This window comes from Ammodytes marinus, assembly GCF_949987685.1.
Source record: "Ammodytes marinus genome assembly, chromosome: 2".
NCBI lineage: Eukaryota > Metazoa > Chordata > Actinopteri > Uranoscopiformes > Ammodytidae > Ammodytes > Ammodytes marinus.
In genome coordinates, this window is record NC_137231.1 from 7,303,286 (window position 1) to 7,373,060 (window position 69,775).

Sequence of the window (69,775 nt, forward strand, 5' to 3'; positions counted from 1 at the left end):
TGTCAGATGAGAAAAACTGAAAAAGAGCAAAGACTGTTGGATACCCTCTCTAATTTCTCTGTTTCTGATTTGGACCAGCCTTTAGATATGTTTGTTTTGATGGAGTTCAGTATGTCAGTATGGGCATGTTTATTCAAATAATTAATGTGAAAAATAATAATTATTTGTTAGTACGTAGTAGTAAGTCAACAGTTATTTATAACACTGTAATTACATTTCTCAATAATTGATATAATTCGTTTTACTCTAAAACTGTTAAATTGTGTTAACCGTGAGGTACATAACCAAGAAACATATCACATATCTGTATCTGATCTGCATCTTGTCACTCAGTTTTCAGTACAGTACGCACACAACCATAAATAAAAGTCAGATTAAACTGTGTACAAGCCACAATCATTTCAGAAACAATGTAGCTTATTGAATCATACCCAATCCAATCCAATTATTTTTCCCAAGTAGGATTTTAACCTGCAACCACTGCATCAAGGCCTGAGCCAATACTGTATGTGCTCTATCCACTAAGCCACTGGCGCACCCATGATGTGTGTGCTTTCAATGATGCTCATCAATTTCAATATTCTTACTTTAACTGCAGCCGAGATGAACCTATCAAGGGATACACAGTCTGCTGAATATTATTCTTAGATGAACCAGCCCTTCTCAGTTCTCACCATGAGGCTGATATAACAGAGTTGGGGGAACTAATGGGATAACTGAGGATGCTTTCTGTCTCATAGTATGGGTCGATTGCCTGTTACTCTTATACTGGGAGTGTGTAAAATAGAAGCGCAGCAAAACAAGAAGTTGCCCACACATGAATCCCTGAAACAATCAAAATGGACCACCAGTTGATACCCACTGCACAAAGCCATCAACATGATTGTTTAGGGAATGGAAAGACAGCTTTCCCAAACCACTATTCAGAAGACATTAACATACACCTGTCCTCGCTTGAATAGATTACTCTTCCGCATGAGCTCTGTATACTGAGACTATGTAAACATCAGCATATTAATCTAATAGCACAGTGGAATATCACAGTCCTCTTCAGCTTGTGCTGCTCCTTTGTAGTGCTGCTTCTTGGGTGAAAAATGGGAAACCAATATTTAAATACAAGGATGATTGATGATCAAGGAAAAGTTGGAATAACAACATTCTGTACAAGAACCTGAAGAAAGGAGGAATATTTCTTATGTTTTTGGAGTACATTTTTAATGGGATTAAAAAAGGAGCCAAGACCAACTACAGACACACTTGAATTGTGTTGTGAGAAAGTGATCGGACAATACTGGCTGTATAAGGTTTAGCATGAGAGTTTAATTCAAATCAGTGATTTCTCGCGAGGATCATTACGCACTGCACAGAGAAGGCATACAGAACGGAATGATAATGTTCAAGTGGACACACAGTGATTTAAACCATTTACATAAAGCAGCATCAGGGGGGCACTGTCCTGTGATTGGTTCAAACTTCAGCCAGGTACACAGTATGCAAATAGGAGCCAGGAGACATATGACACCGCAGGGTGTGTCTGATGATTATCAATTGACTAGCCCAAAAGGCATGATATGCTGGTGGGTCATTTTATCATTACAATTGATAACAGCTTTATGGACCTAATTTGGGAGCAAAGTATTTTTTTTTTAAAGATTATTCTTTTGGCATTTCAAGCTTTATTTGTACAGAGTTGAAATGGGGAGACAGCGAGAGAGGTGGGATGACATGCAATAAAGATCAAACATCAAAGGATTGGATTCAAACCCCGACCACTGCAATGAGGCCTGAGCCAATATGGTACGCGGCTTATCCACTATGCCACTGGAGTATTTCTTCATAGACCTGAAAAGTAAGTACATGATCTGAATACCTCTTCTACCACTGACAAAGAGTTGTGAACCAAGATACGTACTTCAGCAAGTGTCACAAATGAGTAACGGAACTAATATATCTTGTTTAGTGTTGTTTGTTATACAGTATGTATGGATTTTAGTTTATCTCTGCCACATAAATCACTTTGTAACTTGACTTTGAGAAGGGCTTTATGTGTATAACATAAAACAGGACAGCCCAACACAACATACACATGTACAACATTTATTACGAAAAGATGATTCTTCCTGTGATAAAAACAATGATGATCAGGAACCCATGCAAATGTTACCAAGTCGTGATTTAAACGTGACGTAAATCACACACGTCACGGGGTTGGGGTTGCCACGCAGTAGAGTCATGCGCATTAGGTCCACGCACCAGCCCCGGAAGAGCATGGGAAACCATGCTCTTCCGGGTTGAGGTACCACGTTGCTTCATAGCGCTCTCCCGGGTTGCGGTACCACGTTGCTCCATGGCGTTTAAAGTAAGAATTTGCTGTTTTAAATCTTTAGAGAAAATTAACAAATGTGTGAAAAATTAATAATATTGAATCGAAACAATTTTGTCTGCAGCCGGTGAAGGTCCTGTTTGTAATTGGATATGAGTGGTGATTTGGATAAACGCCGATAGTGACAAAGCTAAACATTAGCATTATGTTGACTGTGAGGAAACGGTAGATTTCAGCCATGTGAGTCCACGGAATCTTTCGCCTCCGTGAGAATGGTGACTGATTTCCTCACTGCAATCGGGTGTGTGTGCACTGGCTGGCTGTTTCTGTTTTAACCTGTAATTTTTAATTTTTATTTATTTTTATTCTTTTTAAACTTTTTAATTATTTTATGTTTTATTTATATTCATGTTTCTCATTCGCTTTTTTTATGTATTTTTATTTTTTTTAATGTGTGCTCTATTCTTGATGTGTTTTTGTTTTTGCATATGTGAAGCACCTTGAATGGCCTTGTGTCCGAAATGTGCTTTATAAATAAACTTGCCTTGCCTTGCCTTGCACTGCACTGATTGGCTGATTGAACCCAGGTGTGAAGAGATTATATATGCCCTGAGACCCCAGTGCTCTGTGCTGCTCATTATCTCACCTTAAGAGGTAGTGAGAGGTTGTCTCTGAGTGCTCCCTGTGTTTCTAAGTCTTCCGTTTTGTGTGTGTGTCTGTTCAGCTGCTTGGCAGCGGTGGTTTTGTTCTTGTTTTCGTTTTCTATATTAAAAGGTAGCCTGTGTGGCCCTGCACAACTTTGTGCTTTTTGTTTTCTGCCCCCTCCCAGTGTCGCGTTGCGATTTAGTGGTTATCCCTCCGGGGATAACTTTTAGAAACCCCTTGGTCCGCACCTGTGTCCCTAACCCCCCCCCCCCCCCGAACCCTTACAGTTGACATGTTCTCTCTTTTGCACTTTTTCTCTGTCAGTAATATGACATATGAAATACCTTATTTCACAATGTATTTTTATGATAAAGTCTTATAAAAGTGGTAGTAATGTGACATTCTTGTTTTATAGTTTCCTTTGAATCAAGAGACTCCTATGGATGTGGACAGCGCCAGCAGGTGAATATAACCTATTCAAGTCAGGACATGTTATTTTCTTCTGAATAGTGGTTTGGAAAAGTTGTCTTCCCAGTGTCACAACATGCACAGTAATGATTTAGTGCAGTGATTCTCAACTGGTGGGTCCATTTTGAGTGGGTCAGGGATTCATGTGTGGGCACCTACCTTTTTTTTGCTCTGCTTTTATTTTACATACTCCCAGTATACAGTGCTCATGCAGAAGACTGCAATCGACCCATACTTTGAGACTCTTGTCAGGAGCAGAAAGCATCCCCAGTTATCCCATTAGTTCCCACAAACTCAACGCTGTTATATCAGCCTCATGGTGAGAACTGAGCAGAAGTGCTGGCTCATCACAGAATTATATTCAGTAGAATATGTGTATCCCTTGATAGGTTCATCTCTGCTGCAGTTAAAGTAAGAATATTGAAAGTTGATGAGCATCACCACTTTAACTTCTTTAAAAGCATATACATCTGTAATTCAAGTTAAATCTGCTTTTGTATTCATTTAATTAAAACATTACAACGTCTACATTTAATTTCAATATTTCATACAGTTAATTTATATTCTTGAAACTTGATAAGCATAAACAGTTGACTTTTTGAAAAAGCATTTGTGCCTGTAGATTCAAGATAAGTCTGCCTTTTTATTTCATATTCCATACTGTTAAGGTTAGATTGTTGAAACATTAGCAGCAGCTTAGCGTCTTTGAAAGCATTATGTTCTGTGTAACAGGATTGAAACCTTGCAGGGGTTGTTGCCCCCTGTAAACGTACTACCTAATTTAAGTCTTATTTTGTTAGTTGGGTTTTCAGTCCTATTGAACTTTTTGTTTTGGTTTATTTCATGTTTCATGTTCATGTGGCATTGTGTATTATTTATGTGCATTTTGATGGCAAATTCATTTCTGAGACAATGGTTTAGTGTAACTTCATATAGACATAAATAAGATTTTGGTATTTTTTTCCAAAATTAACAATTAAATTTAATTGGGTATTATCTAATACACAATTTTTTTTTCCTTCTATATTTTCTGAAATGATTGTGGTATGTAAACAGTTTAACCTCTTAAACTCTAGGGTCCCCTATTTAGGGGACTTTGTGACCACTCTCGCAGCAAAAGGCATACAACACTTCCATAACAATGTAGAAATAGTCATACTGCACATCAGATTAAACATGAGAAACTCAGCTACAAGCACATATAAGTAATTTTTACACACACCAGACACAACTCAAACACCAAGCATATTAATGATCAAATATCAAAATCCGAATAGCGTCAGAAAGTCAACCCTCTCTCCACATTTCCATTGCTACCGCTCCGATACTTCATTGTATACACACAAATATCATCTCCAATGAAAGCCAAGACCACGACGAGTTCAACAGTACCACTGTCATGTCCCTACGATAAAAACTCAGTGAATTAGCGGCCAAAGAATACAAAGGTAAACAATCACTTACTTACAGCGACCAACATAAATTCACTCTTACCTTTTCGATATTTTGATGAAAAGTTGTAATTGAGAGCAAAAAACTCCTGTTATAGTAATTCCAACATGTCCCCTTTCGTTTCCAACCATTTCCAAGTGAATCTGACTTATTTTTTACTTTCAAGGAGTCTCCTTGGTTCAGCATGCATCAGACATGGATTCCCGCGGGTACCATTTTGCTTTCTTACTGCTAGCCAATCATGTGTCTGGCACACATTTCGATACCTCCCCTAAAATCTATTGGCTCTTACGGTTAAAACAAGGTGTCAATCATCCAAAACAACCAATCACTGGCTGAGTTATTCGTCTGCGTAAGCTTCATAGGCTAAATGCAGCAGCAGCCATCTTTACGCATAGTGCGCAGAGCGCACGGTGTGAGACGGATACTGAGGAGTTTTGAGATAGTTTGTCGTTGTTTTTTGGTCATTTATTATCAAAAATGGCAGAACATCGCCGAACCAAGTGCAGTATGGATAAGTTGATCGAAATGATAACTGCTGACAATGCTGAAGCTGGACGAACTTTCTGCACGGGACTCCAGCTCAGACGACAGAGATCTCGGCACAAAAAGGTAGAAAGGTGTGTGTGTGTGTGTGTGTGTGTGTGTGTGTGTGTGTGTGTGTGTGAGTGTGTGTGTGAGTGTGAGAGAGACAGGCAGGGAGGGAGGGAGGGAGGGAGGGAGTGTGTTTTTTATGTTATGTTTACTTCCAAGATTATTATTATCACATGTCTATTGCTTTTGTGAATGCATGTATTGTGTGTGTTTTACTTCCAAGATTGTTATTATCACACATCTATTGTGATAGCTTTTGTGAATATATTGTGAATGTATTACACTTTAAAAATAAGGCCACTAAATAATATTTGTTTCCTTCCACAATTGGTGTTGCAGTGATGATGAGCAGCTTCATCTTCCCAGACAGAGCCATTGCCTTCTCAGATGCAGCTAGGAAGTTGGTGTTTGCTGAAGGCTCAGCAGCTACTCCACCGCTTGCATTACCCCCACACATGCCCATCTACTATGACTCGCAAATTTGCAAGCATTGCAAGTGGTGCCTCAATACTGGGATCCCGAGGGTGAAGACATCCATGTATTGCAGGAAATGTCAGGTACCACTGTCTCACTGCAAAAAGAACTGTTTCCAGCTCTGGCACGACAACAAGTAGAGAGGAAAAGGAGACTCAGGAGACTCTGTTTTTAGTTTGGACTTATTGTTGATATATTGTTTTTATTTGGACTTCACAGTCAGTGTAAATAGTTTTGTGTGATTTATTTTTTTACAGTTTGTTTATAATTGTTGATAAATAAATATGTTTCATTTTGATGCAAACTTCAGTTGCTTTTTATGGTTCTTTGAAAATTGTAGGTTGGTTATGAAAAAAAAATCAAAAAAATCAAAAACTCTTGAAAATGTATGTGATGATCACAGATTATGACATAAAAGTGAAAAATATAGTTCAGTACATCAAAAACTTCAAATGGCACAGCTAGTGCAAAAGTGTGCCAAAATGTGCCAAATGACCATTTTGGAGAGTCCGCCTGACTAGTCTGTACTAAAACCTCTGTAATTCTGCTCTGCTTCACTTTATGAGGATCAAACTTTGCAGGGATAATGGTAACACCTTGTGCTATGCTTAGATGTAGAGTTTTAGCCCCATCAGCATCATTTCAAAGAGATATTCATTGAAAAAGTGTGATTTTCTTTAGGCGGAAATGAAATCAGTCATTTATGCTTGTGTGCAAACTTAATTGACTCTGAGCCAGTGACATAAATACTGATACTTACACATCTGAACACATTTCACAAGTGTTCCCTTCATAATGACACCACAATTATTCAAATAGACCTTGTAGATGCAGAGATATACTCTATTCATTTTGGGTATGTCATTTTCGAGCAGAAACCTAAAAAATAGGCTAGAGCTTAAGAGGTTAATATGAGTTTTATTTAGGGTTTTGTGCATACTGTTCTGAGAACTAAGTGACAAAGATGCAGATCAGATACAGATATGTGATATGTTTCTTGATTTTTTTTACCTCACTGTTAACTAATGATATCAATTATTGGGAAATATAGTTACTGTGTAATAACCAACTTTCGAGTTACTACTATGTACTGACAAATACGGTCACCTTGTTCTTATTTTTCACATTGATTATTTGAATGAACATACCCATACTACTGATATACTGAACTCCATCAAAACAAACATACCCAAAGACTTATAAATGAGAAAGGGTCTCTAACAGTCTTTGCTCTTTTTCAGTTTGTGTCTTCTTCTTGGTCATGTTCAGCATGTTTTCATTATTCATTCCCCTAACAGCTCCACTACAGATGATGAAGCCATGGATGGGGTGGAGGAACAAGGCAACCCTCAAACTCCACAAGGTATTGTTAAACAGGAAATGTAAAAATATAAATTGAACTTCTACTGATCAAGTTCAAATATTTGTGAAGACCATTAAGTTGCAAAACAATCCAAAGTTAAAGTGATGAACCAATTTTGTTGCTGAGTGTGATAAATTCTTGAACAGTGTCAAACTATGACTAAAGTGACAGCAGGAGGAGATCACATGTCAGTAGTGTCAGGGGGACAGGCGAGCAAGGTGCAGGTTGTCTGTTGACTTGAGAGTTCATGTGGTCTGTGGGGTGATGCCTAGAGGACATATGGCACAGTAGATCAATTGGAAGCCAATGTCACAAATGAGAATATGGAACAATGAGCAGGAAACATTTTTTATAACTCAACAGTTCGTCTCCTAGCTGGTATGAATATCACCTATTATACTGTTAATAAAAACTTGAATCCAACTCATATTGTGAGTCAATGACTAAGGTAGAAATTATGCCATTTCAAGAAGACAAACTTTGTCTTTCAGTCCCTTTGTGTGGTTTAGGAAAGAAATGTGCCAATGTGGCAAATGTGAATATGGATCAATAAGCAGGAAAAATTGGCCAGATTTGACAAATAGTTGACTATAGGCAAGATTCGACCAATCAGATTCAACAATGTACATTCTTTTCATGGAGGACAGCCACCCCTTTTTTACCTGATGATTGGTTTACACACATTAGATTAGGGGGATGCAGAAAGATTAGTAAATTACTCAATAATAATTGATCAATGATTTGTTAATGAGCATTTCATGATTCACTCAAAGCTTTATATATGACACACAAAATAATTGTGATATGTTTACATAAAACGTATTAATCATCTACAAATATGTATTTGTAAATGATTGGTCCATCATTATCTAATGACGTGCACATGACTTATAAATGACTTATGAGTCACTTATAAATGAACATTATTATAAAGTGTTACCAAATGAACATACCTATACTAATATACTGAACTCCTTTAAAACAAACATACTTAAAGACTTATCTAAATCAGAAACAGAAAAATGAGAGTGGGTCTCCAACAGTCTTTGCTCTTTTTCGGTTTGTGTCATCTGACAATTTTTTTTTGTCAAGTTCAGCCTGTTTTCATCATTTATTCCCCCAACAGGAAGAGAAGGAGGAGGAACAAGGCAACCCTCAAACTCCACAAGGTAAAGCACTTCTTCTATCTCAGACTGCTGACTAAGGAGGAAGAATATTTACCAAGCTCTCTCTTCCCCCAAATGAAATGCCTCAAAGATTTCCTAAATAGTTATCTTTGTGAAGACCATTAAGTTGCAAAACAATCCAAAGTTAAAGTCTGAGTGTGATCAATTCTTGAACAGTGTCAAAATATGAATAAAAGTGATAGCAGGAGGAGATCAAATGTCAGGAGTGTCAGGGGGACAGACGAGCAAGGTGCAGGTTGTCTGTTGACTTGAGAGTTCATGTGGTCTGTGGGGTGATGCCTAGAGGACATATGGCACAGTAGATCAATTGGAAGCCAATGTCACAAATGAGAATATGGAACAATGAGCAGGAAACATTTTTTATAACTCAACAGTTCGTCTCCTAGCTGGTATGAATATCGCCTATTAAACTGTTAATAAAAACTTGAATCCAACTCATATTGTGAGTCAATGACTAAGGTAGACATGCCATTTCAAGAAGACAAACTTTGTCTTTCAGTCCCTTTGTGTGGTTTAGGAAAGAAATGTGCCAATGTGGCAAATGTGAATATGGATCAATAAGCAGGAAAAATTGGCCAGATTTGAGAAATAGTTCACTATAGGCAAGATTCGACCAATCAGATTCAACAATGTACATTCTTGATGGAGGACAGCCACCCCTTTTTTACCTGATGATTGGTTTACACTTATTAGATTATGGGGAAGCAGAAAGATTAGTAAATTACTCAATAATAATTGATCAATGATTTGTTAATGAGCATTTCATGATTCACTCAAAGCTTTATATATGACACACAAAATAATTGTGATATGTTTACATAAAACGTATTAATCATCTACAAATATGTATTTGTAAATGATTGGTCCATCATTATCTAATGACGTGCACATGACTTATAAATGACTTATGAGTCACTTATAAATGAACATTATTATAAAGTGTTACCAAATGAACATACCTATACTAATATACTGAACTCCTTTAAAACAAACATACTTAAAGACTTATCTAAATCAGAAACAGAAAAATGAGAGTGGGTCTCCAACAGTCTTTGCTCTTTTTCAGTTTGTGTCATCTGACAATTTTTTTTTTGTCAAGTTCAGCCTGTTTTCATCATTTATTCCCCCAACAGCTCCACCACAAATGACCCATGGAGGGGGAGGAAGAGGAGGAGGAGGAGAAGGAGGAGGAGGAACAAGGCGACCCTCAAACTCCACAAGGTAAAGCACTTCTTCTATCTCAGACTGCTGACTAAGGAGGAAGATGACCATTGCTCTCTTTCCTCAAATGAAATGCCTCAAAGACCAATGTAATAGTTAAAACTTATTCCCCCAACAGCTCCACCACAAATGACCCATGGAGGGGGAGGAAGAGGAGGAGGAGGAGAAGGAGGAGGAGGAGGAACAAGGCGACCCTCAAACTCCACAAGGTAAAGCACTTCTTCTATCTCAGACTGCTGACTAAGGAGGAAGATGACCATTGCTCTCTTTCCTCAAATGAAATGCCTCAAAGACCAATGTAATAGTTAAAACTTATTCCCCCAACAGCTCCACCACAAATGACCCATGGAGGGGGAGGAAGAGGAGGAGGAGGAGAAGGAGGAGGAGGAGGAACAAGGCGACCCTCAAACTCCACAAGGTAAAGCACTTCTTCTATCTCAGACTGCTGACTAAGGAGGAAGATGACCATTACCAAGCTCTCTCTTTCCTCAAATGAAATGCCTCAAAGACCAATGTAATAGTTAAAACTTTAATCCGTTATTATTTCATCTTCGATCAAAGCGAGAATAGTAGACTATTCAGGGTCAACCCTTATGTGAAGCATCATTTATTCCCCCAACAGGAGGAGGAGGAGGAGAAGGAGGAGGAACAAGGCAACCCTCAAACTCCACAAGGTAAAGCACTTCTTCTATCTCAGACTGCTGACTAATGTTGATAAATATGACCATCACTAAGCTCTCTCTTCCCCCAAATGAAATGCCTCAAAGATTTCCTAAATAGTTATCTTTGTGAAGACCATTAAGTTGCAAAACAATCCAAAGTTAAAGTCTGAGTGTGATCAATTCTTGAACAGTGTCAAAATATGAATAAAAGTGATAGCAGGAGGAGATCAAATGTCAGGAGTGTCAGGGGGACAGACGAGCAAGGTGCAGGTTGTCTGTTGACTTCAGAATTCATGTGATCTTTGGAGGGATATGACTTATAAATGAACATTATTATAAAGTGTTACCGAATGAACATTCCCATACTGAAATACTGAACTCCATCAAAAGACAGGGTCTCCAACAGTCTTTACTCTTTTTCAGTTTGTGTCATCTGACAAGTTCAGGGAGGTATTTTAATTATTCATAACATTCTTTGTTCTCCATGCAGCAATCAAGCCCCCTACGGCTCCGTTGCGGATTAAAACATCACAAAGGTTGATTCTCAGGAGGAAGGCAAACCTCAAACTCCACAAGGTAATACTTTCTCATGCTGCTGACTAATGTTGATGAATATGAGCATCACTAAGCTCTCTCTTCCCCCAAATGAAATGCCTCAAAGATCAACTAAACAGTTTAAGTCTGTATTTTATGCTAAGATAAATGAAACTTAGAAAAAAGTTTAGCCATGTTTCCCGCTTTTAACTCAGCTGACTATGGGTGTTTCTGTCTTTCAGCCTAAACCATAATAACCATGAGTCAGGACCTCCATCAACCTCCAGGGACTACAGATGAAAATTAGCTTATAGCTAACTACTGCTAATGAGCTGTGCATTGTCCCTGCTAAATAAACAAATAAATAGATAAACCTCTCATCCTGTTGCTTTCATCATTTTGCTGCCCTTCTCCTCCAGTACCCTCTTTAGATGACATCACTTGGGGGTCTATTTTGATTCTCTTTTATAATTTTGTTTTAATGACCATTACATTTCGATAAAGAAGGGTTCCCTTTCATGACCTGTGAATCATTTAACTCTCTGTTTTCTGGCTGCTAATTCAGTTAGACATGCATTTATAGAGAAATCAAGGCTTCAAGCTAAATCCTGCTGAGTGGTCCTGACCCCTGTGCCCTGTAAACCATTTGCCACACAACCACACTTGACATCCCAGTGCTCCAAATACAACCCTCCGTCCATCCATCCATCCATCCATCCGCTTATCAGGGTTCGGGTCGCAGAAGCATCACCTCCAGGGCCTGCAGTATCACCTCAGTACTTCTATAGCTCATTCGTTGAGTGCCAGTCCGGTTATATAAGCTTTTGCTGTATTCCACACACACTGCATTACCTCTAGAGAGGTATGTCCAGGGGAAGCACTTTCCATAACATTGAAATTACTAACAACGTCTCGAAGTGCCTCTCCGCCTGCGGCCTTGAGCTGACTGAGTTTATGTCATTTCAGAATCAAGTATTCTGGTAAAAAAAACATGATGTGCCCATAACAGTCAGGTATGTATTTGATTCTAAAATAACATCAAGTGTACAAGTGTAATAATATAGAGCGCAAAATAACATGGTCCCAGCAAGCAGAGAACCGTTTTGTGATGTTGTTAAGTTTACCTCTAGACCTGCTCCCCTTGACTACCAGTGTTTGAGCTAAGCTAACCTGAATGAGCGACCTTTGACCACCTTTTTTATATCACAAATGCACACACGGTTACAGAAACGGTTTATGTCGCCTTTTCTTGAGCAGGAGAGTGAGGCAAAAAACTAAACATTTTTAACTATTCCTTTAAAATAATGGAATGCTGCGGCTGCTTATTCCTCAAGCAGAGCAGTGTTGACTGCACAGGTAGACAATCATGAACATCTAAAAGTCAATGCAGCTCTAGTGAAGTGACTCCCTCCAGTGACTTCATTAAGAATGACAGCCTGTATGTGTAAGGTATTATTTTAGCAGGTAGAGCTCACAACTCTAAATAGGTCAGACCATGTGTGTGTACTAACTGCACACATCATGGTAAATGCATTTATTTTACTACCTGTTTACTAGCTGTTTTTTCAACATACTGTATATACTGATGTGCATACGTGTCTGCAAACTACAACATTTACAACATTACAACACTACCAGTTTACATTAAACTTGCAGTAAACATTTTCTTTACTTGAGTATAAGATTTTAATAATGTCCATGCCACTTTATCCAAAGTATACTATATACTTAAACCTTCTACTCCAGAGAGCTGGTAACTGTTTCATATTAATTTTGACCTTCAGGGGGCAGATTACAGTAGAGTCGAACAAACACTTAAACATAGAGTTTGATGGAAGCCACTTTTATTATAGCTGAATACACATCCTACAGCAAGTATACTGTTCATGTATATGGATATGAAAGCACGGACCTGTCATAATACTTATAGATCTCTCTTCATACACCGTGGATTACTAGTTATACAGAATCACAATACTATAACCAATGACAACATTATGGTCAACACAGGTATAAAAAAAAACAGGGGAAACTGAATCTACTGGAGAAAAGTACAGAAAAACACTGTTGAGATAATGCACAAGAGACAATCCACCTATAATACTGTATGTATTTATATATGTTTCCTTCAAACGCTTGAGCTACAGCTAAATATACCATCAGATTGGCTTTAATTACCTTGGCATTTCCAAGGTCAGACACAGTATGGCATGGTTGCTACTGTATGGAAAGCACATAATAACTAGCATGCTCCAACCAAACAAAAGAAGAAAGAGCTTTTGTACTGGTAGGGGGGGAGAGGATACAATAGAAATGAATTCACTATAATGTGTTAAAAATCCACAAGTTTTCCATTTATAGCAACCCCTGAGCCTCATCCCGCATTATACATATTCAAAATCTCTTTCAATAAATGTTCATCCACACCAAAAAATTCTAATTTAACACACGGTGATGTGCCTAAAAAATTATGAGATTATTAATAATGGGTTGACAGCATTGGTCTTGTTATACAATATGCAGAGTATATGTAATGTGGCATGCAGGCGGAGGAGAAGTGTGTGTGGTGGTACTAGGGTGTGAGGGCTGAAGAGGAGGGAGCACTATAGATGGAGATTCTCAACTGGTCTGCTCTTCCTTCTCCAAGTCTGTGGGGACTTTGAGAAGGCGAGAGAGGGGGCCAAGATGTCAGTTGATTCTGAAAGAAACAAGGTGAATGATCACTTTTTAGTATAATGACTATTTTATATACTATCTTTGATAATGACCCGAGGGAAGTATTGTTGACAATAATCTCCAAATACTTTAAAGCAGGCCACATAATTCAACAACAGGGTTTTTTTCTTTGTTCATTTTAGATCAATCTAGCATTCTAATTTATCCAGGTGTATTTCCATTTATAAGAATTCAAAAAGTGCATTTCAGATTGCTACAACGTATCCTAATTCATGGCTTTGGTCAGTCTCTCTTTCTGTTAATAAAGCATGAAAAAAAATCTTTGAAAATCAATGAATATCTCCTCACAATCCGCCACCTGTCCATACTGTCCAATCCAGTGTTAATGCACAGCCTAGTAAACTGGCGTGTAGACAAAGGGTTTGTAAGCAAAGGGGGCCCACTGCAACTAGCAACATGCCCGTTAACAGAGCCTAGGCTGTGTATAAACACCGGATATTTCACAGTTAATTCAAAATTAATAAGGTAGAATTTGAGTTATGATGATGAGTTCATGTAACACACAAAAAAATAAAATTTAGTTTTTGGCGAGAAACTTGAATAATACAGTCTGGTTGAAAAACTTGATTTCCCAGAAATATAAAATAGATAGTAAAGATGGCAATTATGTCCTGTTTAACATCCTATCTTGAGCTCTGATCATCTCATGTACAGTATAAGCCATATGAAAGCAAAAATACAAGTTTCTCTTTCAGCAAAATAATAGAAAAGTATCAATAGTGGTATTGACAGAGACTCGGATTGCTAAGGAGTCTTGATAATGGTGTAATGGTATACAATACAGTATCAATACAAAGGAACAATCCCCATCCCTAATCATGACTGGTGTATTTACTTCCAGCGGTCTTTTCACTCTGCAGGTGGTTCCTCTGGGCCGTCCTCTGGTGGGGCATTGGGGTCCAGGAAGTCAGGATGCTGCAGTTCTTTCAGGTATTTCAGGGGGGTGAGAATGTGGGTGGAGCCTATGGAAGACAACAAATAAACACGAGAGCTAATGACTCAATACTGGATGAAAAAATGTGTTTATTACACTAGACAGGTAATGACATAAAAATAATGTATTCACAGGGGTCCTATTGAAAATATATAAAAATACTATGCCAAATAATACTGAGTGCTATGGTATGACTACAGGCTTAATGGAATCTGAACTGCTGATGATTTTGCACATCTTTAATTTCCTCTCCTCCTTTCCCGTATCACTGCATCCATTCATTCCCCCAGAGTCACTCACAACAATATAAAAGCTCTCACAGAGATTAATGTCATTTTTACAGAAGTCAAGCTCTGCTAAATCAGCTGCACAGGGAACATTACTATACTATTTCCATACAGACACATAAGCAAGATCCGAACACAGCTTCCATTTATACCAGATATTATCCAGTCATGCTGAATCAACCAACCTTCTATATTAAATATTTCATCAATACTAGATCACAGTCCTGTTGAAGTAGGCCGTTCAACTTGAAGCAGGGATGAGCCTTTTAATAGGTTTAGATATTACTACTTCACTAATGATGTATTTTAACTGTATTCCAAGTTTGTCCGATAATGTATTAATGTTTCAGAATCATACTCTGACAAAGCATTGAGGTCACATATTATGCAATGTTTTATTTTTCCCAGAAACCATGTTCATGGTCTAGTGTTAAACGCCATTGCTGAATCCCCTTTTTTCAGGCTGTCAAAAACGTCTAGTTTTAGAGCCTGTCTCTTTAAGCCCCGCCTTCCAAAAAGCCCAGTCTGCTTTGATTGGCCCTGAATCTAACTGCCAGTTAGATTCAGGGGTATATTGGGTCGTGATTATCAAAGGTGGAGGATAGTGCTAGGTTAGACTGGTATTGAGGGGGCGTGGCTTCTCCCCTTATGACATCAAAAGGGAGATTCATCTGACTGGGTTTTTGGAAAGGTGGAGGTAGAGTGGTTGGTTGTTTATCTTACTTTGGGAGTCTCTAATCACACTGGTGGTGACCCATATTAAAATTGAAAAAAACAATGAAAACGTGCATTTTCCATCATAGGTGGCCTTAAAGCTGGGGTATATGATTTCTGATTGGTCAAAGTTAACATGAGCTGTACACTTTGACCAATCAGAGCGAGGCTCCAATTCTCTGTTCTTAATGGCTGTTGGGACTGTCCATTCACTTTGGCACGACTTTGTTGGTGTAGAGCATTTCAGGGAGGGACCATAGGGGAGGGACCAAAGAGAACAAGTGGAGCGGTTGAGGTATTTGAATTCGAATCTCTATCCCAACTGCCATTGTCTCCCCAAATCCTCCACCCCAGCTTTAACAGGAGAGTTCTGTTTATTGAATGTCTAAACCTAGTTTAAGAAGACACAGCAGCATTTGGCCCCGTATAACTTCATTCTGCAGTGTATCACTGTATAGTGTTATAGTGTATAGTTTTCCTGAAAATGATCAAATATAATGGGAAACTCCAATCATTTAATATTACACTTTAGTTATAGATGTGGTAAAGACAGGTTGACTCACCGATCAGGGCCTCCCACTTGCCGTTGGCCTGTGTGACCTCGTACACACAGCGCATCTCGCTGTATGTCATCCCTCCGATGATAAAGACAATAACCCGGGGCCCGGTCTTTATCTCTGTGGGGCCCCTGTTCTTGTGCCAGTTACCATAGCGTGCACTTCAAGATGTAAAACAAGGAAATATTTAGGCCTTTACTGCACAAACATTTAAATCTAGTGATTTGTTTTGAGTGCTCGTAGACTTTAAAGGACTAGTTCAACATTTAACTTTTTTGGCTTGTTGCCTTACTCTCCAGCTCAAGAAAAGGTGACAGAAACACTGGTAGTCAAGGGGAGCAGGTAAAAAGATACACATTACACATCACTAAACGCTCCTGTGTGCTCGTCGGGATTTGCTCGTTTACAACGTTATGTGGCGTTTCTGTCAACTTTTCTTGACTGAGGCAAAAAGCTAAAAATGTACAGTTTTTCTCAGTCGCTTTGGTGCTTTTCTCACATCACTATTAACATTTGCACAGCAGTTAGTGCATTTCTCAAAACAATTAGTGCAAACTGCAAAACCTAGTGGATAACCTGCAAAAGTACGTCACTTGCCCAAAATGGATAGTCTATTCCTCAAAAGCAAGTATTCATGTCAATGAAACTGCCAGTGTCATCAAAATGAGAAGTCTTGACACCATCGTTTATGAACAAGATAGTCAAATGGCTTTGTCATGTTTTCATTATGACAGTTTATTCTCTCAGTGTTTTCCAATGCAAAAAAAAGGTCAGAACTCGGTGACACTACCTGAAAATGCTCAAGACAGCACTATACACTACTTTTACAGCCATTTGAAAACTACAGTAAAGTTACACATTGCTGTAGTTAGGGGAGTAAGTGAGTACAAGACACTGAATATACGTATGTTTCACATTTTTACTGTATATGCTCTTTGCAATTCTACAGCATTGTGCAAAAGAAAAATACACTTCAGTCACTTATTTAGAACAAACATAAAAAAAACACCCTTTTGGTAGAGCTGTGCACAAATGTGAACAATATAACAGGACATATTGTAACTGAACATATATAGGTAAATCATTCTGGCACATCCAGACGTTCCTGTTTGTCTGGCCACGTATTTTCATCTACATCACAACGGATATTATCCCTTGCAATGCAGCGAGGAAAGTACAACTAATGCTTCACACACCTCCTCATGAGTGAAAGCTGAAGTCCACCTGAGAGCAATTGTTCAATTTAGGAGACATTTCCAGGAAAAAATTATAAAGAAAGGTATAAAATTTGCTTGACAGAATTTGATATCTAGTTCAACAATTTTGTATGTAATGACTCAAGCAATGAAATGAAGACTATTAGTTTTATTGGGAACGACTATTCAGCATCCATAAGTATAGTTCATTTTGACTGACATGACATAAGCAAATGACAATGTCATAAAACAGCAGAGAATTGTATGAAAGCAACTGATACATGTCCAAAAGCATTTGCAATTTGTTCAGAGGAAGGAGAAATTGCTACTATGATGTGCTCAAATGACCAAATGTTGCGGAGGTTGAACTAATAGTTGTGAGAATTTTCATTCTGATCTGAGAAAAGCACCAAAGCAACTGAGAAAAACTGTAAATTGTTGAACTATTCCTTTTAAGTCAATATTGTTACTCTTATTCAAATATAAATGAGACTTTCCAAAACAAGCCAATCCACTTAATTCTATGTGTTTGTTGAGAGTACACACCTTGATGATGGAGCGCTGACTTTGCTGGCAGAGCTCTGAGATCGCTGAGAAATGTATGGGTACTGCTTAGGGTCAAGTTTGTCCTCGATGGCATCCTGTAGGAACACACAGGTTACTGTAATTTTACCCATCGCTAGATAGATAGATAGATAGATAGATAGATAGATAGATAGATAGATAGATAGATAGATAGATAGATGGATAGATAGATAGATAGATAGATAGATAGATAGATAGATAGATAGATAAATAGAAAGATAGACAGACAGACAGACAGACAGACAGACAGACAGACAGACAGACAGACAGACAGACAGACAGACAGACTAGATAACTACACAATTTTGTTTTATGATTATTTTATGATTTTGCTACTTTAACGATACAATGTCCCAACATTTCCACTTGCATTCATCCCCCTTATGGACTGGGTGTAGTCCTAATGCAAAGTGCCTTGTGATAGAAGAGGACAAAGTACCTCCATCAGGTCCTTGACCAGAGGAGTCCACCTGGAGAGCTGGTAGGTGTGTTCACTGACTCTCTCCTTGCGATCGGGCTTCTTGGTTTTCTTCACGGCGGTGCCCTGTGAATAAAACAACATCCATCACTCAAGTGCTTTAGAAATATGATTTTCCTTTTTCAAAAGAGCGGATATTGTGCTTCTAAGTGGATGTAACAAGGCAGTTGGACCTGTTTTAGATAGAAAATAAATGCTTGTTATAACAGGCACACCACAGGTTAGTCTTTTTAAAAAGGCAGTTTCAAATGTCATCTGCAATCAGTTTTAGATACAAATTGTTTCCCTTTACCAGTACCCAGGGGTGGACTGGCCATCTGGCATACCGGGCATCGTCCCGGTGGGCCGGCAGGCATTTTGGGCCGGGCTGGGTCCATTTATAAAAAAAAAAAAAAAAAAAAAAAAAATTAAAATCTTTTTTTTTTTTTTTTTTTTTTTTTTATGGACCCTCGGCTGTGTGACTCGGCCCGGCCCGGCCAAGTCACACAGCCGAGGGCCGAGGGCCCTTCCCTCTCGGGAGTGCCATGGACATATAATTGTGCGTGCAGGCTGTCAACTTCACCTGAAAGTTAAATAAAACTTTGTCCTGACCCTGGCCATTACTCATTATGATTGGTTCTAGGCTGGGCCTGGCCCAATCACACACACAGCAGAGGGCCGCCCATTCAGAGGCTGCTTTAAATTGTATTATCATGCATTCAACTTCTACTCCGTAATTATGAGCATCTGACGATGGTCAGTTACGTTCAGGGCCATCGGACTGCGGACAGGCTTGGGGGGCCCAAGGCAGAGGGGGGCTGCACCCAAAAAAAAAAATATATATATATATATATATATTTTTTTTACTGGCTCAATATAGGCCCCTGATCTTTGAAGGCCCAGAAAAACGTTATTTAGGGAAAAAAAAGATTTCATGGGCCTTTCATTCGTCAGTACATTTATGTTATTTTTTAAATAACATTGTTCGGGGCTACGAAGATCAGGGGCCTATATTGGGCCATTAAAAAATACAAACAAAGGAAAAAAATTCCCGAAGCTGACTGGATTTTTTAAACATGTACATTTCTTCTTTCTGCTTTTTGGTCATCTGTGTCTATACATTATTCCAGCAAATAATAGCCTACTAAATAGCTTACATAGGAAACAGTTGATTTATCCTTAGTTTTCTCTTCAAAGTGCACCAGATTGATGAATTTTACTTTAACATTTGAAAAAAAATCTTCCGGGGGAGCATTCCCCCGGACCCATCTAGAACAGTGGTTCTCTACCGGGGGGGCGCGAGGGGGATGAAAAAAAAAAAATCTTAATCTTAATCTTATATATTTTTTTTTTGTAATTTAAATTGTATTCCTGATATGTAGCCTAGTTCAGAGATGATATGTATTTTTTTCTTTCTTAACTTTTTTTGATAGGTAGTTGCCAAGTTCATCACACAAACACTCCAATCCACTGATATGAGATCAGTTTGCAATTTTCAAGTACTGAATTAATGGTAGGACTGTAGCCACTAGAACTGGTCTCTGGTCAGCAAAGGTCTTGAAAACAGCATAAGTGTGCTTGTGACATGCGTGCCACCCATGCATGTGTATGGGCACGTGTCCCAGCAGATTTTTGAAATCTGAATAAAAAAATTTAAGTTTGTAGTTAGCAAGTGTAACATGTTCTTAGGGCAGAATTTCATAAATAAAGGTTTATTTTTTTAGCAAGATATTTGGTCAAAATCTAGTTGTCATCCGTCCCTCTGTCCAGTTGTTAGGCATCTGGCTGCTAGCAAGTTATGTTGTCTTGCTAATTTTACTATTCATCTGAACTGAAATGAATATTGACTTTTTCCTTTATTATCTTCGCCAGAATGCACCAGAATGCTTAGATTACATGTTAAAAACACAAAAAAATATTCTGGGGGGGATGCCCCCAGACCCCCCTTCAGGGGTTTAGTTTTCTGACAAACATTACAATGGATACTAACATGATTTGGGCATTTGGGATTATAAATCATCTTTGAATTGGTTGTACAGCATATCACATGCTATTCATTCAGGGGTGTGATGGCCACCCCACTCTAGCTCTGTGGCCCACCTTGGCCACCCCCAGTCAAAATTTCCTGGAATCGCCACTGAGACACACACAACTCCGCGTTCAGGCTGCACAGCACATTAATCGCAGGTAGCATTTTGAGCTAAATCTGGCCACTTTCCAAATCCAAGACTCAATAGTTGAAACATTCTCTGAACTGGGTTGTCAGACAGCAGTGTTTCCCATTGATCATAGACTTTGTTTTGTGAAGCTTTTTCATAACAGGTAGGGGAGAACGGGGTAAGTAGGCACACTTTTTACTCTAGTGAGAATTGCTTATCACCTAAACATCTTTCAATAGTCATTCCTACATTAAATTGAAGCTTAAGGTGTTGGCTTGAAATATGTACCCCTCACTTTTTCTATCTTATTGTAATAAAGAAGAAATTAATCATCAAAGACACCCTTACACATTGTGACAACCAACCCCATCAAGGGGTCGGTTGTCAAACACTATGGGGTTGTTTGTCACAATGTTATCTTAATGGCAATAATCTTAAAAAGAAGGCAAGAAAGTAGAACAAAATTTTAAAGTTTAATTGCATTGTCAAGTTGACAAATAGGCCTACATAACTTACTGTAGCCTTGGCAGCTGGTCTAGTTTGGGATGCACTGGGTTGTTTTGATTTTGTTGCCATTTTTTCTTTTGCATGCTAGCTGCCTTTTCCTGCTCTATTCTTTCCTTCTCTGGGGTGTCAGTGAGGATACAGCTTGACAATTTCTTTCGTTATTGGGTTCCTTTTCTGGCTGCAGCCTTGAGATAACATGTGACAACCAACCCCCCAAAAAATGTGACGACCAACCCCAACTTGAATTTCTTGCTAGCATCAAGGCCAACAACCATCTGACAACTAATTAGCTTGCTAACCACAATCTAAAATATAGTTTACCCGTCACACTTTGTATGGGTAACAAGTGTTTTGTTATAAACCCATTGTGTAAAAGCCTAGAAGAAAAATACTGAGGAGCTAAATATTTTCAATTTTACATGAAAAACACAAACAGTCGTCTCACCTCAAATTCAGCAGTCTAACTCCAAGGAAGACTATGTAGGTGACCTCTGATCCCAATTCTGGATATTTACATACCAAAATTTCATAGACAGCGCCTTCTGGTTCCGAGATATAACGATTGTGACAACCAACCCGTGTGACAAATTACCCCGTTCTCCCCTATACCTATTGTAGAATTTATTCTGTGTATGTTCTATTTAGGCTACTATTTTCTTCTCTTCTAAGGAGATTTAAAAAAAAAAACATTTCCTCAGTGTCACATAAAAGTGCACCAGAATTTAACGTTAATTTATAAGAAATTTCCGGACCCCAACCCTAAACCCAATGTTCAACTCAAAGGTGCGCCACTGGCCTAGCCCTTGTGATAATAACAATAATAGAGTATCTATCTATCTATCTATCTATCTATCTATCTATCTATCTATCTATCTATCTATCTATCTATCTATCTATCTATCTATCTATCTATCTATCTATCTATCTATCTATGTAGGGTGGTGTGTGTGTGTGTGTGTGTGTGTGTGTGGGGGGGGGGGGGGGGGTGTCAGGGTCGGTGGGGGGGGGCCCAACTGCAATGACCCAGCTTTGGGGGGGCCCAGCTTGCAGAAGGTTGAGAACCCCTGCTCTAGAAGGTCCAGGGTCCACGACACAGTCTCCCAAATTCCTGTGAGAAACACTGTGTGTGTGCATGGTTATTAAGAGTCATTAGACCAGGGGTTGTGTTCAAGTACGCGTAATGATTTGGTCATTCATCAATAGAAACATTGTGTTGTTATCTGGCTCAGAGAGGGACCAGTCACTCATACGTTTTGGACTATAGACAAACATAGCTTTTACATGTTTGTATTGTAAGACTGCCTCTCAGAGGGCCCATCAGGACTTCCTGTATAGGGGCCCAGAATTTGGAGCAACGCCCCTGCCTCCACATATCGTATAAATAATCATGGTGGGCTGCCATGGCCAAAAATGCCAGGGCTGAATTTTTGTCCCAGTCCACCCCTGCCAGTACCCATACTACTTGGGGTTCACCTATAGGGTTTCCTATACCCAACACAAAACCCCAACAAGAATGATTTAATATATTTTAAAAGTGAATACTAGGATGTATGCAGGAACATTCAAATGAATACTAACAAACTGTTGGATTGAGTGATTTAATGGAATTTGTTGGCAATGATAAAAATATAGAATGGCACCAGCCTTATTAAGGAAGAGCAATTCCGAAAATCTACGTTATGTGACATCTGTACAACAGTCATTCTTGTCTCGTGTTGTTATAACACATACATTAATCTCAGAATATTTTTAATCTGGGAATCTTGACCTAGATGTCCATTTCACATATAGCAATCGAATAAACTATGTGGTATATTATGCATAGGAAGAAAGGTGTTTAAAGGTGCACTCTGCCATTTTAGGGAGGTGGATTTGTTTAAAATTGTGGAGCCTGTAGTTAGTTGAAAGAAAATGTTTCCTCTACATGTATCATAGTACTGAATCATTTTATAATCATATATCAAAACTTAAGCATTTTGAGGCACCTGGAACCAAATGTAAGACTAGAATATGTTTATAAACCAAACTATCGGCCCTGCTTCTGTAAACAACAACAGTGAAACATTAACTTTTCAGCTAGCTATCTGACTTCAAACCGTGTGGAAGAGATCTATTCTATTATTCTGTGAGGATTGTTTGTTTATTCAGTAATGGGATTATACCTTTGAAAATGTTCACTTGTCTGACACACCCAAAGTTACATATTGCACCTTTAATGACACATTGAGAGTCATTAGTTTTAAGTGTTGAGGACCCAGGGACTATTAAGGATAGGATCAGATTGATGGGGAGACATTGAGGTGGTGGGTCAGGACAGCTCACCTCAGAGATAATGGGAATGCCCATGTGGGCCATGTTGGAAATGATGTCACTGTCCTCTGGTGGGATGCTGGCATGCTGAAGGAGCTTACACAGGTTCTCCTCAGACACACCTGACGCACACAAGAAGACACACACACACACACACACACACACACATGCAAAATAGACGTTCAGTCCATACAACATGCACATGCAAGGAGAGCATGCTCTATGATCAAATCCATGCAAACAGGCAAAAGGGAGATTTAAAGCCCCTGTAAACCCAAATCCACAAAATCATTCTAACATTGTAATTTGGGCATGATAGTAAGCATCTGAAAAGAGTTAGGCATTATTTATCAATCCAAATGAAAACACATTGTCATTTAAGTTTCATAAACTTTACAGAAATTCGGTCGAGATGAGGCATGCTATTTAGACCAGGTTTCCAGAGGCTTAAACTAAAAGCACTAATGATAATACTGTAAAACAAAAAAAAATAAAACAAAATATGATCGCATTCATTACACACAACCTATACAAGACTTAATGCAAAGCGTGTGAGAGAGGGCTGAGTGGGGTATCTGACCGTTCTTCATGAAGATGTAGAGCAGGATGATGCGTATCTTGTCGGACACACTGACGTTAGCGTCCAGTAGAACAGGTACAATCAGCCTCATGGGATCCTTGATCTTCTCTCCCTCTGAGTCTAGGCCCGTCGCCAGATCCTTCAAACAATGGCAGACAGCAAAGTCAGACCAAAGCTTAGCAATATACTGTCAGTTCCATTTGAACAATACGATTGGATCGGAAGGTTCTATGTAAAAAATCCAGCCTAGACTTTTGACGAGAGCCCTTTATGTGGCAGCAATTATTATAAAAAATGTTAAATTGTATTTCAATTTCTAATGTTAACCACACTATATTGTGTAAACATCTTTTTTTATATCTCTTATACATGTTCTTTTATATATTGCATTGAGGAGAGGAGCTTGGGACTTAAGAATTTAATTGCCAATGTAATTGTTGTGCATATGACAAATAAACCATCTTGAATCTTGAATATCTTGAATTACCTCCAATAATACCATACAGAAGCATTGGCCGATGGAGAGACGAAAACAATTGAACAGAGGCGTGTGGGTGTGATTTTACCTGTTCCACACGACATAGTTTGTCCACAGTGCCCTGGTAGTGGTTCATACAGTCTTCAGCCAGGTGGAGATGGGTTGAATACTGATGGAAGAAGAGGGAAGAGATAGTGTTGAATGGTGCATTTGAAAACAGTGAACAACAATATAAAGTTGACAGGCTTGCAGGCTCATTATATAAAGATAATTTTTCTAAAACCAACATGCGCGTTCACTATCACGTGTTGATGTTTTTTCAAGCATTGGTCAATTTTTTCGATTTTTTTTTCATCTATTTTGCTTCCATAACATATCTTATTTCATACTAAAACCTAAACTTTCTCTATTTGCGTTGTTTGTATATATCTCCACTACAACCATTCTTAATGGCCATTATCTCAACATAATTTTTTTCAATACTCAAAGATCTCAACTTCTAGAGAACTTTCCATAAAAATTCTAAGCACTATTTCCAAGCTCATTGCAAAATTGTTTGTTCATAGTTTGTTAATTTTCTGATTTATGAGACATTTTGTTCTTAACAAAGTGTTTTTGTTTTAATGTCATTAATCAACTGGGAAAGTTTCATGATGATATATTTAAGTTAAAATGTGTACCCTATTCACCAGCAGTGTCTCGCCCTGAAACAGTGTCATAGTTACATTATCCAGGTGTACATACATGCACACATATGCGCACATCAGATTAGACAAATATGAAAACCTGGCAGCCCTTTCTTCTCAGTGAGTGAAGCACTAACTCTGACCAGTTTGATTCTCATTTGAAGTGATGCAGGAACTTGTGGTGATTTGGACGAAAACTTATTTAACAATCTCTAACAAACACACTAACATGACCTGCTGTAACTGTACAACAACAATTGAGCTCCATAGTCTAACAGATACAGTACATACCATTTTCTCCTAGATTTGTGCACTTTGCGATTAAAGAATCCAACTTTGCATGTAGCTAGAATAGGGCAATTCTAATCTAATCTAATTTTAGCTATAGTGCCAAGATGGATTTCAATTCCTATGGTCCATTTTCAAGAATGGGCGCCGAATTGCACGCTTTCACCTAAATACCTTCATATCTCTGGATCTGTTGGTGATACAAACCTATTTCCGGTGTCTAGTTGTAGTTTTTAAGGTCACATATTCAAATAGATACTGTTTACCCACCTTGCTGAGCTCCTTCTGGTACTGAGGCATCTTCTTCAGCATCTGAGACAGTTCCTTTATGCTGGTCTGAAAGACACACAGGCATGTTGGTTAGGAACGATGAATACCATATCTTCGGTGCTGATGGAAATATAACATTTGCTCCAGTACTATAATTTCAAGGCACTTTGATTTTGTGTTGTTGGTACTTCTGCTTGCCAAATGACAACAGCAAACAAGTAAGAACTTTCTTTGCGGCTGATTTAAGTATGATATCTATCTATGTACATTACGTTTTACATTAGAAAAACTTACTTTTTAGAGTTATTATTTACACAATAATAATAAAAATGAACATAGGCTACAAAACATATAATCTGTATCTCTATAAGATATGATACATTTCAAACACAAACTTTTAACGGCAATTTTCAATACTTTCAGTTTCATACTTGATCTGAATATTTCTTCCACAACTAGGCCTGTATTGAATCTTGCTTTTTTTCGAGGTCATACATTTTATACATTATGCAACTGACTTGTTATCAGGTAAAAGCTCAGATTTCTTATTCCTGTGCCCACCTGGTAGTTAAAGCTCCCATAGACCTGATCACCTCATTGGCATCCATATCCAATACCAATTTTCAAATGCTTTTTTAGACTAGACTGCAGCAAAGACCCAGCAATATACTATAGCTTTTTAACTTGGTATTCATACTACTTAATATTCATAGTTTTTCCTCAACTTGGCCCAAATACTCTAAATAGAATAGCGCAGGACTTCCGCATGATACCACCTATTGTGACTGTGTGGGGAGCAGAGACATAGCAGTAGGCCTATAACTCCTGAAAGCAGAGCAGACTGATGGTGTGTGTCCTCTACCTTTTCTCCAGTGTTCATCTTTTTGCTGGCAGAGAAGTCTTTGAGAGAGCGGGTCACGGCCCTGTGTGTGCAGAGGAGACAGAGAGACAGGTAGGAGAAAAAGGACTGTCAGGAAAAATGAGATGGCTCTCTGTATGCTGTTATCTGTGTGACAGCTATGTGACAGAGCTGCAGTTTAACAGTAGCAGGCGTAGCTAAGTGTGTGTGTGTGTGTGTGTGTGTAACTCACGTTGACACCTCAGCGATGTGTTTGTGTCTCAGAGTCAGCCACAGGTCGTCATCCTCATCCAGCACCACCTCCTTCAGCCTGGTCTCTCCCATGCCAGTGGTCTCAAAGCTGACAGAGGCAGACAGAGAAAGAGAGAAAGTTAAAGGCTCTTGAAACCTGGTCTAAAATAGTAAACATCAAAAGGCCTCATTGATATCAGAATTGGGTGACTGAAAATGCTTTTTACAAAGTTCTGATTTGAAATTAAATGTTCATAAATATTATAAAATGTTGTTGAAAAAGCTGTTAGGGCAGATATCTATTAGGCGTCTAATTCCCAAAGGAAACACACACACACACACACACACACACACACACACACACACAGAAACCAAATACATAACCAAAACAAAGTGACTGTCACAACAATCAAGGAAATAAAAGGGAAATGTTACAGGTGCCCCCCTGAGCAGCTGTCAGCCCTCCGTTGAGTAGCGTGATTACCTATAGACGTCGTTCTCGATGCCCAGCAGGTCGTAGGACATGGCCTGCAGAGTCAGCTCATGAAGGAGAGGTGAGACCGGATCAAAACCACGGTCCAGAATGATCAGCTGAGTGCGAGACTTATCTGGACCCTGAAGGCATCACAAACGCATTACAAAACAAAAATTGTGTTATAAAGTCAACTTTATCGTCAATGTCTGCAATATGTGACTGACAAACAGAGGCATAGAAAAATTACGTTTCTCTCCGACCCCACGGTGCAATAAGTACAAAAGGATAAAATAAGATAATAATATATACAATAAATCAATTCTCTACTCATATTCCTGCAAAGTTGTTTTATTACACATGATCTGGTCAACTGAAGTCTGATCATAAAGTAAAGGTTAAATATTTCTTGCAGACCTTATGGTACCCACATTATACTCCCCCATTCGTCCATTACATTACAGTTAGATTAAAATGGAACAATGGAAACTTCATTCATATGGATGAGTATTAGTGCCACAGGAGAGGAAAATTGTCTGCCTTATAACGATAGCAAGATGCACTGTTTTTTTTTATATAATGCTTTACTTATGAATTATTGATACCGGAAGTTTGGTGTTTCATTTTTACTCGATGACTATTTAATAAAACTGTCTCTTATCCACTCGAGGAGCAAATACTCTTTCAACTGAAGTCAAAACAGATTTATTTATTGTTTCACTATCAGTTAATTAGATTAAATCATACAGGGTGGAAATCTCCATTGGGAATAGATAAATGTAATCTACTTGCTATGCCATATTATGACAGAGTGATGTTGGTAATATATGACATTATGAGAGACAATAAAACCGTTAGAATTGAAAGTGTATTCTGTAGCTCTATCATCAGAGATAGTTGCACAATTTAAAGTTTAATAAAAGAATAATTTCAATTTAAGAAGCATAAAAACAATTTATAATATATGTTTGAGGAAGACCTGTTAAAGGCCTTATATAGCGGAACTATTATCTGAAGTTGGGGTGGAGTCAGGTCGTTAATAGATGGCGCACCACCTTCAGAGATGAAGCATATAGGTGTAAGCAGAGTTAGTCATCAGTATGTTCCCTACCTCTCCCATGGTGGGGTCATCAGCCTTGTATCCATCCAGCTTCTCCTGTAGCATCTGGGCCAGAACTGCACAGTCTTTGTACTCCCTGAATCAACACACACACACACACACACACACACACACACACACACACACACACACACACACACACACACACACACACACACACACACACACACACTTTGAGCATGTCTATAGGAGTATAACAACAAAGTGTGCAATATGCAGTTTTTGTCAAGGCTATAGACACAGCAGGCAAAACAATAAAATCCAATATGTACATTAAGATGTTTTCTTTTTACTAAACCCTTATTGTTTGCAAGTACAGCTAAACTTCCCATAATCATTCTTAGCCCTATATTCTGAAGGTTATAACAGAAGGATGTGTTCATATGTTGTTCATTGTCTGATTTATGATACATTTCTTCTAAAAAAAACATGCCCAAAATTAATTTGATTTATGAAAAAAGGCAATATCCAAAACCTGTTCTGTTGAAACGTTGGACACTAATATGGTGTAAAAATGAAATAAAGATTTGAACTTTGGATTTATCCCTAATCTAGATTTTACTTTTTTTTAAAGAGATGCAAATTCACATCTAAGTATTTATATTCATTCAAACATTTCTGAAAACATGTAGGAATATAAAAAAAAATGTTATGCAAAGTTTCATGATGATATCTTTAATGTTTAACCCTATTGACAACAGTGAAACTATTCAGATAGCTTTCTAACGTCAAACAGTGTTCCAGGGATCCAATTTTCATGTGAGGGAAAGTTTATTTATTAAGATTAAGATATGAGAATACACCTTATAAAATGTTCACTTTCTCTGACACACCTAAAGTTACATAGTGCACCTTTAAAACAAACTATTGAATGTGATTGTGGCTGCAGGTCTCACCCTCTGTATCGGACTCCTGGATACTCTTTGAGCGTGGCACAGAGGGTGGCGATCTGCTCAGCACAGCGCTCCAGCATGTTGTTCTTCACATCGGCCTTGAAGGGGCTGTAGAAGTCCTGGAAGGCATCCACTTTACCCAGGGAGAAGACCTGCACACAGCATGACAGAGAGACAACATGAGACCCATCCCAACTACAGTGGTTGTCTATGAGGAGACCATATTATTTCACAGCGCTGATAAATGCTGAGTTATGATCGGTCAAATAACGGCAATCTATGGCAATTATTCCTCGATAATGCCCGCTGTAAAGGATAACGCATCTGTTGCTATTGCCTTTAAGGACATTGTTCTGATGGATCGCTTTACTGTCATATCAATCTGCTGCCAGATGTCTACAAACACTTACATACTGGTCCTTTGAAAACCAATGGAATACTTTTTGCATCACTTTGAATGTAGATTATATGTGGAGGAACAGGTCACTTCTGAGTCATGGTTAATGTCTGAAAAGACTCCAGTCAAGAAGACGTGAGTAAGTTAGTTAACTATGGAGGAATGTTATTGTACGTTAAGCAATACAAGCATTTCTAATTAAAACAATATTTTGCTTCCTTGACTTTTAGTTATAAGCCATGTAATAAGATCCTTATGCTGCTGTGCTCGGGCTCCTGTTCACCTCCTGGGTCTTTAATGTCTTGAGAGTGACCCATTTGCTATACATTCTCCCATACATGACCCAAAGCAAGGATGTTTTAACAAATCCAATCAAATCAGTTTTATTTGTATAGCCCAATATCACAAAACATTGACTATAAAGAGAATTATGAATAAGCAGTAATAATATTGGCCAACAGACTAAAAGCACTCAAAAGCTGACACTTATTAAAACCTTAAAACCACACACACTGTGAAAAACACATATGTACTGTCAGGGCCGCTGCTACGCTTTTGGGTGCCCTAAGCAGAAATTGTCAGTGATGCCCCCCCCCCCCCCCCAAAAAAAAAAAACACCCAGAAGCTCGCGTCCGCAGGGCGCGAGCGAAATTTTTTTGCCGTTGCAAGATCTCTGCGACTGCTTTTTGGCACATTTGCCAGCATTTACTAAAAGAAAGAACAGCTTAACTTGTGAAAAAACTGCCTTTGCAAAGGAATTGAGTGATAGGATCATAGACTGATTATGAGATAATGGGCCCCTGGGCTTACACTCTTAAAGGGCCCCCCACTTGTCCCTATCCAGTCAGGTACACTAAATTTTCTACACGGATACATACAATTAATGGCAAAAACATATTAAGGAAGTCAGTGTTTCCCACAGGATCTTGGGGTATTGTTGGAGGGACCCTGTACCTTGTTTGGGGGTGGGTGGATTTTTTTTTACCTTTTTAAAGTAAAATGCATCAATCTGGTGCACTTTGTGAGGAAATTGTGAGACTAGAGAGATATCAAATCCTGAGATGCAGAAGGAACATTATTTTTCAGATTTTTCTTAAACAGGTAGCACTCTTTACTCTGCAACTGTAAAAACAGTAGATTGGTCTGCAGACCCATGTTCTATGATGGAGAGGCCCATTTCAACAGATAAAGGGTGGATATGAACAATTTAGAATTCACACATATAAAGTTTATTTGTGTATGTGTGAGGGGGCCTTCAACCCCCTTAGACAGAGCTACTAATGCTGTTGTTTTTAACTTGCTTTTGTATTTCTCCCCTACTAGTTGAGGGGCCCATGATGATTTCTATCTTGTTACATTTTAATGAGTACTTATATTTAGGCTATTCCTTTTTGGACCCTGTTATTGACATCAGTGACTGAGCTCTTTGACTATGCAACATGAAAAGTTACTATCAGTATCTCTGGCTAAGGGCCCCCCTGAGCCCTTGGGCCCCTGGGCCTGTGCCCGGTGTGCCTGTGCAGTAATCCACCCCTGGATAGGTTACACAATTAAGAAAAAACAACGATGGGCCTGTTCATAACTAATTTATATATTTTTTGTAATGTAATGATTATCATGAACTATAAAAAAAAAACTATTTTGGGGGGGCCCCGGACCATCTCTTTTTCCTTTTTAATAAAAAAAAAAAAAAAAAAAAAAAAAAATTATAATTATAATTTTTTTTTTTGGGGTGCCCCCCCAGGAACTTGGTGCCCTACGCAGTCTGCGTACTCTGCGTATAGGCAGCGGCGGCCCTGTGTACTGTTACTGAATCCCTCATGTTAACATGTGTTTTCTCTTGTCACACATCTTAGGGCGCACTCATAGTGCCGTTTGCCTGTTCCGTGCTCAGCACGATTCAGCACGATTCCCCCCCCTCCCCACTCCCCCCGCAGGCCCGTGCTCACACTGCTCGTGGCCTGGGCACACTTGCACCTTGCCTACGTCACCGTGCACGTTTAGGATTTGGAGCTTAGGCTACTTGTAGGCTATACGACTGTTTGTGAATATTTTCATCCGGCCAAATTTGCATCAAATATTCCACTTCCACATTAGAGCAACGAGAATCCTTAAGCTATTGTTTTTTTTTTAAATGTAGTCTTGACGTAATAGGTCGCGGTGAACAGTCTCATATTTGTGCAGCACGCTGTTTATTATTAATATAACGGCCCGTCATCAGACCATATGTATCCGGATGGTTTTGTACACATCGATCACTCCATCAAATCCAAGTCAGAACTTTTTGTATGGGCAGAGATCGTTTTTTTAAGTGTCTTTATAAAGTTTCTTGTTAAACCTTAGTGTAGGCTACTGTTTCCTTATCACCGGGCCGCGGTGTGTTGTTTTGGGTGCGTCTCCACCGCCATGCGTAAATGCAGTTATGACAGCTGACGGGAGGAAAAAGAAAAAAAATCATCTGACGAACGTGAGTAAACACGAAAACCTTTTTGCTGTGCTTTCTGAGCCGACCTAATTAGCTCTCTCCCTCTTTTATTAGCCCACACCTAGGCTTACACACACGTTAATTCTCACACATTATAGCTACAAGTCCAAGTGGTGGGCAATTCTGGTGCCGACTAGTAAGGCAGCGGACGTTAACGGACAATGCATCCTTAATAAATTCACGTCAGGAACGCCGCCTGTGCGCTTGCTTGTGCGCGTGTCATCTCATTAGCATCTGTACTTTGGCCACCAAGGGGCTGTTCCGTGCTGGAATACGGATGGCGTGGTCACACTAGCCAAACGTTCTAGACTTTAGTATGCTAATGAGCTTTGGCACGGGGCCGCGGCCCTAGTGTGAGTGGCCCCTTATCTGCGCTACCATTGGCTGCAGAGTATGAGCATTGCTTACTACAGCCTATCAGGTCAAAGCATGACTGGAAGGCAGTGGGGGCGGGGCTGGTGTAATGTGTCCCTCCCCCTTAGGATTACAACCAACTCCAGGACAACAGCAGAGGATTGAAGGCTCAAGCTTGTCCAACACAACACACTGTCTGTATGTCAGTCTGTCTGTCGGCCTGCTCCGATTCAGCACTGTAGCCCTTTGTTGTTGAGGGACTTTGTCAGTATCATAAGGAGGTGTAGAGAAAAGGGATCGATATCCACTCATTTTGCTAAAGAGAAGGTAGCCTACAGCACAGACCTGTTGTTTCCCCATATATTGCAAGGGTTCAACAGCCTTTGCTGACAGAAGGTCCTGGACCTCCTAAAGACTACTTTCGATGATGCCCACATCATAAGCCACACCCCCAGATCCCCCTGAATGTAACTGGTAGTTAGATTCATACTGGCAGTTGGATACAGGGCCAATCAGATCAGACAGGGCATTTTGGAAGGCGTATCCATCCATACATCCTCCATCCAAAACATCTATACTGTGCCTAAGTGATGTGTAAAGTCCAAAAATACGATTTGAAGAAAAAGATATAGATTAAGGCTTCTCTGCAGGTTTTACCTAGCCTGGTGCTACCAGACCATAGTACTTCATTTCATTTGTACAGAAGGTCTGGAACTGCTGTATTTAGCAAACGTTCACTCACTTGTAGGCGGGTGTCTGTTGAAGTTTAAAAATACTGGATCTGCCTAGTGCCACTCTGGATCAGCCAGCCAATCGCATAACGTTTGGTCGTAACGTATGTCATGAACCGGCTTCTGACGGTGCGTTCCAGTTGTACTGGGAACTCGTAAATTTCCGACTTCACTACATATTGTAGTCTATGGATCTAACGGTACCTAGCAACGGTAACTTTCTAGAGCCTAATGTTTAGTTATTTGGATGAGAAAGGTTGTAGGCATCCATACGTTCCCGAGCAGATGCACTGGATCACAGACAGGTCGGAACTCGGAACTACAAAGTCGGACATTTCCGAGTTCCAACTTCCGAGTATAAAGGAACGCAGCATTCAACTGAAACTGGAGCGCGACTTCGACGTCATCGTTCTCAGCCACTCGCTCTGTTCGCTGATTGGACGGAAATACATTTTCCTGCAAATTCAGCGCAGCCCCAGACTGACTACTGAAGGGAAAATGAAATTTGGACGGAAGTAGGTAGGCGGGCGTAGCCAGGCTAGGTTTTACCCACAGCTGACTGAAGACCTTCCAAACCTCATCCACCATAGCTGATGTATCAGAATTTGAGTGTGTGAGGCCAGCCTAGGAGGTGTCTTACCTGGGACTCGTAGGGCAGAAAGGCGGTGTGGATCTCAGTCAAGGCCTTCATGGCTTTGGAGGCGCGGGATTTGGTCAGCAGTCCAAACAACATGTCTGGGATCGCTGCAAAGATTCACAGAAAAAATATTCTTGAGTGACTGAGATAGTTATTAGTTCAATGTCAACTTTCTCTTAATCTTGAATGTTGTTATTTTCTCGTGAATTGGGACATCCTAAATCCTTTTTCTACCATACTAGATAACAAGGGAAGTATGGGTATTTAAACGCAGGGTGAGTTTGCAGATCTATCTATATATTGTTAGTGTTGAAGGTATCTACTCACCGTCGGTAAAGAAGACATGAGCTGCTCGGTACCTCTGGTTGGTTGGGTCTCTGAAGTCTTCGATCAGAGCGTCAACAGACTGAGACAGACAGCAGAGGACAAGGGTTTAGCTTAGGAACTGTTAACGTAAAGGGAATGACTATTTGGAAAAGTCTTCACGCTGTTCAAAAGGTTATTGGAAACACTCTGATGTTTTTAATCGATTAGACGTGGCTTGCATCTGATCGCCTCGGGAGAACTGCGGATTGATTGTCCCGGAGCGGTTAGAAGCAACCTATGCAACTTGCGTTTTAACTGTTTTTAAATAGTTTTTAATCATTTATCCCTGCCTGGCGGTCCGCCCTGTGGCGTCGCTGTTGGCGTCTGAGTTTCGCTGCCCGGCGTCGGTGCCCCTCCGGCTGATCATGGCTCTGGGTGTGCCGGTGGCGGCGGCGGATACGTCACGCCCTTTGTGCTCGGTGCCTCTGGCCTTGCCTCATTGGCCGGGTGTGGCCGGTCCAGCGGGTCTGGGCGGGTCGTTCGGGTCGCCACGTCCAGGGGGTTCGGCTGTGGTTGCTTCTCGTGGCAGCGGTGCATTGGCTGTGTATTCTTTATTCACTATTCCCTATTCTATACTCTCTATTCTCTATCAGTGGCCCCGGACCTCCTTGGGACTGGTGCCGCGCTGGGGCTTGCTCGCTGGCGGCGGGGTGCTGGGGGGCTGGCTCCGGGTCTTGGGGGCTGGCGTCGATTGAGTGTTGGCGGAGAACGGATGAGTGTAAATCAATGTTAATTGGGTTCATACTGTTTAACAGTGTTTTTAGCGTTAATAGCCTGAGGGGCTGCCTCGGTCTTGGTTTGTCTGGGTCTGAGTACCGGTGTCATGCCACTGCAAAATTGTCCTGCAGATGCAAAATGCATAACTGATAACTGTTTATAGAATATCTATTCATCCTTTTCCGTAACATTTGTGCTCCTTTGTCTATCTTCCATGATTGGCTGAGCGATGCCCCGGGGGATCTCTCCCTCTTTCTACCAAGCACTCTCCATGCTGCTCGACTGACTCCGAGTTCTGTGCGGAATCAGCCGTCCCAGGAACGGATGCTCCCCGCCTGCTATTGCCTCACATCAGCATTGATTCACCGTCCATCAGGATAGTACTCTTTCTACTCGCATGCTTGTTCAATCTTTAAGTTAATTTTTGCTTCGCTCATTGGTTGCCTGTCTGTCCTCTTCCAGTTTTCCCTGGTGGAGATGAGACGGTGTGGATCCGGCTCCCCTCTGGCAGCATCTGAAGTCCTCCTGCATCCGCACTATTCACACTTTACTTTAGTATTACCATGTAAACATCTGGTCAATGATCAAACTCCTTCGTGATTTTTCTCTACTTATGACATCTATTGCAGTATGTCCGTCCTGGGAGAGGGATCCCTTACTTTGTCGACTCTCCCTGAGATTTCTAATTTTTTTTAATCCCGGTAAAGGTTTTTTTTACTGGGAGTTTTTTCTCAGCCGAGCTATGGGTGTAAGGGCAGGGTGTCATATTGTATGGAATGTAAAGCCCAATGAGGCAAATGTCTATTTGTGATATTGGGCTATACAAATAAAACTGATTTGATTTGATTTGATTTGATTTGGAAAGAAATATGTAAATTAGGGCTGTCAAATTAATGCGTTATTTTCGATAAATTAATCACAGAAAAATTAACGCGATTAAAAAAATTAACGCAGATTAATCGCACTTCTATATTGCCCTTTGACCCGGTGCAAAAGAGGTGAGATGATAGCGGAGCTGCACCTATATCTTGAGGACACGACCTGCATGGGATGCGTCATTTAGCCTGCTTGTTTTTTTGTGTTTTTTTTCTTTCGGCGCTAGTAGTTCCTAAATATATTTAATGTAGAAGCCTGGCTGAGGGGAGGAGACAGAAGTTACGAGAGACAGAGAGAGAGAGACAGAGAGAGAGACGAACGGTGGCCTATAGGCCTTCAGTTGTTTATAAACAGGCATAACAATGTCATATAAGTGTGCGATTAATTTAGATGAATTAATCACAGAGCCTGTAATTAATTAGATACATTTTTTTAATCTCTTGACAGCCCTAATGTAAATTAATATCCAGCGTGTTGTCTTTCTTATCGTGACATGACATTTAAAAGAACAAGGACCCACAATCTTTATTTCCCCTGCAGCTTCTTCACAAACAAATTGAATTTTGTATAGTATCTAAAGGTGCTCCGAGGAACTTTCAGTTTTTAGTCATTCTTGCTCTCTCTTTGGAAAAAAGCGGTAGTGTTTTTAATACCCCAGCTTTTGTTCCTGGGTGATATATAAAAGCCATAGAAAAATAGCATTCTTTGCACTGATGGTCTCGTTTGCTGTTATATGTAATTTATGATCGGAAAAATTAAGACTCTTTCAGAAATATTTAAAAAGTTCCTCGTAGCACCTTTAAATGACAACAAAGTGTAATTACTCAGTTGCTGATAACTACTGTAGGATGAGAGAAGCCAATCGGATATCAATGAAAAAACTCTATGGATAATATCATAGCATCCTAAGCATTCTGTAGGCTACTGTAGTTGTCTACTGTACTGTAGGCTACTGTAGTTGTACTCTTTTACCTCATCTGAGGGTGAGATCAGGAAGATAGCCTCCATGCTGGGCAGAGGCTCACGCTTCTTGGTTATGTCTTCTACAACTGTGGAGCACAGGCAAACAGTGTTAATCAATACACATTCATCTGATTGATTATTAGACTATATGACTAATCTATGCTCTTTGATTTATAATATTGAGGAAGAGAACTTGACCTTTACTCAGAGAAAACATTTTAAGGTTTTCATTTCTTGAGAAACACCAATGAAAGTTGAAGGGCTACAGTCATTTTCTCTTATCAAATGTCACGCCGAGTCTTTGAAATGTTGAGTCCTTTGAAAAGTAAAGCAACTGAAACCCTTTGGAATATGTCTGTAGATCAGTGCCACACAGTAATGATGTAAATGTGTAGTAAATGTGAAATGTGTTCGTATTAGTTTTCTGGATCAAGTGACACTCCTTTAAATTTTATATTTTACAAACATATTCTAGTCTTACGTTTGGTTCCCGGTTCCTCAATGGAAAAAATTGGTTGCACTTACTAGTGATTCCCTCTGACATGATGTCTGTCATTTTACAGCAGGAGGAAACCATCTTCATACTGAGCTTGTCCACAACCAGCACCTACAACACAGTGACACAAAGCAAAGGGCTCTTTATCAAAGGACTGTATTATGATCCATTGTTCTCTTCATATTCAGTCAAAATCACAGGGATGATTCCAAATATGATCAGAATAACAGGACCATTACCTTCCATTTCCCTTTTTCTCTTGCCTTCTTGATGACATCATTCATTATCTCTGTAAAAAAACAAAACATGGATTGTCAGTATAGTCTACACATCTTACTACTATAATAGGAGCCGTGTCGGCAGCACTTGACTCTCCTTGGTCATATGTGTATTATCCACTATCTATGGTATTATCCTTTTGTATTCACGCGTTATATGCCCCTCCGGGCCCTCCCCCACACTGCCCGCTCCCCAGAACTGTTTCATTTTTTAAAGTCGGAAAGTCACACTGCCCAGGAATGTTTAATTTTTTTAAGTCGGTTATTTGTATTTCTTCTATATTTTAAATGACTCTCCTCCTCTACTTCTATATTTTAAATGACTCTCCTCTGAGCGTCGGTCATTTGTAGCCTATTACTTCTGTCTCACTCCTGGCCCATAGCCTACTCTGTGTCTCCAACACACAAGCCGTGCTTTAATTCACTACAGTTATGTTGCTGCCTTATTAGCTGTTGTGACAGTTAACCTACCATTTCTTGCTTTGCCCATTGTTGCTATTTATTTACATTTTGCTTCTGTAAATGCACACTATTTTTCAGTTTCAGAAGCAGCTGTCTGTTATAATTATTTTCGTTCTGTACAAGTGACATCTATTTTGCTGGAGTTTTTCCTCAGATGAGCTAAGGGTCTAAGGGAAGGGGGTGTCTGTCATATTGTTGTTTGCGTACTGTGAAGCCTGCTGAGGCAAATGGCTGATATGGCTATATTGAGAAAAACTGATTTCATTTGACTTTTCAACTAACCCACTGTTGTTGCCACATTTTCCTACAGTTGCTGCTGCCCAAACTGCCCCCCCCCCCCACACACACACACACACCCATGTGCTGCTTCCCAAAGTAGTATGTAGGAGGTAAGTCTGCATGTTTTTTTTAACAGGGTTAAATGTTTAATGAGGCCTGTGCTCTGAATACATGTAGACAATGCCTACATCACATCTCTGATACTCTCTGAATCTCTCATGTCATAAGGCCTTCCTAACAACAGAAATGCACAGAAAATCCCTGTAATTTGGGTGCATCCACCAATTACATTTTGGCTCTCTATTTACATTACAAAGCAAGCAAAATATTATTCTCCTAATAGTGTACTGATTTCCTTACATTGAAATCAGGTATGGATTAAACAAGTGCTGTATGCAGTAAAAGCACTTTTCAATATAGCTTTGCCTGAAATGATCTGCTGAAAGTTGTCATACACAAATGCCTGTGTGCGCACATATTTGAACTGAGGCCTCACTAAATATTGTGACAAAATATCCGATTACTGTTTTAATGAAAACAATTAACAATTCACCAGCACAGATGGATAGTGAACGGTTTAAAATGTAATGTTTGTGTCAACCGTGAAACAGAATAATAATTTTTGTTTTCGACCAGAAGAATGACCTAAAACCAATGTGTGTTTTTCTGTATGAACACTTTGAGCCATGACTTTTAATCTTTAATTTAGTCATTCATCTTTTATTATACTATCTATGCTTTTAATACATACTACACTTAACATTGTACAATTACCCCTTTAATCCATACATTCATTCGGTTTATAATGTAATAAATCAATTACACTATTAGAAAAAATATATTTTGCTTACTTCATAATGTAATAGGTGAACCACAATGTATAAATTGGAACAATATGTGCAAAATGTTATTACATTATCCACTCAGCAATTTGTTACAATATTGACAGAGTTCTCCTTCACAGTGGTCCGCAGACAGTTCCCCCTTCGCCTGGCCTTTGCTGTAACTATCAATGAAGGTGAGAAACACTGCATCTTGCGTTTTCACATCTCAATTCCATTTGATTTGATTAGTAAGTACCTGAACCCATGTCTTCTGCAGGACAAGGACAGGAAAATGACAGAGTTGGAGTGTTCCTGCCCCAAAGTGTGTTCGCTCATGCCTTTAGCAGAGGCAAGCGTGCCAAAGGTGTGAGGGTGTTTGTGGGAGACAACGAGGACGGCCTGACAGACAACATTGTTTATAAAGAACTGCTTTAGTTGCACACCATAAGCCATGATGACACAGTGAAGGCTGCTGGACGGATCATCGGTGTCCCACATTTATTTTGTGCTTTAATCTCACACTTAATTTTTCCGTAATTCCATGCAAGCAAGCAGCAGTTGGGCAGTACTGTATATTCTGACACTTTGAATTCACAGATCAACAAAGCATTTTATTTATCCTACAGCCTTTTTTGTTTAATTTTTTTAAAGTTACTCAGAATTTGAGGAACTAAGTCATGCTCAAATTTGAAATGGAAAACACAAAATAAATAAAAATAAATTATGAGATATTCACTAAACGGGAGATTTTTTTTCATGCAATATTCTTGATTAATGCGACTGCTCTGTGTGCATGATTACAACAATTATGACTGTGACGATAAAAATATAAGATATTTATTTCACATTTGAGCATTACTGGCATTTGTTTTGATTTTATCGAAAAAAAATACAAGAACAGAAACCATGCTTTTATTTGAAATACTATCACGAATGCTATTATGTCCAAATGTCAGTGTTTCATTATTAATAGTTCACATAGATTACACTACACTAGATAAAGACAAATGTAATCAAATTAATTAAAATAACTACTTAATGTATCTAATAAAACTATAAACAATTATAAAAAAAAAAAAAAATTATTTTAAATTGTTTCGTTTCTTAGCCCTTTACGACTCTATACTGCTATCCTGTGGCCATAATGAGGTACTACACCCACAGGTAAAAAGTGAAAGGGTAGTTAAATCGGTTTACTATTGAATGCACGGACGGTGTCGCCCCCTGGTGATTACAATGAGGTACTACACCTACAGGTTTATTATGGAGTCAGTCAAATTGTTCTCAATCGCGCTTTTAAAATGTATTCACCGTTTCAAAGCATCAATGTACAAACCAGATAATATCTGTGAATTAAAACAGACAAAACAACATCTTTACTTTGACAAAGCACACGTTAGAAACTTTATTTTAGGAGGAAGTTTGGCTACATGTTGTAAGCTTCACTAGCTTAAGCTAGCGTTATGTACGTTTGTATTAAACAGTTGGCTAATCAGGTCAAGCAAGAACTATTGTCACTAACTTCTACATTATTAAAGATTACTCTCTTGTAGTAAAGTTTCTTTAAACAACACCCACGCGAAACTTCAGTCCACATTGCACCACCCATAATGACTGAGTCAAAGAAAGTAAAAGTGAAGTTAAAGCGGTATTCTATTCAAAACACGGACGTTGTCGCCCCCCTGTGGCCTCATACCGTAACTACAACCATGTGTAAAGCTAGATGCAATCACATACAAGTAATACTCCCGGTTAAACCTTCCAAAATAAACGTTTCTTAATGAGGCTTTTAATTTGTGTTTTTACCGGAAAGGAATATGGTGTATTGTCTCTATCTTTACTAGGTATACTGCCCTCCTGTGGCCACACTGTGTAACTGCACTCGCGTTTGTATTGACCGTTTATCGTTTCAAATCATTGACGTACTAGTGCAGTAAATCTGTGAAAAAAGGGACGAAGCAACACCTTTCTTCCGACAAAGCAAACATTGGAAACTTTATATTAAAAGGAGAAAACTAGGCTAAATGTTGGCGTCCTTCCTAGCTTAGGCTAACGGTTTGTTTAGGAGCTGGCTAGTAAGGTTTAGCTATAGTGCCACTGGGCTTCTACATAGGCAATTCTAATGAGACAGTTAATATGGTGGGCCATAGTGCATACACATACGTGACATAATATTAAGTTGGTATTTAAGACAAGAAACTAACACCAAACGCTGCACACAGATTTGTTTTCTAAATGTATGCTTTTAATTTAGTGTTTAGCTCCATTAAAAAAAAATATGTGTAGTACCTCACTGTGGTCACCAGGGGGCGACACCGTCCATGCCTTCAATACTATACCGATTTAACTACCCATTTACTTTTTACCTGTGGGTGCAGTACCTCATTGTGGCCATGGGATGACAGTGTAGAGGCGTAATTAAATAGGGGTTTATTTCTTATGTTCCCCTCAATGAAAATAGACATTGGACAGTACTGACACACCCGGCAAAGAAACGAAAAAAATAAAAGTATTTATTTATTAATTATTTTCTTTTATAATTTGAATTTTTCACTTGTCAACATAAAACCAGGACTACACAAAATCCTTCTCAACAGCTATAAGTGTCTGAATGTTAATTTAGCCTAAGAGTTATACTGAATGTAATAAAAAGACAATTCAATATTTGAAAGTGGGCTTGACTGTGCTCAATTGTTTAAATAGAACCATATGGTGGTAATGAGAGTGTTTACAAAGACTTCATTCATTAAAGGCATTGCAGAGGTTCTGACTTTTTACTCTAAGCGGTTCACTTTATTCTGAAAAGTCAAAATAAATGACGTCAGCAGAATTATTACAGGGAGTTCGGAGTTTATGTAAGTCACCTTTGTTATTGTATTTACAGTTGTGGTGTTGTTGGGCACATGGACCAGTTATTCAATCAAACTAATTTAAAAAAAAGATGCAACAAAAATCAAATAATATCCATTCGATGAGAAAGTAATGAGTTGAAGGCTCCAAAAAGCTGTATTCTCCTTCTGATATTGGCTGTCGTAATGCTGACTTTAGCACAGCCAAAATGACCCAGGGAGCCATCCATAGTGATAGCGTGTGAGCCACTATTCAGTCCCTGTTCCATGTATGTGTAAGTATGTTAAATATGTTAATTATCTTTTTGGGGTTTTTATTCTGTTTTGTTTTGGTTCATTTGCTTTGTTTTCAATTCATCATTCACCAGAAAATATGTTTCTTTTTTTAAATCTCTTTTCAAATCTTTCGATTTTCTTTTATTTCTGTTTTTCTCACCTGTTCGAAATAAAGTACACTAAACTAAATGCAGCATTTCACAACATCCGTTCATTTGTGTTGCTGTGAGCAGCGTGCGTCCCAGTTTAAGCATCTGTCCAGGCTGAGGGGACAGAGAGAGAGAGAGAGGGACAGGCCCCACTGCAATCACTGACTCTAATCTGCTCCCAATCCTCTTAGCCCAACCCACACTCCCAACGCTACAGACCTGCTGGGACATTTCTGTGTCAGCGGATGTGACGCCACACACACACACACACACACACACACACACACACACACACACACACACACACACACACACACACACACACACACACACACACACACACACACACACACACACACACACACACACACAGACAAGTACTCATACTACAAAATAAAAGTCATCACGTCTTGTTTCCACAGCTTGACATTTTAGCTCCTCGGGTGTCATTAGCACATTATCATGACACTGATACGTATTAATATTAATGAGCCAGCTTAGTTTGATTGACACAATATGGAACACACTGCTCTAATGATGGTCAAAGATTCAAGGAGAAGTTCATATCATTTATCAGAAAACATATTGTTAATGACAGTGAATGATGTATACGTAAGTGAAGGGTCCTGTTTATCCAATCATTCAACAGGATTATGTTGTGAAAAAAATGGGCTGCCACTTGACAAGCAGTTTACAGAAAGTGAGATAAAGTACACAGGCCTCCACTAAGCCATTTTCATAATGTTAGATTTGATCACAAAAGAAAGCAGCTCCCCTGACATTGGTAAACACTACCTCAGTGAGATGCAGTGCCAGTGTATCTTATTACTTTGATTCATACAGAACATGATGATACATGTAACTATCCAGCTAAACAATGAGAATGTTACACCTTATGATTATTTTGACTTTGATAAAATGGTGAACGGACTCTTATATACTGCTTTTCCTTGATTTTCTCAGTCCTAAAACGCTTTACATTGTTTTGCCACATTCACCCATTCACATTCATGTGAGAGCACACACACACACACACACACACACACACACACACACACACACACACACACACGCACACACACACACACTCATACACCGATAGCAGCAGTCACCACCTGATATTATAGACAACAGATAAACTAGAAATCGGTCAAAGGGAACAGTGGTACTTTAGTCCTTTTTTAATTTAATGAAATGTTTGTCGATAATAAATGTAATCTTCGGCAGCAGCATTACACTTCATCTGAATACATTAGTAGTGTTTTAACTTTATTGTCATGCCACATAGGCGGACTACATTGTCATTTTGTTTCATACAGTGGCGATTCAGAGGTACTTTGGCCAAAATGTTTACGGTGGGACATGCCTGATGTAACAATATGGCTCTCAGAAAACAATATTAAAAAAATGTTTGGCTATATATAGATATCAAGGCTCTATATTCAGATCAATATATGTTTGGCCAATAGTGCTTTACAGTCATTTACTAATTATACAAAATAAATCTCTCTGTTGGGTTGATCCTGTCACTCTTATATCATAGCTCCACCATCATCATATGTGATCATCAAACTATGTTGTTTTTGTCAACAGAGCTTATGTATTTTAATACTCCTGGTCCATGCAGGCACATACGCATACTGATCATTTTAGCATACATACTGTATATATATATATATATCTTATAATTAACATTATCCTATTACATGTACAGTATCCTATTTCACAAAATGTATTATTATTTTCATTTTTATTTCCATGAACAGTATTCTATTTCGTCTACATTTAATTAAATGTTATGTTGCATTAATATGTACATGGTGCACCTTATCTCTACACTTTTTTATCTGCCCTGTGTCCTTGCACTACTGTTGTGTTTCTTTGTGTCTCAGGTGTTGCTCTCTTCACTTGTGTGTTTCTATTACACATTTTCATCGTCTACATATTGCATTGTTGAGAGGAGCCTGCACAGTAAATTTTGAAGTGTTAAAATAACTCTAAAAGAGTTCAATTTAACAACATTTCTGAGTGTATTTGGTCCCACTCAGAATTGGAGTTAAATTAACTCTCTTCAAAGTGTTACAATTTTAGAGTTAAATTAACTCAAAATAGAGTTAAAAATACACTGTATAGTGTTATTTAAAGCCTTATAGAGTACTTTCTACACCCTGTCTTTTAACTACCGAAATTGACACCAACACTAGGAGGCATTCTACTCCAGCTGTTGTTATATTAACTCAGATAGAGTTAATGGAGTTTGACACTGCATATTTAACACTGGGGAATTTACTGTGTGGGACTTAAGAATGTCATTGACAACAACAACTGCTTTAATTGTTGTGCATATGACAAATAAACCATCTTGAATCTTAAGCATGTAGCTGCAGGGCTACAACATCCCTGACATGTCTTGGTCGCCGATCTAAGCAACACAACTCAGTCTATAGATTCACACCAGAGCATCTGTAAAATGTATCAGACTGGCTGAGACTCAAAGTGATACCTTTACCAGACCATTGTTTCGTAGAAATATTATGTTAGCTCAAGTTAATCTGACCATGTGGGCCTGCAATTACACTGCAGGGATGATTTTAAGAAACCCCCAAGCATACCTTTTATTATCAAGTGCCATATGGTCATCAGTAATAGTAGTTGATGTATTATCATATCTAGTACTGTGTGCAGGAGAAATGCCATTTTACCTTTAGTTCAGTTTGAATTCATAAACCTCTGCTGTGGAAGTCAGATAATTTGACTAAGTGTTAAAGTATACCATTGTAAAATCTTCCTTCAGTAAAAGTCTAAAAGGAAAATCAGGAGATGTGAAGTTGAATTGATTTGTGTTGGATTAATCTGATTATTATTTTCTCCGTGAATACTCTATTCTCTAGAAAATAATAATCAGATTGTTTGCTTTGTAAAAATGCTGCTGTCACAATCGCTTGTTGTGGCCAAGCCATAGTTCAAAGCTTCAAATGATTCAAGACGGACTAAAATGAAAATGAAAAAGCAAATGTTCATATTTGAAGTTGTTGTTTCTTATTAAAAATTGCTTCAATGATTATTAGAATAGCTGCCCATACTGTCAAATGATGAATCTATTCGTCGACTAATCATTTCAAATGTCAACTAATTGTAGTGATGTAAGAAAAACTATAATGTTTCCATGTTCGACTGCAGTAGAGTAGAAGTGTAAAGTGGCATGAAAAATAAGAATATTAAATTGACCTACAAAAAAGGCTACCTTAAAGGTGTGCATCCCGCCTTGAATAAATGGTTGTTAAATTCCATTGACAGACTATACCTAAAATGACTCTATACCTGTTCTGAGACAAAATAACACATGATATTGACACTGATTACCAGCATTAATAACTGTGTTATTACAAAATAGAAAGGATACAAAGTCCTGTAATTGATCTCTCAGATGTTTAATATAGACTAACTTTAATATATTAATATAAGTATAAATCATTACAAAACCCTTAATAAAGCATAAGTTATCATGTATCAACCCTTTATAAAATATGGACCTATATTACAAAGAGGCTCCATTTAATCTAACACTGTAACTAAAATAAAAAAAATGTTGCATTTACTAATTCCCAATATAAACGAGCCTTTCACCATAGTGGAATGATTTGTCTCCTTTCATGATTATTCAATGCCTTCAAATTAAAAGTCGTCAACCACGTTGGTTGAATATTATTTTCAATAAACGCATCTTTCGTCCTCTGAACGCGTCACGGACAGTGTCTGAATTAAAATAACGAACTACATTATGTTTAATAATGAACTAATGTGTCCGGATGTTGATTTGAAGCTGAGCGAAGAAACAATCTCTCGTTTAGTTGTTTAGTGAGGCAGGCAATAACAGACAGTCCTTTGAGGATGACGGCAAAGCGCTTAATCCGCACAGACAAAGATTAACGAGGCAGGATTTACAGCGAGTGTGCCAGGACTCTGTGCAAAAACACTTCACCCACGCCTACAACGGGACAAAATACGGTAGAAACTTCCAGAGTCAACCAGTACTACACACCTTTTGTTTTGTATTAAAAAATATATATATATATCACTGACAATCTAGAGAAATAACCTTTTGGTGAGCCGCGTGATTCGGATGCGTCTGTGCGTAAATTGCGCACGAACAAGCGTCACCAGGAGATGCGTACTTCTATATTACCAATAATAATCAGAAAGCTCACATAATGCAAGAAGCGCTTATATCGCACTGAAGGTTTCATTATGGGGATAGACCGTTCAATGCCCATACACTAACTGACAAGGTTTTTCGGAATTTAAAATCATTACCATTCAGTCAGCTATGTCAACCTGTTAAGTATGACAAAAGTTAAACTAATTATTCTATACATACTATAAATAAAAATAAACAGTCCTTACTGTCTCCAACAATCGCTTTTAGTCCAAGTGGTGACATGATGAGTCCTCTGCTGCGTGTCCACTTCTACACTTTAAACCGACCGGCGGTGGGAACAACACCTGTCAAGCTCGTAAGGCAAAAATAGGCCACACGTTTCCGTTTCCAAATGAGTACAAAATAAAAGCCTTAGGTAAAATAAGTCTTTAAAATGTAATACAATGTATTAGACAAATACAAATAAATAAATAGCACAATATTTGAATCTAAAAAGAGCCCTCTGAGTGTTTGAGTACGAACATAAGAGCCTACTTGTGCAGAAACATGGACTTTTTGTTAAATTCATTCGTGACCTTGGGATCATCATTTGTGGCAAGATAATCTCACAGTCTATACTTTGTAGCTTTTCTTCAGGTTAAAAATACTTTTCAGTTTTCATCACATATTGTGTCAACATGACGTGACCCTTATTATGGAACTGGACAGTGAAAGGCTTTATACGTACCTGTACAGGGAAGATATGTATATATATGACATTGTGAATAGACATATGTTTTGTATACTGCATTTATATCAAGGAATAATCCGTCTTTCTTTACTGTAATAGGCTATGAAAAAACACATCAGGAGATTCTTCTTGTGTGCTGTTTACAGTTTTTCTTTTATCTTAATATAAATGTATTTATATTTTTTAACAGCAGCACTGGACTTATAGTCTAATCAAGTTGGAAAATCATGTGGAACACCATCGTGCCACTATGATTGGATCACAGCAGACTATCATTTAGGCTTTTATTTTTAAGACAATTCGTTAAAACTGGAAACCTGAGGGCTCTCTCTCTTTATATTATAGGAGAGAGAGAGAGAGAGAGAGAGAGAGAGAGAGAGAGAGTTGTGCTCTGTGTCCATGAGAGGGCAGCACAGGAGAAGTAAACAACATCAGCCCTTCAAGTGAAAGGAGGAGAAAAGAAAAGAGAAAAAAAAACTTAATCACAAACTTGTGTCCACGCTGTTTCTATACATCATGTTAAGCTTAAGCATTCATATTTATTTCCTTCATATTTTGAAATATGTGTGTGTGTGTGAGTGTGTGTGTGTGTGTGTGTGTGTGTGTGTGTGTGTGTGTGTGTGTGTGTGTGTGTGTGTGTGTGTGTTGATGTGAAACCCAGTCTTTTAGTTTTAATATTCTGGTATTAATTAATATAGCCTACCACTTAATATATCATTTGTCTCTCTTTGTGCCACTTGTCTCATCAGAAATATTCAGAAACATTCCCAGGAGACATTTCCTGTTGGAGACTCCAGCTTCAACTCATTAACCTTTTCTTTCTCTCACCACAGTAATTTATTTAGTGATGCAATCCCATCATCTGCTAAAAATGTTAACCTTACTCTAGACTATGACAATTCTAATACGGCGGTAATTAGAACCAATAGGAAATGATAGGAAATTATTATACTAGGCCTGTTACCAGGTCTAAATGTATTATAGAATGAGGTATTAGCCTGTCAACTTAAAGTGAGGTCGATTGTATTGTTCTACTGGTATTAAGCCTCAAATGACTTTGAGATGATATCCTCTGAATTGACCTGGTGATGAATATCATATAGGATTTACATGTTGAAGATGAGCTCAGCCAGCAGAGGGCAGTGAGGAAGAGACAAACTATCTATAACTATTTACTTTGTACTCAGACTCTAGTAAGTGTTCTGTATGGAAAGAGCCGAGGCAATTAAAATGCTATTACATTAACCTTAAAGTTTGTTTGTCACTTTGGGATACCTTAATGATTTAAAGCTATAGAGTGTAACTTTTCCGTATAAATATTTTTGGTTACATTCAAGCCATCGTCTGAAGGGATTAAACAGCTAATTAAGCATATCAGCTCCACAAAACTCTTTCTGCATTTCTGAGTATGGCAGCGTTGACAAACTGGTGTCGCCACCCGGCACTGGCACAGGAGCTCAAAAGAAATCCCAAGACAAAAACCTGGACATAGGCTACAGCAGATGTGCCGACAGCATTGTTGTAATTACTCAGAATTCATCATGGGGGGTGACAGAGGTCACGCACTCTAGCTTTAATAAATAATATTCATATCATATTGTGGACGGGAGCGATCATAGATTGGCCTAGTGCAGTGTTTTTCAATACTATCCCGTAGGAACACATGTCCTGCTCATTTTTAGATCTCTCCACGCTCCATCACGCTCCATTTTTACTTAGATAGTTATAGTTTATAACCAGTTGATCATTTGAGTCAGCTGTGTTGGAGCAGGAAGCTGCATCTAAAATGGCAGGACAAGTGGTCCTCTAGGAGAGCTTTATGAAGCACTGACTCTATCCTTAATTCACATCTGACAACTGAGAATCCACTCCATTGCTAAAGTGCCTGCCCTTCATTATACAATTTACCATTAGTTTATTGTATTGCAAAGTCTTGGTTGTAAAACACAGTTTCACAAATCCCATACCCATGTTGAAGCCTCTTTATTTCACAAATGTATTTTTTAAAATCCGGCTGTTCAAGTAGTTCAACTGTCTGTGAACAAGTTTCATATTCATATGAAGACCACATCCCAACTTAGCTCTTTATTGAAAGACCGGAAAGAGTGTGTTCATGACAGCTGAGCTGGAGAATGCTTGAGTGTGTGAGTTGTGCACATACACAGTTTACCTACTTAAAGCTGGTGATATTGAATAAAATAGTTTGTGTGTAAACGTTTTAAAAGTTGGCTAAAAATAATCAACCAACCATGTCTTATATGCCAAGCGTCATTCAGAAATCTGTTACTTTAAAGTTCCCTTGGTCCAAAGGTTAAACTTTTTTTTTAGAATTTCAAAGATACATTTTTTCAGCATCCACTTTCAATTAAAATCACAACCTAATGTTGAACCTAATTAATTCACTTAATGTAACTCTACAACACAGAGAATCACTTTAATGTCCGGTAGACAATAAAGATGCAGGTGTATGAGACTTAACCATTGCGCTAGTTTCTTTTTTTGTGTGTCATCCCCGACCTGACACACACCTGTCCCGACCCATAACGACCATCACACACTAACACACACAGTGAATTCACTCACACATAAATGAGGGCATTCCAAAACACTGGTGTGTGTGTTTTACGAAGAAACTTCCTGAAACAATCTATTAAGGCAACAGAATAATTTAACAGCCAAGGAGATTTACACCTTTTATTTTCTGCTGTTTGTACTGTCAGTCCTCTTCTAACTCATTCAATAACTGTATGTTCATTGTTATGTATCTTTAGCTCTGTAGGTTTATGAGTTAAAGGTGGAGTCAGCAAACGTTGTCTAAACCATTTTTTGTCAAAATCAGTGCAATCTCATTACGTTCCGCTACCTGTCCTTATTGTGTGTGTTCTTGAGAAAAAAATACACAGCCTAGGTTCTGTAAACTGGCATGTAAGAGAAGGGTATGTAAACACTGATTTGGACAAGAAGAGATTTTGAAAACAAGCATATTCCAGAATGGCTGACTCCACCTTTAATATTGTATTGATTTATGAATAAGTTAATTCTAAAAATGTGCTCATGTGATGTATAGATACAGTAGTCGAAGGTCTTGTGATGATGGTCATATCCGCTGTGTCTTGAGACTGAGATATCGTAAATTATGTATAAAGGTATGCAAAACAAACAAAAATACAGTGAACTTTCGACACATAATCCTCATGAAATATAAACGTATGAGAAACGTTCAGCATGAGACGCGGCTGTTGCTACAGGTTAATGGTCTGAAACGATTGGCTTAGAAGGATGCATGTGACACGTTGTCTGACGCCCAACATCTAGTGTGGTATGTAAACCTGGCCTGCTGGGCGGAGACAGCGGATTTGAACAGCCAATCATGAAAAAGGGGAGGGGGGTCCAGGAGTATTTTTTGGTGTTACATGTAAATAGAATCGTGTAAAACATAAGCCGGGACAAAAACCTATCCGGCCCGGAAAAGGTTTTGCAAAACGATCCCCTAAAAGGAAATGGCAGAGAACGGTAATGCAGTTTGTTGTTTATTGCTGCGGCCATATTGCTGCGAAGAGAGGGCTTCTGGGTACTCAGATTATGAGGTATGTAGCAGCTGGCATGCGCTGTAGCCCCTCGGCCTTGCACTGTCTCGTGGTAGCGAGGAAAAACGACAAGTTATCTCTGCATGTTCGTAAAATGTTTGTTCAAGATGCCGTCACATCTGTCGACGCAATATTTGAAAATAAGATAGTTGAAGGGAAAGTTCTGTCACAAAACTATATCGTTATTACATATCCTTGCACATTTTTAAGTAGATCTGAAATCTTTCTTAATAGGTATATGGCAACCATTAGGCTACCATAACACGTAGTAGACTACACTTCTGATTCCCACCACAGTACAAGCCTGCAAAGTCTATAGAGGAAAGGCGGATCACATGCATGGACATTTTAGTCAGTTTGATGTCTCGTCTTGACTGCAGTCACTTTCAGCTTGTTGCGCTGAGTTCTTCTGCTCTGTCTCTGGAAGCATTAGCGCATCAGCAGCGAGATGTTTGAATCCACCCACACCCACAAGAGGAGCAGATGAAGACATCATGGGAGAGGCATAATAGTCCCTGACGCTTGGATAGGCTCTGAAATCCAGTCTGGACGGTCCTGGTGGGACGAGGTACTGGGCCGAGTAGGGATAGAAGAGAAAGCCCCCGAAGTGTGAAAGGCTTACCACGTCCTGTTAACAAGGAGGGAAAAATAAGGTTATCAGTAATTCTTCAATAAAGGTGATCAATACTGGAATCATGCAGCTTATTATTTCATGATACAGGGCATTGACATATTATATAGTATAATACATATAGTATTATTATAGTACTTTACTCAATGGCTACAGTTATTAAGTATTTTAATCGTTCTTGGACAGTACTTCTTTCTAGTTTCTATTTCTACTAGGAAAACATTGCACTCTCCGTTGCACTTTGCAGATGAAGATAATGCATAAAACCGTACTGAGCTCATAAAATAGTTAGCACTAAGTTAACATTAGTTTCAAATTGAGGGGCCGCATAATTAAAATGCTGCTTACAAATTAAAGGAGAGGTTAACAAGTCTGTATAAAAAAAAATAGCCAGGTGCCCACATGAACATTGCAACAGGTTAACAACAAAAGCGCCTAAGCGCATGCCATTCATTTGTTTAGGAAGTGCATCAAAACAGTGCTAATCTAATAAAAATAGTTAACACTGAGTTCAAATTGATTCCACATACACAGGCTGCGGGTTAAAATGCTGCTTACAAATTAAAGGAGAGGTTCAAAATGTTTTCAAGTCTGTCTTAAAGCAAAGGTCAGTTCCCCATATGAACATTGAAACAGGTGTTTCTCTCTGTAATCATTCGTCCTGTTCATTGGGGTCATGGACAGATCTTTCCAGGCTGACAACAACCTACAATGACCCTCGTCCCTCGTCATAATGAAACTTACAAATCTAAGTATTAAATGTTATCACGGGTTTGTGTGTGTGTGTACCTGTACCATTGGGAGCTGTTGAAGACCACTGGTGAACCCTGGAGTCCTGGCAGGTGTCACCAGGCTCAGGCCACACGGCGCCCCTCTGTCCACGGCCACACAGCTGTTCCAGGTGTTAATCTGAGCCGAGTGGAGGAGGTGTTCAGTGGCAATGGGATTCCGTGGATGTGGATAAACGCAGTTGAGTGAAGAACCGCTGCACAATTGGCACGGTTGCTCTTTGTCTGAGTGTCCGTCAGCCAGTGTCCTGACCGCATGGCGCAGTCCGGGCTCCGTTTCTCTCTGCGTCACAACGGTCCTTTCCATTATGGAAACACTCGGCCCGGGTTTTGTGCCCTCGCTTTTTTTTTGCAAACCATGTCCAGGATTGTCCTCATCTTTGTTGTCTTTGTCGCTGTCACTTTCATGAGCATCTTGAAAAAAAAAGATAGAAAAGTTAGTTTTGTGTTCATGTTTGTAGACAGACACAGAATGAGTATTATACAGGCTAAAAAAAGCACCAAAGGTTTTTCTGCACCTGAAGATTTGGAAGTGTCTGAATATTGTGCAGATGAATCTTTCATAGGTTCCGTTTCATAGTCCGTCATCCGCATCTCTTTAGACATTTGTGATGAAGGTAGTACTTTCCTGATGTAACGAAAAAATTAAGAATATTGGCTGATAATCATTATGCAGAAGAAAAAAAAATGTAATAGTGATGTTTATAATTCCTTAAATTATTATTTTAGATAATGAAATAAGGCGTTTTTCTGTTTTTGTTTGTTTGTTTGTTTGTTTTTATCTTGAAGTGACTTCCTTCAGAACATATAAACATAATACATATGATATATAACTATACCTAAAACTTAAATATCAGTTCAACTGTGCACTAAACTGAGATTTTTCCACAACTTTAGTTTGCAGCCAGACAGCCATTTCTTTGTTTTCTTGAGTCTCTTGAATAATCTGCAGTAGCTCTGAGCCGAGCAGCTGATTGGGCAGTGTGATACAAAAATAAACGGCGGTCTAGCAGCAAACTAAAGCTGTGGAAAAAAACTCAGTTTAGCATACAATTGAACATATATTTAGGTTTTAGGTTAGCACTTATATAGTATAAAACACTTTTCTTCTGGCACTGTCTAGAACAGTACAACGCTGACTTCTGCTAGTGACATCTCCCACAATCTCCTTCTAGTGACTGCCCTGATCACCATCTCCATAAGGGATCACATTCACTATGCCTATGTACCCTATAAATAGAATACTGAACTATCCCTTTAATGTTACTATAAACAGGAAAGTTGCATTCACACACTTAAACATTTTACCCTATTCACCTGAAGCGTAAACACTGTAGCAGAGTCTCAAAGTTTTATTTTGTCAAGAATTAAAATAAGTACTTGCCTCTTCTCTCTCTTCCCGTTGCCTGTGTCTCGGAATCCCTTTGCGAATGGGTTGTTGTCTATTTTCAGCTGGGTAATCTGAAATATTGAAAAACAAGATCACATGGTTTATTATAATTAGACTAAATTAAATAGTAAAAGAGAAAAATTCCAGATGTTAATGGTATATGAGTTGAATCACCCTCTTACCTTGTCGTTTTGGTAAGCGGTTACAGCGATGAATTCTGTCTCAGAGAAGACATATGTCCTGAAGGTGCTGTAAGGGAGTTTCAGGATGTCATTGGCCTCCACTATGTGAAATCTGGGCTGATATTTGTGCATGGAGTTGAGAATTGTCTGCAAATTAAACATGATAATGAAGTCATACCATATTTAAAGGAAGAAAATGTGAAAACAAACTCTCATTTGCTCAATAGAAAACACATATGAACAAAATATTAATTTCAATAGAATTCTTTCATAACTGAAAATCTGTTCTAAGGCAAAACATTGTATTGGAATAGGATAACATTTTTAACTTATAGCTATCATCATGAAACCTTGACAGTTGTTAAATTACATGAAAACAACTTGTTGTATTAAAAGTGTTTTAAGACATTTTTGAATAAATATGTAAGTTGGCAATATCTAACAAATGTTGCGTAAATTTGCATCTTCATCAAAATCAAAAATGTAATGGTTGGATGACTCAAAAATCTTTGTTTCATTTATGTCCAGTGTCCAAAGTTTTCACAGAACAGATTTTGGATACAGCCTTTTTTATTTTATAGATCAAAAATACTATGTACAGGTCTTAAAATGCATTTTTGACATGTTATTATTTTGGTCAATTACTCACCTAAATATACAAAAAACTAAAAAATGACGCTGTTTGAATAAAAAAAAGGTTTTTGCCTGCGGTGCCTCGCCTTAATGAAATGTTTTGGAAAAACACTCGGTCTTGTACATTACTGCGTGCCTTTACATATTCCCGTCTTGTTTATTAGAAGCTAAAATTCGTTATAATAATAACTATACAAATTTAAACTCACAAATCCATGCTTATCCGATATGTTGTTGGTGAGCTTCAGTTTGTGGAAGTTGACCACTTTGGACATCCACTGCTCGCCCGTGCCGGGACTGTCGGGGTGGATGTACATGCGTTTGGGCATCTCCGGGTCCGCCTTGCCCGCCACCATCCAACGGGAGTTATGGAACTTATATCTGCAGTCATCAGCAGCCACGATGTCCATGAGCAGAATATACCTGGCCTTCCTGTCCATGCCGGTGCACCTGGCCTTCAGCGGCGGAAACATGCGCCTGAAGAGGAGGAGAGAGAACGGCGTGAGGCACACACTCATTTTGGCGAGAGGCTGCATGCTAAAACATTGTTTTTTTTTCAAGCGCTTGTCAATCTTGAGATTTGTGTCTATCTTCCTTCCATAACATGTATTCTTTACTAATACAAACCTGGTCTGTTTGCTACTGTATATTTCTCCTAAACAACCATCGTTAACTTCCAACTCAACTTCTTTCTTTTTAAATGTTATTTTCAATACTCTGAACCAAAATTCTCAACTTCTAAAGCACTTACATCAAACACACTTTTCCTTATAATATTACTCAGTACTATTCTTAAAGTTATAAAATAACTTGTTTATATGTTTTTTATTCTCGGATTTATGATACAATTTGTTCATGATAAATAGTAATTTTTAAGACCTGTATTTTTTATTTATAAAATGAAAAAAAAGGCATTATCTAAAATCTCTTCTTGTCAAAATGAAATAAAGATGTTTACTCTAGCTTCATCCAACATCCAACATGTAGAGTTTAGTTTTTTAAAGAGATGCACATATTTTATAATTAGCCTAGTTTTTTGCGAAATTGGCATACAGTATTTATTCAAGTTATCAACTGACAAAGTCCCATGATGATTTCTATAAGTTAAAAATGTTACACCTGCAGTGTCACGCCTGAAAACACAATCAAACTTTCCCGTTTCCATCCATGCGTAAAATCACAAGACATTTTACCCTACCTCCCGGATTTTGTAATGACCATTTCTGTGCCGCATTTGTGGAACTGTCTCCAAAGGTCGTTGGCTTCCAAATAAACTTTGGGCTCATCTTCTGTCTCTTCCTCTCCCTCTACGGTGTCGGCGGGTCTGCACAACACCGAAGACTGCTGCTGCTGCTGCGGCGACGTGTGCGTCAAAAGGTCCGCGCTGGCATCAGAACTTGGCTCTGATGACCCCCGAGAGGACAAGGCGATGGCCGAGAACAGCGGTGGTCTGGCCAAGACAGTCCCGTGTAGAACTGCATCTCTGACTCTCGGCGGGAAAACTTGTGGTACCTCGCCTGGGACGCACGGCTCCAAGAAACTGCGCATGGTCCCCAAATTAAACATCTACTTTTACGCGCGATTACACTTTTAAGCCGCGTTGATACCTGTAGGATAAACCTATATGCATATTTAAAATAACTCAAATGCATTAAAGGTATCAGCTTTAAAACATGTATCTCTTTATCTGGATGTTTTCACTTCACTTCAAAGAAAAGGACATAACACCCTGCCCACTGTCCAGTGCGCTCTGACGCCTCACACTCACAGTGTTTGTCCAAACTGATTTGCTCCTTGACACGTTTGGACTGAGTATGACACCCAGCAGTGGGTGGAGTTTCCATGCATTCCCCATATTGCACTGTAGGCATATATGCTGGAAAATACAGCCTCAAGTTTTCTCCCTGTTTGTGGCAATTTGGGTTTAAAATCCATCTTTATTAATCATAAAGCAACTCACCAAAACCCATACCAATTACGCTACCATAACTCATATTAGTATTTATTGTCACTAACTTTGTTCTCCTCAGTTTATATGAAGATATATTAGACTCTTATGTGGGTTGGCCAATCCAAAGGTCCCCCATAAACATTGTTATGAACATCAGAACTGCACCATCATGAAATGTGAGTGACAGCCCAGTATTCTGCTTCAGACGCTGTTGGTTTTGTGTCCTCCCACATCATTCCAGCGCCCTGTGGTTTGATTAGCTCCACTGATGTGGTCTCTCCTCCTCCCATGCAGCGCTGCACTGGGGGACTGTTTGAAGGGACTGTCAGCTCTCTGCGGAGGTGGTGAAGCCCCTGCCAGCGATTGTCCCGGCCTGGATTAGGCTCTGGGTTTGGTTACAGGCTTTTTATTGCTCAATGGTCGATGACAGGGTATAGGAAGGTCCCAGGGAAAAAACTCTGTGTGAGTGAGGGCGGCAGGTTCACGATACATGTGTGCCACCCGCGATGTGCAGCACGGCAGGGGATGTAGAGTGTGTCAACATGAGGAGGTGGCGCCCAATGTGAAGTGTGAAGAACAAGGATTACTCATATATGTCATTTTAACACATCAAAACGGTCAGTATTACTGAGATGAAAAGCTCTTCTGCTGGATCAGTTGATCAGACACAGTTGTGATTCATACGGCATTGACAGAAACAGAGTACTACTGTACTATTACCAAGTACAGTTTGAGTTAATATCTCTGGGAAATTGCAATGTTGACAGAATGATATAGTAAGTGGACTCTAAAGTCCACTTACTAGATGTATCCTAGTGCTTCAGACATTCATGGCTTCATCTCAATCTCCATCTCCCGCTGATCAGGCTCAGGATGTGACTGTCTGCTCAGAGTAATTGGATTCAACATTTGTATTGTCAAAGAAAAATGTCACTCATTACTATTTGTTTAAGAGTCTATGCTCATTACATTATAACACACACATTTTACGCAGTACTTTATATTACATGCACTATTTGAAGACTGTGATTAGTGTGAAAAGATGTACAGCTGTTTGTACCTGCTGTTGTTTTCTGATACTAATACCATACATCCAATGCAAATACAATGTTTTACTATTATTAAAGGACCAATGTTGTGTGGTTTAGGTTATTGTTTCACAAGCTACTTAAAGGAATACTTCACCCATACGGAACCGGCGTTCTATCATTATAACATCACTATCATAATATAATGAATTAGGTTTTTCTTCCCTCAGTCTTCCCTTGGCCCAACTGTCCTGTTAATCCTAACCCAAAATGTTTCTTACTGTGATGACACAGTAAGAAAAATGTAGGGCTAGACAGTGAGACCATAAAACACTCTTTCTGCCTTTTCTCAGGCTAGGATGAACCAATTTCAATATTTTCTGCACATTTATACTAAATAGGATCTCAGAGTTCAATACACCTTCATATTCCCACCGGTGAAGTAGGTCTTTAATAAAGATACCATAGTAGTTCCTGGTTCAAAACCTTGAAGCTGATCAGTTTCAATTATGGATGATCAAGTTTGAAGTTTGTTATTTTATTTTATTTTATTTGTTTATTTTTTATCTATATTGTTTAAATAAAAAAAAATGTAGGATTTGGAAAATGTAAAACATAACTACCCAGAATATTAAATTATCCTACAATAAAGTATATAAAAAAAAGTTTGAAGTTTGTTTTATGGACTCTTTCACCACAGGAGTGAAGCCTCACTCACCTATTGTCAAGTTTCTCACAGAACTCAATAACTACAGCACCTGATGTGATGTGTTTCTGGCAACTTTTTACTTAGATAAGTTAAGTATATCCGCATATACCTCTCAAGTTACCACACTTCAGAGGGGGTCAGAGCAGTACAGCGCAGGGAGCCGTTTTTGGGGTTAAGTGTCTTGCTCAAGGACACAATGGAAGAGGTGGTTGGCACAGTTGACGTAATAACAGCCACTAACACCCTCCTGTCCGGTGCCGGGGATCAAACCAGCGACCTGATGGTTACTAGTCGACCACATGAGAAAGGAAATGGTGCACTGGAGCTCTGACTCTTGTTCTGTTTGCCCCCTAACTCGACCCTTAACCCAGACACTACCTGTAGCATTCATATTGAGTGCGATTGGAATGATTTCAATGGTCCATCTTTGACATGGATTACAAGTTGTATGTGTGTGTATGTTGTGTGATGCACATGTTAAAACAACACATACTTTCTTAAGGCAGAACATCAATGACTTGGGATATTGAAGAGTGCTCGGTGTCAATGACTGTGTACTTATTAATAGCTTGACACAACTTCTGGCCTTTGATGAAACAATGGTAAGAGGTTAAAGGAGTTATTCTAAAAGCTACACACTAAAGCTTGTGTTTCAGCGAGGACTTTGCTGTGAAATCAGAAAATACCTCAAACTGGACCTTTCGTCACGGTTTCCCGATGGCTCTCTGATCAGATGCCTAAGAAAGCACACGTCTTAGTCAGAAGTCATTCTAGATATGGGGTGGGTGGCAGAGCTGTTGATGAACCAATCTTTTTCTGGCAGAGAGGCAGGGGAAAACCCTGCCTGTCCATCAGCCAACTTCAAAGAGGCAGTGAGTAATCTGAAACAGGCCCGAGAATGATGGCAAACAAGACGCCTGGCTGTTATTTGTGGGTTTGGCCCACAAGCCGCATGTGAAACCTGTCACTGAGGATAAACCCTGTAGATCTCCACTGGGGCACTGCCCAGTAACACATCCTCCCTAGTAAAACCTCCACATTACTGGTAGGACCCTTTTGGGGTGTGGCGATATGGTCCATAAGGCAGGAGAAACTATTGGCACTGTTCCACTACATGGTACTGCCTCTACCCTACACCCTACTCGCCTTTTTTGTTTTTTCCACAATGAAAAAGCATCCTGTCCCTGGTACCTACTTTTTTTGGTACCTACTCCGTAGAAGTTCCAGGGACCAGGTACTAAATGGTGATGTGAAACACTGCAGATCACTCAATGGACAGCACCCTATCCACAACAAATAGCAAAGCTATGGTTGCGGTTGCAGTGTTTGAGCTTGCTGTCTCTCCAGTTTTTGAACTTATTTTAGAGACTGGCATCCAGCAACACCGTGGTCGCTCAACAAGGTTCGGCCAATCCTCACCTTGGTGGCCAACAAGAAAATCCAGAGTGAGCTGGACGGGGGCACACGGAATGAAAGAGTCCACCATAAACTCTCCCAAGAGATTGCTAACCACATAACAATTATGTTGCTAACGTTACTTGTTTAAAGAATAAAGAACGATAGCCTGCTATTAGCCTGGCGAGACCAGTTTAATCGTGTGCGAGACCGGGCCCTCCCAACTTTCCGACTGTTGGTTAGTGGAAGGCAGTAGTTAAGGACAAATTGAACAACAATGGCTACAGAGATACCACATGGAGAACCGAATCCAGCAGACTTGTGGTTGACATTTCTGGTTCAGGACAGGTTGCTTAGAAAACTGGTATAGATATTCAAGGTCCCTATGCTATATTCTGATGACTTGATCTTCTGATCTTTCCTCTAGCGCCACAGTGAGGTTGACATTTTCTTGTACTTTGTACTATTGAAATATGTCTACAACTATACAATGAACTTCTGGGAAATGAGGCTCATCTGAGGACAAACTTTAACTGGACTATATGCTGTAAATTGACTTGATTACTTTGAAATTCTGTCTTTTTATGCAGTGCCCTCATGAGATCAAAATGTTATTTTGATACAGACACTAAACCAATAGTAAACATGCTAAAGATAATTGTAAAAGCCTCTGGAAACCAGATCTAAAAAAGTAAAAATCAATAAATAATATCAAAGTTGGGTGTCTCAATAAGCTCTTACAGAAAACCTGATTGAAAATGAATGTTCATAATTATTATAAAACAGCTTTTTTACTGTCTAGACAATTTGACTGGACTGCGTGTGGGCATGGCCATATCAAATGGTCTTTATGGAAAATGCCATTGTTTTTCTTAAACATTCGGGCAGAGAACTGCTGTGATTGGTTCAAAATATTTATTGTGTCCTGAGCCTAGCCCGCCTCATCTAAATCAAATGTCGGTAAAGTTTATCAAACTTATGAAAATATCTTTCATTTGGATGGATAAATATACCTTGTTCCAGTTGCTTACTATCATGCAACGGACTCCCCAAATTACATAGTTAGAAGGATTTTGTGGATTTAGGTTTACAGGGGCTTGGATGCGTCATTAGGCTGATGTGAGCTAAGTCAGCTGTTAGCATACATACAGCAATGTTAATTCACAGCCCTTCTATGATAAGAATGTGTAATGGTCATCCAAAAACATCTCTGATCTCCCTGTTGCTTTCCCGCAGACTTCATGTCCTCTGCCTGGAAATCTTCTCCACAGCCAGGGTCACTGGAAAGCCTCCAAACCCACTCTGGCTGCACTGTCTCCCTAACACCTCTCATGTTTGGACAGTTGAACGTTGATGAATTGCCTAACGGTAACAGGTTAGTGCGAGTGAACATAGTCGGGCTTCGGAGGTGGGAGGAATGTAGTTTAACAGCAGAGCCGAGGTGCTAAAAGAGACGGCCCCCGAGTTGATATCAAAAACACACTCACCCACACACCCACAAACACACACACATAGCGGCCACATGTCTTGAGGTGGGTCAGACTGGAAGAGGAGCCATGAGAAAGTCAAATGCAGCCACACATGAGTCACTCTCCGACTGGATTGTGTTGTATCACTATAGCCACTTTCATGTTTTATTCAGTCTAACTTTGTGTAGATGGGTGAACCTTTAAATATTCACATTTTATGAGCTAGGTTGATAAATGTAACTGGAGTAAGTATTCATATAACCTATGTGTTGTAGTAAATGTATAAGTAGTATGTACTTTTGGGCAAAAAAAAGCTTTCACTTAACACTTGTTTGTTAATATTCCATATGTCTGAAAGCATTTTCTCAAGTATGAACTGGTTTACTTTGGAAGTGTGAACACAAATGGTCTCGCAGTTTATATTTCCTCTAACAGATAATACTGACAAAATATTTCAGAATCCGTCTGAACCATCTTAATTTTACACGCTTTATTTATTTAACATTCATAATTGATTTGAGTTGTCCTCATGAATCATTATCGTTTTATTTTCGATACACTACACTTTTCATATTCACTCATTTGGCTTCAACGACTGACTTAAACAGTTACTTTAAAGATAAAAATAAAAGTATGTTTTTTCTTCTCAAACTCACCTTGCATGCATGTACTAATCTGGTGAGACCAGCCTGATCTCGCGAGAGCTTGACACTTGTTTCTCTCCAGCAGATTAGTCTGGACTTTCTCCAATCTCTGTGGGGAGGAGCAGATTGGTTCATGTAGATGTCAATCTAGCCTCCAGTCAGCCTCCCAACTTTCTGTCCGTTAGTGGAAGGCAGCCCCTTTTTGGTTCTTGTAGTCGTTGATTGGAAAATGGATCGACAAATAACCTTGTGAGATATGTCTGGTCTAAAAAATCTTGATTGACGACTGCACGAACCAATCAGAAGCTGCCTTCCACTCTAAGGGACAAACTGATCTCTGATAGCCTTGATCGGCCCGGCTCTTATATGGTCAGGCTCCTCCCTATGGAGATTGGAGAAAGGCCAGACTGATCTGGGGGGCAGGAACGGATGTGAAGCTTGCGCGAGATCCAGTTAGTGTCAGCAGGCTAGGCATGTACAGTATGCCCACATATGTAAAGGTACCCTGTGGAGTTTTTTCCTCACCCTTAAGGATCACTATGGAGCAAAGTCCTTATAAGTTGGTCCCCATTTTGTTTCTACCCTGCATGTGCAGTATTATGCAAATGTGGGCAGGCACGTTCTGCATTCAGTCCAACACTATCAAACATATACTACACTGGCCAACAGTTGGTGGCAGAAATACGTAGTAGTGCGCCAACAAAATTCAAACAAGAAGAGTGCAAGAAAGCCAATATACAGTAGTTTTTAACAATGCATGATATATAAAATAGTATATTATATTATTGTAACACTGAATTGGATGAGAAATACACATCCTTTAACACTTTCCATTGCATCAGTCATTACCAGAAGCAACTGCACGGTAACTGAAGAAGTGACATTGTGTGACTGCAAACACTTAGAAGCAGGCCAGAGCCACAGCCCTCAGTGTACTGTATGTTTTTTTGCCATGTGGCTGTAGGACATAATTCACACCAGCACGGTTCAGCCAGGAGTGTGTCCCAGAATTAAACTGTGTGTTCATACGAGTGCAGATAACCCTGGGGCTGCAGCAGGGACGAGTGGGGGGTTCGAAGCGTGAGGATTCACACGGTGATGCTAAGCATTCTTCACATTTCCAAGCTCCTCAGATCTGCTCTGGAAAAAGTCAGACACAGTTAAGACATATTTGCTCAGTAGGTCCGAAAATGAACAACTGCACACATCAGCCCTGTAGCAGTGTGTCTTCTGAGGATTCAAATGTTGGTAAAACGGCCTTCATCTTCATATCCAAAAGGAATTACAATGACACTGGAGGCTTCCTTTAACAACTTTATATGTGCTGCACTAAAACGATTTATCTATTAAAACAAGACAACACAACAGAAAAAGGCATGCAAAATATTTGAAAAAAAAGTTTCACTTTTAGCTTTATGACTCCTTGTGTCAGGGTCTGTTCCACCTATCCAGTCATATGTCCAGTGTCCAGCCCCCTGACGAGGTCTCAAAACATGACCTCATCTGTGAGGTGCTCCACCCACCTCCTCATCTGCCCTTCATCAACTCACTATGAACACACTATAGAAACTGGACACCTCTGTAAGTGTCAAAATCCTGCAGGTTCATCACAAAGAAGGACCCCTTTCACATTGTCACAATGTTTTCTTATTCTAAATTGATTCATTATTACAATACAATGCCAAACAAACTGTAGTTCCAAAAGACCATTATCGCTCAAACTACATTTAAAGTTTTGATTTAAATCTATTCAAGACCTAAAAGATAAAACGAGTAAAGTCTGCGCTACGAAAGCATTCATTTATGTTAAGCATCTTATAACATAAATCGTAAAAAATTGAAAACTGTTACCCATCATAAAGATGTCAGGCTCACTCCAGTTGTGTGCAAAAGATGACTGTCTTGGACTGGTATGTATTCATATCTATACACTTCCCAGGCTGTGGCAATAGAATACACAGTGAGGAGAGAAAAAAAAATCTCAGATGAATCCTTTGTACAGATATTGAAGCCCCTGAGTGAAATTTAATTCTAATGAATAATCTGTATCCGGAAAGCAAACGGTACACAAAACAATGGTTTATGCAAAGATTTAAAAAAGAAGAAAGAAAAAATCAATGTGTTTTTTTTCCCCCCGGGCACCAACAAGGCCATAAAAGAAAGGGGGGATGAGAAAGAGATGCGCGAGGAGGAGGAGGCAGAAGGCCCCTAGAAATCAATTTTGACACATTAGAACTATTAGCTTATTGAGAGGTGAAAGACGGATTGAAGGCTGGACGTTAAAGTGAGCAGTAAAAGTAAAAACAGCTTCTCCACTGATGAACTGTTTGCAAAGTGATGCCGTGTGAAGAGGAACACTCCAACAGCGCTCCATCATTACGTTATGTCCGCAAGGAAGAGGAGTCAGCTCCAAATGTCTAGCAATCCCTTTATATTCTACAGAATCGTTGACACCATCTTTATTAAAGGATAGAGGGTGACAGGTGTTTAGAAATCTACGAAAAATTTGAAGAATTTGGCAACTGTAGGTATATAATGTAGGATATAATGAGCTAAACTAAACAATATTATACTCTCAATATTTGACATGGGTTCTGAAGGAGAAATATGCGTACATTTCTTTGCCTCAAACCATGCATGGCTCTCTACCCAGGGTACCATCCGTTTGTGTTATAATATAATTAATCTATTTCACCCTCAGGACTTGATTTATACTAAGACATTTGAAGAGTGGGATTGGTGAAATCATTTATCAGTATGGATAGATGACTATAATATCACACACTATTTAAGATTTCTATTTCACATGCAACTCAATAGTTATTTGAATTGCACCTTAGGTGAAATGCAATATTATGATTATTTTATTTTAACAATTGATACATTTCTAATGTGTGATCTGGGAAGGTGTCACTCCATTTGAAGGACCCACAGAGCATTATTCCTCAAGCCTGCAGTGTACTTAAACTCTACAGTGCAATTGAATGTCTTTTGACTCATTGTTTTAGATTTCACGTCAGGAAACGTTACTGCTGTGGGCCACTCTCACTAATACTATGCAGCAGCAGGCAGTCCATCTGTTTTTTGTGTGTCTTTTTGGGGTGTTCTTTTTGTAGGTTTTGTACAGCGTCTTCCCAACTCAAACATTAATAGTGCTAAATGAAAAAATAAATAAAAAATTAAGTTTTGTGTGCTCTTTTAAAAAACGTGTTTCCACTATAGTTTTGTGGTGGTATATACATACACGGAACAAAAATATGAACACACTATAATACAGTATAAGTTAGAAAGTACTATTTTCAATGTCATATTGGATCCTTACTAATGATGTAGTTGTTATAGATGGAGTTTTGTAAATAAAATCCTTATCTGAAAAGTAACTAGTTATGTTAAATACATGCGGTGAATTAAAAAGAAAATAAATATTTGCCTTTCAAATGTAGTTAAAAAGAAGTATGAAAATAACCTACAATAGATAAAATCAAATACAGTACAAGTACCCCAAAATTATATACAAGTACAGTCCATTATATTATTAAACTCAATTATAATAATTACAAAATGATCAACACAAAAAACAGAATCTCTTTCAACACAACTGAAATACTGAATGCTATGTAAAACAATGTAAAAATGACTTAAGTGTTTAAGTGATTGACAGCTTTCCCTCCCCTGACCATTCATCAGCCTGTCCTTATACTTTAAGCCGCCGTTTAAGTTCATCGGCCCAAACTGAACACCAGTGCACTTTCCAGGATCATTTACAGAGGCAGCTGGCAGACTGACGCTAATTTTCTGAAGTAGCTTTTTTTATTTACTTTTAGAGAGAGTGATAGACAGAGGACATCGATCTTTTTAAGAAGAAGCATCCTCTGCATTTACACGTTAGCTCCAAACAGACGCCTTCCTGCTCTCCATTGTTCACCAGCAGCCAACTGCACTGTTGATTTATAATATCTACACAAACAGTAAGGAATGGCTTGAATTTTTTTCTTTAAGGCGAGACACTTCAGGCAAAACTTTTTTTGTAAGTGCCGGTAAAATGTTGTGAATTTGGTCTATTTTGCTTCCATTACATGTCTTCTTAAATACTAGTATAAATCAAAAGTAAAAAACATTTACATTTAGGTGTTTATTTGACTGAACCTGTATATTTCTCCTACAACCATATTTAACGGCCATAATCTAAATATTTTTTTTTTCAGTACTCTGAACCAAGAATCAACTTAACCTCCATAATCATTCGTAGCACTATTCTGAAGGTTATTACAGAAGTATTTGGTCATATGTTAATTGTCTGATATATGACTCATTTTCCTCAAACATGCCGAAACCACATTTTTAAGACCTGTACATTACATTTATTTTATTTATAAAAAGGAAAAAAATAGGCTTTAATATGTTGTGACAAAAAATGTAATTAATAATAATAATTAGATATTGCCAAATGTGCATATTTATAAAAACAATTGTAATACAAAACATAACCCCTTTAATTTCAGTATTAAACTGGCAAAGGTCCAAAGTAATATCTTTATTAAGTGGTACCATATATTAAACGTGATCATATTCACCTGCATTGTCTCGCCTTAATAGTTCTGCTATTTATATTTCTCATTATATCATGAATCAAAATAAACATAAAATAACTTTCTACACGTCATCACTGTATAATATTGGCAATGGTTTGTGTCTGGGTAACACATCCTGAAGAGAAAATAGTTAGGAAATGAGCGTTTCAATTAAGAAGATGTGCTTTGTTTTTTTTTGTCAGCACAAATAGCCGGGAGGAGGTGGTGGTTGAAAGCCTGTTAAAGTGCGTCTGAAGTGAGGCAGCAGAGGCCGTATTTCACCACTCTGACAATATTCTCTCAGGCCTGTTGATTTGAATAGTGTGAATATTTATGTCCAGAGGTGTTTGCCTGTGTCTTAATGTCTTGCGCTCTTTACGCACACAAAGAGGACAGTTATTGTCTGTGCTAAGTGGTCGTATATTAACCGAGGCATGTCCTGCCAGGAGAAGCATTAGGGGCTCCTCATTATTTAATCATTGGCTGCTTCACACTAATGTTGGGCTGACAGGGGGCCGGACACAACGCGGGTTAGCTCTGTAGCCTACTGTATGTGCAGTGTAAACTCAACCCACATACTACTAGTGTCCATTTATCATTGTATGATTAATGCTAATAGCCCACAGCCAGGCCAACATAGCCTTCAGTCTGCTTTTTCTTTATTTATAATACACTATTTTAATTAAACAGCTTTAAAGTGAGCCACAGGTGACACTTATAAGATAGTGCTAAATGCTAAAACATAGTGTAATAGTAGTGGACACACTCAGTTATTGTCAATTAGACAACAATATCGACCCAAGTTTGTCTAATATTAGCTACCAGAAGCAACTGGTCATACCTATACAGTATGTTTTTATTTATGACCACATTGGCTTTAGCAAGTCATCTAACTCTGCCTCTTCCAGCTAATCTAAGCTGTCAAAGGAAGCTTCAAGTAGTGGCAGAAGCCAGCTAGCTTGCCCTCGGAAAAAGTGATCCAAAAATGAATGACGTCCGCTGGTGCCTTGCTTCGCTTGACTTGACCAGGTGTGAATGCAAAGGCCCGTGGATCGGATGTCATTTTCTCTCTAATGTGTCCACACAAAGATCATATGTTGATACCAGGCGTACATGCTGCAACCTCTAGTAACTACACTGACCAGGAGAGGTGTCACGTCAGCGTCTTACACAACTAAGGTGTCAATGATTAATCCATCATGATACTATATGTTCACGTTTGATAAGGGTAATGATTGATCAAAACCACAATCATAAAGGAACATAGATAGGCCTACATAGTAAAGTATATTGTTGCCATGTACTGTATACTGATTCTTCTGCATACACACACACATAGGCCACATTGCTAAAATAATAGAGCACGTTAAAGTGATGCCTCATCTTCCCCTGGGAAACATTTGCTCCCAATTGTTTACACTTGAACAGGTGTGGACGGCTTTAATAAAGACGAGCACAGAGCCGGACTGTGACCAGCAGATATTAAAATACCTCTTGACCTTGCAAACAGGGATTACAGTGCAAGTCTGCCACAGCGGGAGGCGACTGCACGCAGCATGCCCCGCGATCCGCTCCACTCAATAAGCTGAGGCAGAATTTATGGCCCCGCAGGCGGCCCCCAAACTCTATGTGTGGGTCTCTGCCGCGGATTACGGGATGCATGAATGGTGATGCGTGGGTGTCAGCGGAGGTGCTAGACGCTGTTGTTTCAGGTTTCAAGGTTCAGCTGGAATCCTGCTGCTATCTCAACATAAGTGAATAATATTTTCCCTAGGGACACATACAGGAAATACTAAGGGCCCCTGGTTTGGGGACAGGATCATAAACACCTTGGTGTTTTTGCTCTCCTATTCCCTCTCTGTCTCTTTGTCCGTCTCCGAGGAGCAATATAGCATCACCCTCAAATTGACTGCATTACTGTAATTTCTCCCAGGATCCTGACACTATAGTCTGCCGTCCACCATTACAATGTCAATACTTGGCTCTGTCCATTAATCGAACCGGGCAAGAGCGCCATTCTTTTACGAGACACAATGAGGCTGGGTGAGGGCGCAAGCAAACTCAGCAAAGAGCTGAGTCAAAAGTAATTCACTGTTGATCCTTATGCCTTCATTAGATGGTGTCTGTGATGAGGAAAGACAAATTAATGGGTTAAGAAGCACCAGACTACAGACACAGTAAGCAACTAGCTGATGAACATAGTGGAACAGTTAGCATGAGCTGGCTATTTTCCTCAGGAGTTGGTGTGGAGATCAACATTGTGTCATGGTGTGGCCACAAGACTCCAAATGTTGCTCTGTGTGGGGTGGATGTGACAATGAAAAGATGTTTGCTAACTTTGATACCATTTCAACTCAATGAGGTACTTACATCACAATGTTGTAGAGATACAAGGATAGTAGGCTAAAGATAATACAAATTAAATTAGGATTAAAGCAGATGGGTTGCAGTTGTATGAAGGAATATGAATTAATGAGGAAAATATAAAAATTAAAATCAAATATTTTGGGCTTAGAAAGTTCTAGAAGGGCAGAAATGGTCCATGTGGGAGATGGGATTCATCTTTACCTTAGACTTTGTCCACTCTGTTCTAAGTTAGAGTTAAATCTGTTTTGAGTTGATAGAGGCCCGTAAGACTCACAATGCCTGAATTCATACTGAAAACCTTCAAAGTAAAATTAAATGTGGTGTTAATTAATAACAATGCACCTACATCTAATTTTTTTCATAAAGCTGTTAATTGTTGTGAAAGGTTTTGTTTGCATTACTTTGGCATTTTATAATCTGCCCTTGTTTGAGTCAGTCATAAATATAATTTGATGAAATATATATTAAAGTGAAAAACACGTTTTTTTCTTATTTTAACAGAAAAAAATCGTTTGAATACATTATGATACGAATTCAAGATGAATTCTTTCAGTTACATTTACATTTTTTAATCTTTGGCTACGTAGTTCATAAAATGTTGTCTGCAATGTAATTCTCAAGAATATTCCAGCTTTTGGCCTTTACTTTTTTTTCTGTATTCTGATACCTGAACATAAAATGTTCTGTCCCGCATACATAGTGGGAACTCAAGATAATTAGTTATCCAGAAAACAAGAAGTATATAGATTACCCTTAAAGCCACTACGAGTAACTTTGTCCGTTGGCGGCCCCTTTGGACAAAAGCGGTAGTATTTTTACGACGCCAGCTGTCGCAAAGCTGTTTTCTAGCGTGTGCCGTCCGTGCGAGAGTCAAATGAATAGGACGCAATATAGTGCATGTCTGTGTATTGAAAGTGTGAGGGCACCGGACTCTTTTCGGCTCCGTGAGAGTGGTTAGTGACTCTGCACCAACTAATGCCAGTCAGTGCTACACACGCCTGATTGCAATGAGTTGATGCAGTGTCACCTAACCACTCTCACGGAGCTGAAGGATTCCGTGTCCTCACAGAAAGCGAATGAACGAGAGACGGCAGTTATGGATCACGATGAGGTAATGTGTTTATGTTGTTGTAAATAATGACTATTTCAGATTAATAATG

At 39.0% G+C, this 69,775-nt stretch overlaps 1 protein-coding gene across 1 annotated transcript; it reads right to left on the minus strand.

The window, feature by feature from the left end:
• Nucleotides 1-14,508: 14,508 nt before the first annotated feature.
• stxbp1b (syntaxin binding protein 1b) lies at nucleotides 14,509-46,822 on the minus strand (the record flags this gene model as incomplete). The annotated part of the gene is made up of 19 exons (XM_080042165.1): nucleotides 14,509-14,621; nucleotides 16,158-16,312; nucleotides 17,894-17,988; nucleotides 18,372-18,476; nucleotides 23,378-23,487; nucleotides 23,946-24,084; nucleotides 24,512-24,592; nucleotides 25,668-25,733; nucleotides 26,530-26,590; nucleotides 26,759-26,866; nucleotides 27,242-27,372; nucleotides 28,341-28,425; nucleotides 29,246-29,394; nucleotides 33,850-33,953; nucleotides 34,174-34,252; nucleotides 36,778-36,854; nucleotides 37,294-37,375; nucleotides 37,504-37,553; nucleotides 46,786-46,822. The coding sequence occupies 19 exons, from the start codon at nucleotides 46,820-46,822 to the stop codon at nucleotides 14,509-14,511; spliced, it is 1,827 nt and encodes a 608-aa protein (XP_079898291.1).
• Nucleotides 46,823-69,775: the final 22,953 nt, after the last annotated feature.